This window comes from Anolis carolinensis, chromosome 6 (genome assembly GCF_035594765.1).
Source record: "Anolis carolinensis isolate JA03-04 chromosome 6, rAnoCar3.1.pri, whole genome shotgun sequence".
Lineage (NCBI taxonomy): Eukaryota > Metazoa > Chordata > Lepidosauria > Squamata > Dactyloidae > Anolis > Anolis carolinensis.
Window position 1 is genome coordinate 111,387,286 of NC_085846.1, and position 72,089 is coordinate 111,459,374.

Consider the following 72,089-nt stretch of genomic DNA (forward strand, 5'->3'; position numbering starts at 1 on the left):
GAAAAAACAACAGTGCAGATAGAGCTATATAGGCATTTTCCATCTTCGGCATCCTGGAGGTTGTGCTCGATTCCGTCCATTGGGGAAAGGGGAGTACTGTCGTGCAATGCTCCTCTACTCATGGCTGTTTTCGATCTGCTAGGTGAGTAGTGAGCTGGGCTGAAGGTCCTGAACTGAGCTTTGAATGGCCAACCTTTTGATTGGCAAGATTTATTGCAGCTGGTGGTTAACCTGCTGTGCTAAAGCCCAGATAAACAGTATAATTTCTCCAGCAGTGTAGGGTGTAGACAGTCTGTGATAATGTGGCATGTCTCATTAAGAGCCACATCCAATGTTTTAATGTGGTGATATGTATTCCACTCTGAGCATGTGTATTCAGCAGCAGAGTAGCAAAGCGCAAGGGCAGATGTCTTCACTCTATCTGGTTGTGATCCCCAGGTTGTGCCAGACAGCTTTCGTATGATGTTTTTTCTAGCACCCACTTTTTGCTTGATATTCAAGCAGTGCTATTTTTAATGTCCCATAAAATGTCCCATAAAATGACCCAAAACACCATTGGGCATTATACCTAAAAAAAAAAAAACCCCTCTGTGATGCCCTGCCACAGGCTAAGTCAATAATTTGACTGACAACCATTGGCTTCCATTGATCACTCATTTGTAGAAATATATGTCCAAACCTGATCTGATCCAAAGTCATAAATAGCCCGGTGGCTTAACTTTGCAGGTCCCTAGTCTTTCATATTTGCTATTTCATTTGTCAATTTTGAATAAGTGTAGCGCTTCTTAAGAGTCAGCATGGTGTAGAGATTTGACTATTAGTTATGATTCTAAGAGATCAGGAGGCAAATCCCCATTCAGCCACAGAAACCCAATTGTCACACTGTCTTGGGCTTCTTTTCTACTGCCCCTATATTCCAGGATCCGATCCCAGATTATATGCTTTAAATTGGATTATATGAGTCTCCACTACCAGTTAATCTGGAATAAACAGAAGGCAACAGCATACTTCCTCTGAATAACCCTTGCCAAGAGCACCCCATAACTTGGTTGCCATATGTTAGAGTTGACTTGAAGGCACATAACAGCAAAGCATTTGAGAAGCTCCTGGCTGATGTTCCATTTGGAGGTCCATACTTTCCTTTCATTAGTCCTGTTCACTTTAGACACAATGAACCAGGATAGTGAGATGCAAACTGCTTCATACGCATACACACATTTGTTTTCTTAGCTTTTGGGTTCCTGCTAATAATCATTAATACAAACACTTAGCAATGCTCCTTGAGCATTTCGCACCTCACGAAGGCTATGCAAACACTGACTAATTAATTGTTCATGTAGGGCACTGGGAATAAAGTTCTTTCTGAAGAAAAGCCAAATGTAGAAGGGAAGAGGGAAGATTGTTTAGCTACCTGGTCATTCACACAGCATTTTCCTCGATGGGCAGAGGTTATGGGTCTGCTCTGTGATCCTAGTGGAAGAATACACCAGCTGATGATGGAGGCTACAATCCCACATTATGATTATGTAGTGCAAATCCTAACTCACTTAAGTTACATGGTGGTGGTAGTACACCACTCTATTTTTTAATATCGACATTGCCTAACCAATTGTGTATCTGTCAATGTGCCTGCTTCATGGCTGACTGTGCAATGGGGAAAAAACAGAATGAAAAAAGTGAATAAATGGAGGCACTGACAAATAGTAACTCATCCATTCAAGAGTGCTCAGGAATTGCTGTGGATTAGTCTCAACTAGACTGAACTCTTTGAATGATGAGCCAATGATTAGGTTAATCCCATTGATTCAATTGATGTTCTCTTGTTTTAACTAATAATAGAAATTCACACCATAGGACAACAATACATGTATGCAACTCTTAACCAAATATGTGGTATTGGTGATGTTGCTGTTGTTGTTGTTAATAGTTGATGATTTTGATTTGTTTTGGTTCATTTCAAGTTTTATAACACTCGGGGCTGTGGTTTTCTTGAATGAATCAATTCATCTGTAGCATGGTTTTCCCACAGCTTTCCATTTTACCAAGAATAATGCATTGCCCAATGCCAAACAAATAATAATAATTATTATTTTAAATTGCAAAATGTGTAGTGCATGGCAAGAAGAATGTTCTGGCCAAAACATTTCTTGATTATTTTTTGAATTCATTATAGTGAATGAAGTAATTGAAAATATATTGATAGATCACCCAGACTTCACTGTAAGCATTATTCTGAAACGTGGGCCACTTAATTGAAGTGGTTTGAGGTTTGGACAACAATAGAGACCAGGGTTCAATTCCCTGCTTGGCCACAGAAATCTACTGGGTGGATTTGAGTGAGTCACACACTCTCAGCCTCAGAAAACCCCATGATAAGTTCACCTTAGGGTTGCTAGAGGTTGGAAATGACTTTAAGGCATGCAATGACAAACCAAAGAAGACCTATGATGGAAGAGATAAAAGAACTTGTTCATATGCTTGGTCATTCAAGATTGCCATCCAATTGAAAATAGTGAAAGCAGAAGTTGTTAGTATCTTCCTTTCTTCCTGGGCCACCTCATGCATTAGGTAGAAAGAGAGACGGCTTCTTCAGGCAACAGATCTGGGGTTCAATGAAAGAGTAATATCTGGTTGTATATTAATTTTATTATTATTGTCTAGAATCCTGTTTGTGTCTCGCACATGTCCAAGTTGTCCTATTGTAGCAGAATAAATGTTTGTCCAGTCTGCAAATCTGCATTTCGTTGAAGGCTATGAGACTTGCACAGGTAGTGCCATTGTTTGTATGAGACACATTTGATTCCACATTAAGCTACATGCTCCATTGTATATCCATTTGAATACACAGTGGTATTATTAACTGAGTATTTAGTCACACCATGTTGCCTTTCTCCTAAAGGGTTATGTGCCATAGTGTAGTGGTTGGAGTGTTTGACCATTAGAGTTGTGCGCCGAATCCATTTCTCTCATTTCCTTTGTTTCTTTTGGTACTTCGGAAGCACGTAACCAGAACCCCTCTCCTGGTATAAAAATCAGCTCGGCACAAAAGCAAGTGGGAGCTGATAAAAAAATAATCTTTTTTTATTAATCCCCCAGCAAACAAAAAGCAAACCCTCATTCCCTTATACCTTCAAGTTGCCATAACAAAGCACAAAACACATGCAGAGCTGATGTTGGATTTTCTGCACTTCTGTTGTGAACCCATTCTGATTTTTTAACTATGTAAGTTACTTGAGAACATTGAAGAGCCTGCAGCTCAGTCTGTTAAATATACACACAATTTTGGGGTGCTGTGTCACTTGGATGGATGTTTCCCCAAAATATCACAAAACTGGCGGCCTTTATCCCATCCAGGAATCAATGGGAGGAAGCAGGCCATCTTGTCACCCCGGGGCTCTCAAATTCTCCTGGGCTCTTGACAGCTTCATTGGGAATGGCAAGCCATGTCAGCTCAGTTCAGGGCTTCACAATAATAACCATTCCGCTTCAGTTTATGAGATGTGGATATCACTTTTGCCGGGGTCACGCAAGAAAAATGAGTTTGGTCACTACTTCTCAGAAAATTCCAACACAAATCATTTATCTCTGGCTTGAAGAGAGGTCTCTCTGGGGTCTCGGCGTTACAGGCCACGTCGTGGTGTAGAACACGGCGGAAGGCTTTGTTTAATGAAATGGCGCCGAGTCTCTGCCAGCCACCTCAATACAATAAAAGTCAGCGACTTCTCGTGACCAAAAGGCCAGCTGACAAACTGGCACTCCGGTTTATTAATACCTGTGGCCTTGGATATAAAGAAAGGCATCCGAGTCCTGAAGTGATCTTGCTCAGAAACAGTCCAGAGGACAAAGCCCTATATCACGCTATCTGCTCTCAAAAAGAGCTTATTATCCTTGAATAGAGAGTAGGAGGGAAATGACTTCTAAGCTGTTTATCCTCATGTTGTTAGATTATGTGTTACATCTGAGCCGCATTATTTGCCCCAGAATGACTCCGGAGCTATGGCTTTTGTGAGCAGAAAAGCCATTTGTCCTGCTTCTCATAGTTCTTATTGGTACAGAGAAGTCCCCTGGGGAGATTTATATTTCTTCTGGTCGTTGGACACATCAGTTTCCAGTAAACAAATAAAATCTTCCCTTCACAATATTGTTTTGCCTTCCGGTGGTCATTGTAAGCCTGTCACTGCGAGAAGTGCATTCAAAGGAAATATTCACCATGCAAAATGGATGTGGTAAAACCATGATGCGATTTTTTCTCTCTCCCACTATATCACTGAGTGACATGAAGAAAAAAAGATAGAGCGGGGAGAGAAACCCAGGCCTGAGGTGAGAATTCAGCCTAGGAGGCCAAAAGTAAGATACTGGTGGTGAGAAAGATCAAATAAGCATTGGGAAATAACTCTGACTCCAGGAACCACATTGTCATTAAGCTCTTTTGGTGAGCTGTATGCCAGCTGCTCAGAATTGTTGCAAATGAACCACTTTTGTGGGAGGCCTGCACCCCTAAACTTCAGTATCCACCAGAGATTAGGAGAATTCACTTGAGAACTAGCCAACTAAATCCTTTTTCTCACACCAAGTATATTATTGCAAGACAACAGAATACTTACTTATTTACTTAGGTGATCCCTCGTTGTCTGAGTATGATGGCCTTCCAAGTGAAGTCTCTTGGCGGTGGGTACGTAGGTGACTGTAGAGCCCTATTCTTGACCTGCATTTTCTTGCACAATGAGGACACCGGTATCCAGGTGGAAGGTGGTCCCAGTCAGGGTTGGCTTGACGTGCCTTCTTCTTGGCATATTTCTCCCTTTTGCCCTCCATTTATGCCTCTTCAAATTCCACAGCACTGCTAGTCACAGCTGACCTCCAATTAGAGAGCTCAAGGGCCAGAGCTTCCCAGTTCTCAGTGTCTATGCCACAGTTTTTAAAGTTGGTTTTAAGCCCATCTTTAAATCTCTTTTCCTGCCCACCAAAATTCTGTTTTCTGTTCTTGAGTTGGGAGTACAGTAACTGCTTTGGGAGATGGTGATCAGGCATTCAGACAACGTGGCCAGTCCAGCAGAGTGGATGGCGTAGGAGCATTGCTTCAGTGCTGGTGGTCTTTGCTTCTTCCAGCATGTTGACATTTGTCCACCTGTCTTCCCAAGAGATCTGCAGGATTTTTCAGAGGCAACACTGATGGAGTTGTTCCAGGAGTTGAGTGTGACATCTGTAGGCAGTCCACGTTTCGCAGGCGTATATAACAGGGTTGGGAGGAAAATAGCTTTATACACAAGCACCTTGATATCCCTACAGATGTCTCGCTCCTCAAACACTCTCTGCTTCATTTGGAAAAATGCTGCACTCGCAGAGCTCAGGCAGTGTTGTATTTCAGTGTCAATGTTGACTTTTGTGGAGAGGTGGCTGCCAAGGTAGTGGAAATGGTCAACATTTTCTAACATTACACCATTAAGCTGCACAAAACAGAATAACATGACTAGTTTCCAAATCAGACTTAAGTTCAGCTGGGGCACTAGAAAGTCAGGAGCATATTTGGTTAGTCTGATTGGCAGGTAAGAAATGAAATTTGAGGTGAAATCATTTTTAAAAGTTCTCTATTAATTCAATGGTGACTTTTTTTCATGTCAGGAGCAACTTGAGTTGCTTCTGGTGTGAGAGAATTGGCCATCTGCAAGGACGTTGCCCAGGGGACGCCCGGATGTTTTGATGCTTTTACCATCCTTGTGGGAGGCTTCTCTCATGTCCCCGCATGGAGCTGGAGCTGATAGAGAGAGCTCATCCGCGCTCTCCCTGGGTGGGATTCGAACCTGGCAGCTTTCAGGTCAGCAACCCAACCTTCAAGTCACAAGGCTTTAGTCCACTACGCCATCAGGGGCTCCAACGGTGACTTGGTAGATCAACATTTATGCCAAATCCATTGTCTAGATCAGGGGTCCCCAAACTTTTTAAACAGGGGGCCAGTTCACGATCCTTTGGACCATTGGAGGGCCGGACTATAGTTGGCCACCAAGCAATAATAATAATAATAATAATAATAATAATAATAATAATAATAATAATAATAAAAATAATAAAAATAATTAAAAATAATAATAAAGAGGATTGGAAGAGACCCCTTGGGCCATTGAGTCCAATCCCCTTCTGCCTCTGTGCACCAAAAGCACAAGCAAAGCACCACTGACAGATGGCCTCCCAGCCTCAATGTTAATTAATAATAACAATAATAATAATAATAATAATAATAATAATAATAATAATAATAATTAGACCCTTGGGCCATTGAGTCCAACCCCCTTCTGCCTCTGTGCACCAAAAGCACAAGCAAAGCACCCCTGACAGATGGCCTCCCAGCCTCAATATTATTATTATTATTATTAATAATAATAATAATAATAATAATAATAATAATAATAATAATAAGAGTTGTAAGAGAAGAGACCCTTGGGTCATTTAGCCCAATCCCCTTCTGCCCTTGTGCCATGGGGGCCGGATTAATGGCTTCAATGGGCCACATCCGGCCCCCGGGCCTTAGTTTGGGGACCCCTGGTCTAGATGGGACAAATAACTGGATTTAGGAGGTGGATTTTTCTCCTTGTCTCTCTCCCCCATTTTTGCCTATTACTCCTATTCAAGCCTTCATGGGTAACCCTTCTGAGATTGAAATCCATCTCACCCAGCCCATCAAGAAAATCTTGGTTTAGATTGCTCACAAAATGAGCATACTGCAACCTTGAACAGACCCTTTGATCATTCCTCACCTCCAGTAAACAAGAGGGAGGGAAAGGAGTTAAATAATTAAAAACGCTTTATTTGAATGCTGATCTCTTCTCTTGATCTCTGCAGCAGGCCGTCATCTCTCGGAGACGTGAACAATAAGCAGAGGGCAAAAAAGGAAAAGGGGGGAAAGGCGGTGCTCTCTCTCTATATGCATACATCTAATTAATCAGACAAACCCTGTTCAGAATGTGATACGTTTGACCCATTTTTAGCTCCACTGGATCCCCGCTGAAGGGAAGCATCACACCCACGGATGGCAACCTGCCGATGGATCATCCTCCCAAAAATATCTTTTCTCCATTGTTTGCTGTGCATGTTCTCAGCCTCCTGCCAAAGCTTATTTTCTCTCCCCACACCTCATCAGAAAAATGATTCCTGGCATATTGGAAGCGACACGATTTGGCTGACAAGGGCAGCGAACGTGGGAAGGATTCAGCCAAAGCGAAGCCATTTCTTTTTTAACACCCATCGCTTTTCGGTTTGAGAGTTAGGACGGGATTGATATATCTTGAGCTTTGTCTGGATTGCAACCAATATTAATGGCGATGAGGACAATTTGATATACGAGCTTCCATCAATATACAACTGTAAATAATATTTATAGCCCGGGGTGGAGAGGAGCGAAGGTAGATTGGGAGTGATGGATAGATGGGTAGTTTATTTTTGGTAGATTGGTACATTTTTCCCCCTTTTCTCTCTCTACATTTTCCATAATGTAATAAGACACATACACCTCACCTGTATGTGGAAACATGCTGGGGCAACCAAGCATAGATCCTTAGCATGGAAAAACATCACACCTGGCAATGTAATAAAAGGAATGTGCCTTCCAATATGCTGTATACCAGGCATGGGCAAATTGTTAAAGTGGGAATGATTTTATATAGAGTTGTTTAAATGTAATTGAGTCATGGTTGTGCAATGTGTGCTGGAGATTGCATCAAACACTGTGTGCTGCTTGCTATACCAGTGTGTAAAGGGTTAAACTTGGATTGCATCAGACAGCAGAGGATGAGATAAATAGCCTTCTACTTCCATGTCCACCTCTCTTGTTACCGCTTAAGCGGCTGAGGGAGAAAAGGAAAGGGCCTGAGGCTGTTAGGAATTGTGGGAGTTGAAGTCTAAAACACCAGGATGGACCAAGTTTGCCCATGCCTGCTGTAGACTTATGCTGACCTATGTATTTCACAGGGTTTCCTTAGTCAATGAATATTCATAGGTGGTTTGCCATGGCTTTCTTTCAAATATAGCCCACAGTGGCTGTTATTCTCTCACAATCCCCTTGCTGAACCCCTCAGATCAGATCTAGCATTTGTTAGAAAGCTTACTTACTTATTTAGGCGATCCCTCGTAGGCCGAGGATGATGGTCCTCCAGTTATAGGGTCTTGGGGGTGTGTCCGCAGGTGACTGAAGAGACATATTCTTGATCTGCATGTTCTCCCGCAATGAGGACATCGGTGTCCAGGTGGAAGGCACTCTTGGTCAGGGTTGGCTTGACGCTCCTTCCTCTTGGCACGTTTCTCCTTTAAGCCCTCCATTCGTGCCTCTTCGAACTCCGCAGCACTGCTGGTCACTGCTGACCTCCAATTAGAGCGCTCAAGGGCCAGGGCTTCCCAGTTCTCAGTGTCTATGCCACAGTTTTTAAGGTTGGCTTTAAGCCCATCTTTAAATCTCTTTTCCTGCCCACCAACATTACATTTCCCGTTCTTGAGTTCGGAGTAGAGTAGCTGCTTTGGGAGATGGTGATCGGGCATTCGGACAACGTGGCCAGTCCAGCGGAGTTGATGGCGTAGGAGCATTGCTTCGATGCTGGTGGTCTTTGCTTCTTCCAGCACGCTGACATTTGTCCGCCTGTCTTCCCAAGAGATTTGCAGGATTTTCCTGAGGCAATGCTGATGGAAACGCTCCAGGAGTTTGGTGTGATGTCTGTAGACAGTCCACGTTTCGCAGGCGTAGAGCAGGGTTGGGAGGACAATGGCTTTATAAACAAGCACCTTGGTCTCTCTACGGATGTCCCGGTCATCAAACACTCTCTGCTTCATTCGGAAAAATGCTGCACTCGCAGAGCTCAGGCAGTGTTGTATTTCAGTATCAATGTTGACTTTTGTGGAGAGGTGGCTGCCACGGTAGCGGAAATGGTCAACGTTTTCTAATGTGACACCATTAAGTTGTATTCCTGGCATTGCAGAGGGATTAGCTGGTGCCTGTTGGAAGAGCACTTTGGTTTTCTCGATGTTCAATGAGAGGCCGAGTTTCTCGTATGCTTCTGTGAAGGTGTTTAGAGTAGCTTGTAGGTCTTCTTCTGAGTGTTAGAAAGCAAACAGCTTCTGAAGGGAGAAAAAAACAACAACTGTGTGACGTGGTAGAAGGGAGCTTTAACATAGCCTTCAACTGTCCAGATTTGGTAAGGACAGTCCTGATGAATCCTCAATCATCCTATGTTTTCTTCTGCTTTCAAAATATCCCAGTTCCTCTCTCTTTCCCTCCTTTTGTTCCCAGCTTTCTTTAACTGTGTATTTTTTGCAATAAACTGTTTGTCTTCACTCTTGACTCTAGTGTGATGCTCTGGTCATAGGTGGCTTCAGGTCTAGGGTGCGACACTTGCATTCAATTAGCTCAGTAGAGGTAGGAGATAGGAGCGGGCAGAGTCTTCTACTTTCACATAGTAAAGGTAAAGGTTTCCCCTGACGTTAAGTCCAGTCGTGTCTGACTCTGGGGGTTGGTGCTCATCTCCATTTCTAAGCCGAAGAGCCGGCGTTGTCCGTAGACACCTCCAAGATCATGTGGCCGGCATGACTGCATGAAATGCCGTTACCTTCCCGCCGGAGCGGTACCTATTGATCTACTCACATTGGCATGTTTTTGAACTGCTAGGTTGGCAGAAGCTGGAGCTAACAGCGGGCGCTCACTCCGCTCCCCGGATTTGAACCTGGGACCTTTCGGTCTGCAAGTTCAGCAGCTCAGCGCTTTAACACAGTGAGCCACCGGAGGCTCCATTTCCTATAGACCCAGGCAAAAACAAACTGCTGTAGCACCGGCTAGCTTGTGTGTGTTTTGGATCACCCTCTGAAAATATGTCCCCCTTTGCATCTATGAAATGTTGTAGGGTATATTTTAATTCTTTTCCTCGCTGTATTCATGCTCCAGATTGTGCTCTCTTGGGCTACTATATGCCTTGAGGATTAATATCTAATCCATGGGCTCTGATGGATGCCTCTTTCTTGATAGAAATAGCAGGAGTTGAGGTTAAAATTCCCTTCTCCCTTCACCTAACCCATGCATCCCTGCCTCTTATGTGTTTGTTATTTACACAATAGTATCCACACCGTTACTAAATATATGAATAATGTCACATTGTGTTTGGCCTTTTCATTAGATCACACTTCCTGGGATAAATCCAGCATTCGTCTTCACCAGAGAAGTCCCACTGCAATGAAACTTATGCTATAACAATAACTAGCATAAGATGTGTTAATTTCATGGAGGTACGTTAGGTAGGACTAATGCTGATTTTTACTCACTGGCTCTGAAATGTATTTCTGATTACTTTGAGGCCTCTGGACTGGGACTAATACTTGCAAGCCTCTTTGAGGAAGATTTCATGGCATCCCTGACTCAAAACACGGCCTCTTCTTTCCTCTGGGTTTTGACATCCCCCTATTTATTCTGCCAGCCAGTGACAACCAACAAGTAATGATGTCCGGTGGGCATTCGCCTCGCAGTCGCTGCACTTTGCATGTTTGTTTATTATATTTTATCATTGTGTCAAGCCAGGAAAGCAACACATACTTATTTCTTCGGCTGGCTTTTCAGCACGCTCTGATTAAGCACAGTTGTGAGATGACAGATCGCAGCGGGAAGAAGGGATGTGCCACCGTTCCCTCTAATGGCAGGGAGAGCAAAATAATTGTTCCGAAGGTAGACGGGCGTCTGTAGTTTGAGCAAATGTCCAGTCCTGATAAATGCTGGTCCCCGTTCCGATCTTTAATGGGTGAAATGGAGGAGCAAATGAGTGGAGCGCACTGGTCATGAATTCCAACCAGGGATGCTTCTTTTCATGCAAAGTGTGCTTCCTTCCTGTGCAGGAGGCACATATATTTCAAGCATTGCTCTTTACTATTTGTTCCTATGCCTATGACAGGTTTTGTAGCCCATGGACAAGAAGTTAAAAGTGGCTATAGGTGAATGAAGTTACTAGAGCAAATTAAGCTTCAGCCCTCACCAGAAGCTAAAAATGATTAAACTGAGGCTAATATACTTTGGACATATACATACACAAAAGATGACAGTGCTTGGTAAAGTGGAAGGCAATTGAAAAAGAAGAAGACCTCATTCTAGGGTAAAGGTAAAAGTTTTCCCTTGACATTAAGTCCAGTCGTGTCCGACTCTGGGAGTTGGTTCTCATCTCCATTTCTAAGCCGAAGAGCCGGCGTTGTTTTTAGACACCTCCAAGGTCATGTGGCCGGCATGACTGCATGGAGTGCCGTTACTTTCCCACTGTACCGGTACCTATCTATCTACTCACAGCTGTATGTTTTTGAACTGCTAGGTTGGCAGAAGCTGGGGCTAATAGCAGGAGCTCACCCCGTTCCCAGGATTTGAACCTGGCAACCTTATGGTCAGCAAATTCAGGAGCTCAGCAGTTTAAACTGCTGTGCCACTGGAGGCCCCTGACCTCATTCTAGGTGGACTAATTCAATAACGAAAGCCACAGCCCTGAATTTTATAAGATTTGAGATGAGCTGTAAATCAGTGGTTCCCCAACTTATTTGGCCTACCACCCCCTTTCCAATAAAAATATTGCTCAGCGCCACCTGGAAATTAATTTTTAAAATTTTTAATAGCAATTAAACAGAACGATATATGTATTAATGTTTCTGTTTTTTTCGTAAAATATAGTAAGGTAAAAGGTAAAGGTTTGCCCTGACTTTAAGTCCAGTCGTGACCTACTCTGGGGGTTGGTACTCATCTCCATTTCTAAGCCAAAGAGCACTGGAGTGGTACCTATCGATCTACTCACATTTGCATGTTTTTGAACTGCTAGGTTGGCAGGAGCTGGGGCTAACAGTGGGCGCTCATTCTGCTCCCGGGATTTGAACCTGGGACCTTTTGCTCTGCAAGTTCAGCAGCTCAGTGCTTTAACACACTGTGCCACCAGGGCCCCCAAAATATAGTAAAGAAAGGTGTAAATTAGAAACATTGAAGTTTGAAAGTATAAAACTATTTTTTTAACTCAGAATAGAAAGGTAATTTGTTCATCGCCCCCAAATGCACCTGTGGCCATCACCGCCCCCCTGGATCACTGCAGCACCCACCAGGGGGCAGTAGCGCCCACTTTGGGAATCACTGCTGTAAATGAAAGGATGCCTTTATCAACAGTTTACAACTATGATGATGAAATGCAAAGACTTAGTCTTTGGAGAGAATGTTTTTCTTAGCAAGAAGTACATGAAAATTCTCCTTACTCCCAAGATATTATGCAGATCTAGTCCTCTTAGCTTCACAAACATCCAGCATCCCACTCAGGGGACTTTGGCTGAGATCCTACATCATGTTTATGAGGTATAAATCTACACTCCCATAGTTACACAACGGTTATGCTACACCGGCCTTCAGCTGAATGGGGAATGCACAGTAGCTGTTCCTGGAATCCCAAATGCTCCATTGGAGGCACTGATGAATCGTGATGCTCTATCCAAGAATGCACAACTGCATGGCTGGAATCTTGTGATTTCGTCCCAGTCAGAGCAAGCCCACCGAGTCAATTGTTAGTCAATACGTAGATAAATCTAATTGATTCTCCTGTACTTGAGATTGATAACAGGATTTAGGCCAACATAAAATGGTTACACTTGTGGGACTCAGATTGTGCAACCATGAACTTGTACAACATTAAAAGACAGAGTCAAAGACGGTCACTAACAAAGTGAAAGAGAAACACTCAACATTCATTCTTTGACGTGGTCTTTGCAATTTGCACAAAATATGATTCACATAAAACTTCTTTTTCTGCACAAAAGTGGTGCCTTTGCATGCATAGGCAAAACAAGTAGAAAAAGGGCAATCTATTACAAAAATATTGGCACCCCATCTGATGCCACAACTACAAGAAAGCAACATTGGTGGTGTTTTCCAATACTGCACATTTTACAGAAATGCTCACTCAATAGACACTGACAGTTGCAAAATATGCTAATATTATCCAGGACCACCATCAACAATAGCAACCAAGTCTGCTGCCTCACCCTTTTGAAGATTTCCAATTTACTGTGTGAGGACAAATCCAGTTAGACTTCACACAACCGCCCCAGAAGCTACTCCGTTTCCTCATTTTGTATCCCATTCAGGTTTGGTGTTCCTCTCACCCACATCTAGTCACAGAACCGAGTTGAATGAAATTCATATTCAGGCAATGGCTGAGATCTGACACAGAAGTAGCATCCGAGTCCAGCTTTGTTCCAAGCAAGCGGTGATCAAAAGAGACACGACTGCTGTCAGATTGATAGTAGGGAAAAGCAGTCATTTGTATGGCTGTTGCTTGACCTCAGGCAGTGGCTCAGATATGGAAAATTTATGTGGCTTGGTGCATACCAACTGGCCTATGAAATCAGCTCATAGTGTTCATGTTGTGGGGACTGCTGAACCATATGTAGGTTGATTGTTGGAGGTCCTGTTTCAAGATTTTCCTTGCTGTTACTTCTCAGTTAGTTTTCTGGAACTACAACCCCTAGAATCTTACAACCAGTACTGATCATGATGCCTTCTGCCCAATTTCTGACTTGCCCAGTGCAGTGATGTTGGCCACTCAAGGAGCACAGGTCATGTCCCCTCTCCACCGATGATAAAGAAGGGGAAGATCCACAAGGATGGGCCCTAGTTGAGTTGGAAGAGTTTGCCATGACATTGGAAGAGGCAGAACCTGGTTGATCCCAGGTAGCAGCTGCAGATCAGGAGGAAGTGGTAGAAGCACCTTGTGGTGTGATGTAAATCAAAGGACTTGGAGCAAAAGGACCCTCCTGAAGTTGAGGGAACAGGGCTAATGACGCCAGGTAGGCTGATTAGTGGCTGGCTACAAATGAGCTCAGCTCAGGCCATTCTGGTTCTGCAGAGCAACAGCTCTCAAACTTTATTGCATTGCTGGCTGCACATATTTTAGGAATATAACTCAGTCTCAGACTGTACTCAGGACGACTTTTTCATTTTGAACCTTGAACTACCTATATTGGACAACACTTCTGTTTGTAACCCTGTGGACGTCTTAGAACTGGATTGGCTTTCCCCTCCCACTTCCTATTGGCTGTAGAAGGGTATTTATTGTAATACACTTAATACACTTTATTTATATTCCACCTGTTGCACCCCTAGGCTGCGTAGGCACCTCAAAAACACACTGGAGCCCCAGAATATGAGCAAACAAGCTGTTTATTGAAGGTTATAAGTAAGCACAAGCAAATACAGTTCAGAGTCAATAAAATGGGTTTAAATCCACAAGAGCAATGTACCTGAAAATCTTAAAGCAAGAGTCCAAGAAAGTCACTCAAAGAACATAGTCCAAACCAGATATCGAACTCAGTCCCATGAAAGGCATCAAGAATAATCCAAACAAGATTTAATTCCAAGGCGTGAAACAAACTGGAACCACAGGAAACAAGACTAGATTGCAGAATCAAACTCAAAGGTAATCCAAGGTAATAGAAATCCAAACAGCAAAGTTACTGGAACATTCAACTGGATTCAAAGGCAAAACAAGGCTGAAACTTGAAGCAAAATCCATGGCTGCAAGAGTATACAGGAACACAGAGCAAAGACCTTTCTCTCTTGAATTGCAATGTCGCCACCTCTGCTATGGCAGAGAAGAACCAGGCATTTAAGGAAGATCCAAGGTCTTTCTTTCATGAGAAAACTCTTTCTCCCATGAGAAAACTATTCATTAGAGCGCTTCAAAAGCAGTTGCTTACTTCTCTGCAAACATTCTCATTCCCTCCTTTGATGAGTTATCGCTCCCTTGCTGTCAAACTCATTATCCTTCTCTAAACTAGAATGTCCATCTCGCACCTGGAGATCTGACCTTGGCTGCTGGGAGGAATGTGGTTCACAATGCTTGCTTGCAACCATTCAGTCTCTGGTCCCAGAATCCAGAAAAGTGTGCCTGTCCCCTTTAGTGTAGGGACTTCAGCCCATAGAAAGTGGTTTCCAAAAGGAAAGGATGCCTTTTTCAGAAGGTGTGCTGGTATCCTTGAAATGATTGATCTAGATCAGTGGTTCCCAACCTTTGGTCCTCCAGGTGTTTTGGACTTCAGCTCCCAGAATTCCCAGCCAGCTTACCAGTCTTAGGAGGTGTGGAAGCTGAAGTCCAAATACCTGGAGGACCAAGGGTTGAGAACCACTGATCTCGAAAGAGGGGAAGATCTTGTGTGACTGCAATGAGTAAATTCTCCATCTTCTTTGTAGACGAAACCTCATCAAACGCCATGCAAAGGAGATGATTGCGCCCACTTTCCCCTCCTTGTGGGATAAGCTCCATAGACTTGGGGCAAAGCAGTCAGATTTTGTCATATACAGCAGTCACATCTCTCATTCTACTCTGTATTGATTGCTTGCCGCTTTGAGAAGGTCCTCCATTGTACATATGGCAGGGCTCAGGCTGCATTGTAAGTGCTCTTCTCCACACTTGCATATCATGGACTCTGCTTTGTAGCCCATTTCTTAAGATAAGCTCTGCATCTTTTGGTACCAGAGCGCAGTCTGTTCAGCACCTTCCAGGTTGCCCAGTCTTCTGTGTGCCCAGGGAAAAGTTTCTCATCCGGTATCAGCCACGGATCAGCCGGGTTTTAGCCTGCCACTTTTGGACTCTTGCTTGCTGAGGTGTTTGCGGTACTTGCAGTACTGATTGCTGATCTCCATGTTAACGGGATGATGAATCTGAAGAGCTATCCAAGGTTCTGAGCCCTATGGCCAAATTAAGTCCAGCACCTTGCATCGCTTTCTTGAGATTCATTATGAAACCCAACACAGATTCACAACCAGACTGACTCAGAAGTGGCCAGTAGTTCTATTGTTAACGCAGAACACTTTTGGATTGACAATGAACTGTAGGTAGGAATAACTTTAATCACAACTGGACTATGCCTGAAAGCTTCCCCCCCCCCCCCTGCATCCTCCTTTGCTATTTGTTTTTAATCCTATAGAAAGAGGAAGGTCACCAACAGAAACACATGGCTCTCTAGCATTGGGAGGACTGCGGTTGTAATGGTGATGGCAGTGGGGAAAAATTAGAGGTACCGAAGGAAGCTGCCATATCCAATTTGAAATAAAAGAGCTCTTTGGGCCGTGTAATGTAATTTTGCTGGGATCAAATTCAATCTCTTCATTTTTGATGCAGTAATGGATCGGCAAATAGAACGCCAAAGAGCCCAGCCGTGGCCGAGCTCTGTCTGTTGAAGGCTGGATGTGCCACTGTCAGGTGTATATAAAGAAGGGGCAGATGGAAATTGTGCTCAGAATATTTCAGAAGAGGTCATAGTGCCAAAACCTTCCATACACTCAAAGTGCATGCTTCAGGATCGGCCTTATTTTCTCTTTCTATCGACTTGCTTTCTCTTTCTTTTTGGCTTCACAATCTCAGCTCTCTTAGGCATGATCCAACTGAAGTCAAGCATTTGGAAATCTCAATAACTTTAGTGACGGGACATGCTTAACTTTGTATCTCATTGAAATCAACATTTTCCCTAAACCTTTGGTTTTGTGCCTTCTTGTATTCCATTTAAAAAGAACATGATACAGCAGGTGCTGAGCATTTTCAAATATCCATTAGTTGTAATGAGAGATATTTTATGTTCTGCCCCCGCACTAGCTATTTATTTGGATGGTGTCTGTGATGAAGGGATCAGATCAAATGCTACACATTTGAATTAAAAACAACAATTTATTAAATAACAGATCTCAAACTTCCACTCCTTCAGAGTTTTATTGCCTGTCTTTGTGGAGGGAGTTAAAGTCCTTGAAGCACAATCAACGTTCTGATTGGATGTTACTTTAATATAGCTTCAATTGGATCTCAATCTGTTATATCTCCAATATGACTTTATTATGTGTCTTTACTTTTATATAGCTTTAGTGTAACTTGTATGACTTGTGTGGCTTCAATATGTTCTATTTTTTGTTTTTTTTCCATCTTCCTTACTCTTCACCTTCCAATACTACACTGCCCTAAGGAACTAGAAGGGACTTTACTAAGACTCTGCCCCTGAGAGAAGTCTTAAAGGGACAGGGTGAGGGAGGCTTCAAATGCAAGGAGGAAGAGACTATCTAGACCAGTAGTTCTCAACCTGTGGGTCCCCAGATGTTTTGGCCTTCAGCCAAATCCTAACAGCTGGTAAACTGGTTGAGATTTCTGGGAATCGTAGGCCAAAACACCTGGGGACCCACAGGTTTAGAACCACTGATCTAGACTAACCCCACAAACTATACATAAAATGCTAATCTCCTCCAACTAAATGAGGTCTCAACAAGAGTAAACAGTGAGAAATCTTGTGAAGGCACGATGGGTCAGTATTGTAGATTTATCTCAGATTGACACCACTTTAACTGCCAAGGTTCAATGCTATGGGATCATGGGAGTTGTAGTTTTTCAACGTTTCTTACCTTGTATGCCAAAGAGTTCTAGTACCTCACCCAACTACAGATCCCAGGATTTCATAGTCATGGTGTCAAAGTACATTAAATCCACAGCATAGATCAGTGGTTCTCAACCTGGGGTCTCCAGATGTTTTGGCCTTCTAGTCCCAGAAATTCTAACAGCTGGTAAAGTGGCTGGGCTTTCTGGGAGTTGTAGGCCGAAACACCTGGAGACCCATAGGTTGAGAACCACTGGATAGATGCACACACAGTTGCTCCAGTATACTAGGATGGACAGAAAACACCATCAGAGGAAAGACCAAAGCCTTCAGTTGTGTAAATCGCTTATATCAGTGCTGCCTTTCATTTACGTACATCAGGAAAAGGTCTGTCCCTGCAGTCTCCTTTAAAAACAAGAACTGATAGATGACATATGAAGAAACTCTTTGCAGGGTAAGAGGTACTTCTGTGGGAATTAGTTGATGCTGTGATAGCCTCCCTCTGTGTTAGCATAGCATCTACATGGTGATATTTATGATATTTGAACAAGGAAATCTCTCGCCTACGAAAAGGCGCAGCAGCCCAATTTACATGCTTTATGGCCCAAGGGGGCCATTTATTAACACTGAAACAGCACCTATACATTTTTAAAAGGGACAGAAAATGGAGAAAGATTGTCAGACTGCAAATCAGGAAGGCATTTCTCATGCTTTCTCTCTCCCCCTCCCCGGATCCCTGTCTTCTTTTGCTCTCCTCTCCTGTTTGTCGTATGTATGAGGGAGAGAAATCAATTTGCAAAGCAAACTTCAAATATCGTTTATGCTACATAGTTTTCCAATGTCTCTTCCTTGCTTCTATATGACCCTTGTTCATCATATGGCTATTGGATCTTTATTTATGGGACGGGGTGACAAGAGTTGTCAAAAGATGACATTATGATGAATTCTCTGTGGCGCTTGGACTAAATGGGTGCTGTGCTGGAAACCAGAGAAATAGAGAAGATTGAATGCTGAGCAGCAGGCATTGGCCCCATCTACATTGACCATTTAATGCAGTTCAGAGCTAGTTTCAAACTGTAGTGCACCAGTGCTCTGTGGTTGTGTAATCATCACCAAATGGGTTCCAAGATTTCCTATGCAGTCATCTACAAAGATATACTGGTGTGAAACTGCATTAAATGGTCAGTATGGATGGAACCTCCTGCCAACCTAGCAGTTCGAAAACATGCAAATGTGAGTAGATTAATAGGTACCGCTCTGGCGGGAAGGTAACGGCACTCCATGCAGTCATGCCGGCCACATGACCTGGAGATGTCTATGGACAACGCCGGCTCTTTGGCTTAGAAATGGAGATGAGCACCAACCCCCAGAGTCGATCACGAATGGACTTAACGTCAGGGGAAACCTTTACCTTTACCTTTTTATGGATGGAACCATAGATGCTCTTGGACTTCATGCAGCCTCAGACGCCCCAATCTAAATAACTGGGAAGCCACTCTTTTTCAGAATTATGTGCAATCCATTTCTTAATAAAGCCTTTGTTTGCTTTCCAGTGAGCTATCCCAAAATGAAGAATGCTAAGTGCAAGATGAGGAAAGTCATTTGTCATGAGAAGCAGGCACGTTTCACCACATGGGGGAGAACCGTTGCACAAAAGAGGTGAGAAATTGTCTTTGTTCAGCCTAAGTGTGCATTTACACTGTAGAATTAATGCAGTTTTGCACCACATTGACTGCTATGGTTTAATAGCATGGAATTATAGGAGCTGTAGCTTTACAAAGTCTGCAAAACAGTGCTGGTGCTTCACCAAATTGCAGCTCTCATCATGGCAATCAAAGTGATGTCAAATGGCATTAATTCTGCAGTGTAGGTGCACCCATAGTCATACCTTTGGATCATCTAATTCACTATTGCCTACAATGACTAGTGGTATCTCTCCAAGGGTGCCTCTACACTGTAGAATTAATGCAGTTTGACACCACTTCAACTACCATGGCTTTGTGTTATGGAATCCAGGGAGTTGCGGTTTGCCAGCAGTTTTTGGCAGAGAAAGCTAAAGACCTTTTAAAACTACAACTCTCCTGATTCCATAGCATTGAGTCATAGCAGTTAAAGTGCTGCCAAAGTCCATTTAAGTCTACAGTGTAGAGTAAGCATGGGCAAACTTTGGTGCTCCAGGTGTTTTGGACTTCAACTCCCACAATTCCTAACAGCCTACCGGTCTGGTGTAAATGTACCCCAATTTTACTAGCTCTACCTGAAGATGTTGGAGATCTAATTCAGGAGTATTGTACACTCAGAGCTTACTTATATATAGCCCATGATACTTATATATAGCCCATGATATGAACTGTACATCCAGGAGAGCTCACTGCTGCCTTAAGAAGAAATCCTATGGGCTGGGTCCCTCTTTTCTATGTTTTTTCTGACAGGCAAATACTTTTCAATTTAGACAGATCTTTTGTTACTTGGTTGGGGCAGAAGGCTCTTTTGATGTCCTTTATTTCTATTCTCTTTAGTAATATTTTTAAACCACTTAAAATAAGATCCTTCTTTAATGATTATTTAGCTTTTTATCTGTGCTTCGTTTCAATGTACATTGTCAACCGCCTTGGGTCTCAGTCCGAGATAAAAGGAAGAACATAAATGGAATAAATAACATAAGAAAAAGATCAATAAACCACCCTCCTTCCCTGCTTTCTCTCCCGCTCCTCTGCCTCAAAGCAGCTCCAGAAATTGGAAATCCCTCTGCATCTTTTTCTCTGTTTTGCATCCTCTCCATTCTGTTCTTTCTGTGTATGTTTTTCAGGAGATAAAAATGACATGCCAAAAGCTCCAAAATACCCATTAATAGTCTCCGGGGCCAGTCATCCAATGCCCTTTTCGAAATGTCTTGAAAATGTAACATTTTGGCACGTGATGGTCCCAAGTGGTTTGGCCTCGACTTCCCGGTGAAATTGACCGATGTTCATCATCAGCCAGTCAGGTGACTTTGGCCAACGCTGGAGCGAAGAAGCTGTCACTCATGAAGAATGAACTGCGATCATGTCTTTAAATTATTCCTGTTGCTACCACTAAGAGCAACAACATCTAAAGGCAGTAATATGAGGTTACGCGGACAAAACTACCGCTTGAAATGCAGCTTTATAGCTGGATTACAAAACAAGCTTAATATCTGAACCGCTAACCGTACAGCGGCAGAAACCTAAGCAGGAACACATTACTTATTCCATTAATGGTTGTATCCTTAATAGGAGCAGGTTCATTACATGGCAAGGAGCAAAGTTTGCATTAAATAGAAACATCATTTGGTGTTTTATTGATTAAAAAGAGATTAGATTTCCACCATGTTCTTTACCAAATAGGATGCCCCGGAGGAAATGTATATTTAGATCGCAAGGTGAAAGGACTTTCTGACGGCATAATGGAAAGAAAATGCATCTTGTAATGATAGTTTATATCACACAAGGGAGCCCATAAGTAAAAGCTTGGCTCTTAGTCCTACCACCGAAAGGCAGAAGTCGTTGCCTGTATTAATGGAGCGGCGGAAACAAATACTTCCCATTTACATAGCTTGTGTCAAAAACACGCTGTATTACAGCACGCTTAACAGCTTTATTTTTCACCTAGAAGGACCGGTTGAAAGTGTCCCTGTGGAGAAATCTGCTGAGCTGAAGGCAGGGAAAGGGATGGCGACAGGCAGATATTTCCACAGAGGAGGAATGTGTAGTGGAGCTAAATCCAGCATTCGGAGAGCTTGGGGGTTTTCTGTGTTTGAAAAATCAAGCTTGTAGTCCTTAACAATATAGGGCAGAGCTTTCCAAACATTTCATGTTGGTGACATATTTATTAGCTATGCATCATTTCGCGACACAGTACTTCAGTTTAATAGCAAAACCAGAGGTTAAACCGATACCTTATCAGAGATACAGGCACATACTTAAATTATAATAACAAAACTTGAAGATACTCAAATTAATCAAGTTAAATTAAACAAATTAAATTACCATGCAAGGATTCAAATCACTGACTACAACAGAGGGGAGCCGCCGGTGACACAACAGGTTAAACTGCTGAGCTGCTGAACTTGCTGACCAAAAGGCTGGCAGTTCAAATCTGGGGAGGGGGGTGAGCTCCTGCTGTTAGCCCCAGCTTCTGCCAACCTAGCAGTTTGAAATGCAAATATGAGTAGATCAATAGGTACTGCTCTGGTGGGAAGGTAACGGTGCTCCATGCAGTCATGCTGGCCACATGACCTTGGAGGCATCTATGGACAACGCCGACTCTTCAGCTTAGAAATGGAGATGAGCACCAACCCCCAGAGTCAGACACAACTAGACTTAATGTCAGAAGAAAACCTTTACCTTATCTACAATAGATGACTTAAAATTAAAATGGCAATCAAGTACCAGTTAATGCCTCCCAAACAAAGGATGCCTCTAGGCTACAACAGCCAGGCTACCTCTATGCAAATACCCTCACTGATTGACTTTGCAGCTGCAAGGCTACTCAATGCTAATCAAGCTTGCTAACTGCAACATTCACACTTGTTTCAAGCAGACAAGGGTTTTTCTCTCTCACCCTGGCTGCTGCACATGGCTTTTTTGCCCCCTCTTCTGTACCTTGGGAAGAAAATATATGTTTTTTAATAATAGGCATTGCAAATGCCTAAAGATCATATAGGTACTGTTGCAGCCACTTATGCCGATGTTGTTCTCGTGGCATAGTGTTCAAGTAGTCTGGTGGTCACTGCTGAGAAGGAGTAACACTTTATGTTCACCAAGGACATAGGGCAAAAGAGCAGCAACAGAATTTCTGTACTTTGGATCAGTTGGGACTGACAATGCCCTACAACCCAGCCATGAGATGAACAGGAGGAAACAGCCATGTACTCTTCTTTCTGTCATATCTGATGTAGCAACTGAGATTGTATATCTCTGCATGCATAGTTATGTACCAATTGTGCCATGCAACCCTTGCATTGAAGGCACCATGCTATGTTATAATGCAATCCAGCCTTTGTGTTAAATGGCAGCACAACTGAATGAGCACTGAAATATGGAAACAAATACACACCTGAAGTTGCACCATACACACACCTAACTGATGTCTCTATGAAGAAATGACTATTAATAGAGTGTAAAAGTATTATTATTATTATTATTATTATTATTATTATTATTATTATTATTATTATATTCCAATTGTTTTAGTACAGCCTGAGGCTGATGGGTTCACTGGTGGTTTAGAGAGAATTGTGGGATTCCCTGTGAGATTTCCTAGGGCACAAAGTGAGGAAGATTTAAGTCAGAGAAATGATGGTTCTCCCTGGGAAAAACCTGACTCAGAAAGTGCAGGACTTCAAGGTCAGTTAGAAAAGCTAGAAACTGCAACATTAGATAGGGAGTCAGGCGAAGAGCTGAGTGATATGGAAGGCTCCCAGGGAAAGACCCCTGGAGCTATGGAGGTCAACAAAAGTCTTCATTTACAGATTAGAGAAGAAAATAGGCAGCTCCAGTCAGAGTGCCTGTGTGGGAAAGTTGAGGAGAGATTTCGCGGGAAATGAAATGACTTCATGGATGTCTATTAATTGGCAAGTAATTTACCTAAGAGTTAGTTCAGGCAATGTAGCTTTCAAGGGAGAAGCTAGGCCTGAGTTATCTGGTTCTTATTTCAAGTCAAACTTTGGTTTCGCATTCAAGTTATCCTGGAAGCTTTTTGTGTTCTTGTTTTGTATTTTTGCTCAAGTTTTACTACATACACCTTTGCTTGTGGACTTATGCTATACTTGTGACTTTCTGGCTATCCCTGGACTATATTACCTTGAAATTAGCATGAGACATTTGGATTACAGCCTGGTTGTCATCTATTGCTGATCCTTTTCTGGATTATTCATCTTCTATCCTTATTTCTGATTTTTCCCATATTTTATATGTTGACATAGTCTGGACTAAGATTTATGCATGAGGATCTTGGATGAACGGACTCAAATATACACATACTTTAGAATTTTGTATTACAGTAGAGTCTCACTTATCCAACATAAACGGGCCGGCAGAACGTTGGATAAGCAAATATGTTGGATAATAAGGAGGGATTAAGGAAAAGCCTATTAAACATCAAATTAAGTTATGATTTTACAAATTAAGCACCAAAACATCATGTTATAAAACAAATTTGACAGAAAAAGTAGTTCAATACGCAGTAATGCTTTGTAGTAATTACTGTATTTACGAATTTAGCACCAAAATATCATGATGTATTGAAAACATTGACTACAAAAATGCGTTGGATAATCCAGAATGTTGGATAAGCGAGTGTTGGATAAGTGAGACTCTACTGTAATATGTTTTTATTCTGTATTGTTATTTTGATCTGTATAAGCTGTTGTTTTAGTACACTGTTTTTGGGCATTGAATTTTGCCAGTGTATGTAGGCCCCTTGAGTCCCCTTGGGTGAGAAAGGCAGGGTAAAAATGCTGTAAATAAATGTTTTTACAATAAACTGTTTGCTTATCCTCTGGACTCTTGTGTGGTGCTGTGGTCATGGGCGCTTCCAGGCCTGGGATGCAACACTGCTTTATCTCCCTCGAAGGGGGACTCAAAGCGGCTTATCATAAAAGCATCGGCATAATCATTTAAAATATACAAATATAGTATATGAGCATTGAAACAGGATTAAATATAAACATTATTTTAAAAATTCCCAGTTAAAAATCATTAAAACAAATTCAAAAAGTTATGTTACCATCGTTCTACAAATGAGAAGTGGAATAGGTGGGTTCTCGATGCCTGGGAAAGGCTGAATGGAGAAGGCAATGAAATTGCTCCTAACTGGCCAAAGAACTTCCTTTTCTTGTGACTCTTGCTCCGCCTTTAAACAATTCCACAATTCCACAATTCCATTTGCAGCCTCTGCTATGCTGCTTACACATTTTCCTCCCTTCTTCTCCACCCCACCATCTTATTAAAACCCCGCCGTCAGGCTTTAGAAAAAAGGCAACCCGTATAATGATAGCAGTTATTCCAACAATGTTAATGATTTGTAGAAAGATGAATTAAGCAGAGAAGAAAGAGCTGCACTAGTCTATTACAGCCCCGTGCCTCACTCTATTAAAAAGAGCTGAGCTGTTCATCCATTTATGAGCCATTGACAATGAGACATATATCTCTGCAATGCACAGTGGGGGGGATTTGGTTCCCAAAAGATGGAGGCCAAGTTTCTTGAAAGAGAAGCAAGCGGAAGTTCTGCAAATGAGGATTTCAGGCGAAGCTTTGGGAATGTCACTTCTCTGGACTACAACTCTCCCACATGTCCTTAGGCAATTTGCTTTATATATCCAGCCCAATATTGGCTGCTCTAACTAGGAGCTGTGGACCTCCATGGTTAACAGAATGAGATTCCTTCCATCCCGATCTGGAAATTACTAGAATGCCCTGGTTGTTCCCCTTCCACCAATTATCCAAGACTGACATGCTTAGGCCCCTTCTACACTGTCATATAACATGCTTTCAAAGGGATTATATGACAGTATAAACTCACGTGATCCAGTTCAAAGCAGGTAATGTGGATTATCTGCTTTGATAATCTGGGTTATATAGCAGTGTAGAAGGGATCTGGAATCAGATGACACTCTGCAGGCTATTGAAGACCTTTGACATTTGAGGAATAAACAATGGGCTGGGTTTTCAAGCTATTTTTGGTGCTTTTTAAAAAACATGGTTTATGTTTTTAACAGATTTTAATTTGTGATAGTTTAATTACATTTGTAACCCTTGTGTTTTGTGAATAAATATTTTCTACACTACAGAACAGGCAACACATCTGATCTACACTCTGTTCTCTTTCAGACACAATACAGCCTTGTATCCACAGGACCATTATCCACAGTCTCATTTATACACACCCGACTAAATATGTCATTTTTAGGCATTAGGTTACCCAGCATGATTTTATGATAATCCTTGGCCTGATATACTTCATTTCACCTAGGTTCGCTATTAACTGCAGTTCTGTGTATCTATGCAAAGTTTGGGAACACATCTGCCATGGATATGGGAGTCGTTCTATTCTAGTGGTTCCCAACTTCTTCTTTTTTTTTTACCAGGGACCACTTGATCGGGGACCACTTTGACCAAGGACGCTTCTCTAATATTAGTACCAAAAGGGTTACGAATCAGTTTTTGGTCAGCTTTAGATTCGGTTTGGTTATTTGGGGTGCTGATTCAGAAAATTACATTGGATAGACCACATCTACTCTAGTTTCTGATACAGAACATCCAGTAATCACATCTGCTCGCCCACAGAAAACCATATTTAATAATCTAGAGCTGATGTGGTTATTGAATGCAATTTTCTGAATCAGCAGCTCAAATAACTCCAGGAACAGACCTAAAAGTGAAGACACCAAGGCGTCCCTGCTTCTAGACACCACATGGAACTTCTCCACTCAGGGGAAGGGAGGAGGAGGAGAAGCAGCAGTCAGGAGGCTTGTTATTGTGCCTTTCGTGGGTAGTCAGCCTCTCCCCTCCCAACATCCCCATTGCCTCGGCACTGTAAGAGAAATTTGTGAGACCAGTCACTCTTGTTGCAACGGTGTAGTAATGATGAGGACATGGATCATATTTTAATTCTTGGGGACCACTGGTGGTCCACGGACCACAGGCTGGGAACCACTGTTCTATGCTAAGAAGCTTCATTTCAAAAATTTGGTAAAATGAGGAAGTTGTGGATAGTGCTTTGGATGGACATTATTGGTGTGCTTGATTTCAACCAATGTCTATGGACTAGTGATAGCCAGTGTGTTTCATTTCAGGTGGGTAATGAATTTACTTGGGGTTTTATTCCAGACTTTCAGAGGACTGTATAAATCTCAAATAAAATCCAAAGTGAATGGGTGGATCCAGTAAGAAGGAACCCAATTTCCACCATAGCTGTGGACATGGTGAATTGCCATGTCCTACCAAACAACTCTTTATTTGGATATTTCTTAGGGATGTGCTCAATACAGCTTGACACTGTTTTAAATGGTTCAGGCTTCTCTCTGTGTACAAGCATCAGTCACCCCGAGGCTCTGTTGGGCATAAGGAGGGGGGTCGCGATAAATGGAAATAAGTTAATGAATAAGTAAAATTGACACCCCACGGGCAAGAGCCCCTTGGGTACCATTGACATTATCACAAGCGATGTCACCATGATGTATGCGCAGAGACTTGGGCAATAATAGCAAGCAAGGCACAATTGGTGCGCTGCGTCTCTACCTGAAATGTGTGTGTTTGTGTGAGCGAGAAAAATAAATTAAAAAAGAGAAAGAGAGGGACTCTAAATAAATGGATTTTTGTGACTCTTCCTCTCAAACTGATCTTTTGGGTTCATTTGCCCCCCTCCCCTTTTCCCCTTCTCCTTTTTAAAAAAAGAAGAACAATCAGAAGGCAACTAGCCAGAAAATAACCAGCCCTTTTAAGTGTCTCTGTGCCCAATTTACCATGCACTTCTCTTACAATCTCTCTCTCATTTGTGACATTGTATCAGCATGACTGCCTCTCTGAAAGCCGTCCATCTTATTCAAATATTGCTGTTTTCATCTCTCCCTGCTCTGCCTGGCTGCTCTTCTCTTGCCAGCAATATAATGCCAGCAATCATTGTGCATTGAGGGAGCCTCACAGGATCCGTGTGGTGCTCATACCGTATTCCAAAACAGATTCCAAAATTGGTTCTAGCAGCTTTTGGATCTGCAGCATCTGTCTCTAGGAAAGAGAAGGTCTACCAACAGAGTGGGAAAAGTTTGGTGTATGAATTATATGTTGTTTCTCCTCGTCTTATACTCGAGTCAATAAGTTTTCCCAGTTTTTGTGGTAAAATTAGGTGCCTCGACTTATATTCGGGTCGGCTTATATACGGTATAGCATAACTGTTGTTCTGTTTGAGGGAAAAGATACAGCACCATGGATAGTTTCAGAACTAAAACAGAGAGCTGATTCGCTGTACTATTGATGGGGAATACACGACATGCTCTCCCTGGTTAATATTATGAAGCTAAATCTAATGATTTGTTGGTAACTGACAAATAAACGTCTTCCCATCCATTCCTTCTGCACCACTAAAAACAGCTCTGGAGATTATGAAACCAGTTCTGGGACGCATGAAGGGTGCAATAAGAAGGAATATCACTCTCTGCCTCATCTGATGGGATGTAATGTTCAGTTGGTGGAAATCCAGAGTGGGATAGTGCTTCTCTGCTTGTTTTGCAAATGCTTGACATTTCTTGGGCAAAACATTAAGAGCAATTAATTTAGAAGCGGAATCCATTTGTCAACAAAACCACTAAACCAACCAATCCATCTTGCTTGACTGCAGAGTGTTTCTCCCTTTCTGCAGTCAAGCCTCTCTCTTAACTGTTTGAAAAGTACCAAGAGTTAAGAAGATTCCCAAGAACTAGCTATTTTAAGCCAAGGTTCTACATTGTACTAGCTGGGTGCAAGTCCACACCAGCATGCTCCAGAAAGACAGCAAAGCTTGCTTACTCCCTTTGCCACTTCTTCTTTGAGATTCAGCACCAGTGGGTCAACAAAATGCTAGCTCCATCTCCATCTCTCTGAGCGCCTTGCATCATTTTGGCTTCTCTTAAGCAAGGAGATAAGAAGTAATATGGTAAGACTAAGTGCTGAAAAATTTGGGAGCTGGGCAAAGCCTTGTAGCTGATCAATGGCCAAGGAGATGGGAAAGGAACTGAATATCTAGTTCTGCAAGATCTGAATCAGAGCATATATAAGTACAACATGCATTTCTATGTATGTACAGTGGTGCAGCGGGTTAAACCACTGAGCTGCTGAACAAGCTGACTGAAAGGTCAGTGGTTCGAATCCGGGGAGTGGAGTGAGCTCCCACTGTTAGCCCCAGCTTCTGCCAACCTAGCAGTTTGAAAACATGCAAATCTGAGTAGATCAGTGGAAAGGTAATGGTGTTCCATGCAGTCATGCCAGCCACATGACCTTGGAGGTGTCTACGGACAATGCCAGCTCTTCAGCTTAGAAATTGAAATGAGCACCAACCCACAGAGTCAGACACAACTAGACTTATTGTCAGGGGAAAACCTTTACCTATGTTAAGAAAAGGACCCAGGTCATGACCATATATATATATGGACCGGGCTGTGGCACAGGCTGGAAAGCAAGCCAGCTGCAACAAATCACTCTGACCAAGAGGTCATGAGTTCGAGGCCAGTCTGTGCCTGCATCTTGTCTCTGTCTCTGTTATATGTTATGGCATTGAATGTTTGTCTTTATGTTTGCAATGTGATCTGCCCTGAGTCCCCTTCTGGGTGAGAAGGGCGGAATATAAATGCTATATACAGGGCCGTAGCCAGAAAAAAAATTCGGGGGGGGGGGGGGGTTGAAAATTTCAGGGGGGGGGTTTAACCCCTAGCACACACCCCTCCCCGCTACAAACCTGTCGATATCTGCTTGAGTTAATGCCTGGAGGGACTCTTAATGTTTTGTGTCTCAGAGACTTAGCATGCGGATTTGGTTAACAAGTTAAAATTCATGAGTAAACCAGGTTTTTTTAATAACCTGAAAAATTTCGGGGGGGGGGGGTTGAACCCCTAAAACTGCCCCCTCGCTACAGGCCTGGCTATATATATATATAGTGGAGAAAGCAAAAGGCCTATTGCAATGTATAGGCAGCATAAGGTGTTTTAGAAAGATGGACTATAGCTATTTCAGAACCATGAGCATCTGAAATAAGACTGAGATGGGTCCAAAAATTTGTTTCCTCCAAGAATGCCTTAGGCTGCCCAGTTAACCATTTAGCCTTGGCCTAACTTTGAGTCAATATAGTAGCTGTGTCTGGATGTAGAGAAGTTGGGTTTTGTATAACTTGCCTCCTTTTACTTCTCAGACCTTCTTCAGAGCTTCTTTGGCTCTTCTTCAGGCTAATCTCAGGGTGCATCTATACTATAAAAATAATGCAGTTTGACACCCCTGTAACTACCATGGCTCAATGCTATGAAATCCCAAGAATCGTAAGTTGGTGAGGCACCAGCACTCTTAGGCAGAGAAAGCTAAGACCTTGTAAAACAGCAACTATGATTTCATGCCAAGGAGACATGGCAATTAAAGTGGTATCAAGCTGCATTAATTCTAAGGTGTAGTGCTGCACTGTAGAATCCTAAGTATCTCACCAAACTACACATTTCAGAATTGCACGGGTGGAGATGGGACAATTGAATCAATATCAAACTATTTTATAAGGTCTTAACTTCCTCTGCTAAAGAGTACTGGGGCATCACAAACTGACAAATCCCAGAATTCCATAGTATTGAGCTATGGCAGCTAAAAAGGTGTCAATCTGCATTAATTCTTCAATGTAGATTTAGGATTGGCCCTCAGTTGCCAGTGCAATTTGGACAGCAGAAGTCTTGTTCCTCTTGCATAATAGACTTCTGCCTATTTTTAGCTGCTAAAGCTTATGTCTTTCAGATGGTAGTTCATTATAAAATCAACCAATCTGCATAATAACTCTTTGTTTGCAAATGAATTAATCTTGGTGGATATGCCTCAAACTCTAGAAATGCCTACCATTCAATTTGGCAGGGATGTGCCCAATTTGTCTCATTTTAAAACCTGATTTTTAAATATTCCAGTTTCTCTCTCCTCCTCCCACTTCACCCTATATTTGTCCCCAGATTATTTCAATTGCTGCAAGCTCGGTTCAAAGTGTAAAAAGATGGGGACAGGATCTCTGGCAAAAGAAAACTGCTGCAGCCTATCTTAGTTTGTATGTCTTGCTTCATTAATAACTTTTCCTATCTTGACTATGATCTGATATTGTTTGGCTATACATGCCCCTATTTTTATCGGTGGAATATTTGCAGGATATGAAATAATGGACTATGGCTTAAAATTAAGCATATCGCTGGTCTGGAAATACTTTCAAACCTCTATAATACTTTTTTTAAAAAAACATTTCATCTGATCAAAATCAGAAAGAACAAAATACTTTAAGATGTCCTTAGCATCCTATTGATTTCAATGAGATACAGGGGAACTTTCAAGACTGCATCTAGGCTGCTTCATATGTAAGGAATGATTTTGTTCCTAAAACCCTTTAGGAAATGGTTTGAGATTTTTTTTGTTATTGTTGTTTTTGGAAGCATGAATATTTATTGTTAAATTCTGGAACTGTGAGAAATTGCCTTTGGCTCAGGACTGGATGTTAAAAGTATGGGACATTGTTAAACTGCTTGAGTTAATTGGGTTTTTAAAAACCCAATAAGACTGATGAATAACAAGCTAAAGCGTTTGAGAAGACATGGGAGATTTATTGAATCTGGGGAATGACAAGGAATTAAAACAGGCTCGATTGGCTTATGTTTTGATTTGTTTTGGACATGTTGATTTTACATATATATGTAAAACCTCCTTTTAAAATGTTTTAAAAACGGAAATGTGCTCTTGTCTTTAGGCTGGAATGTCCATTGGAAAATTAACCCAGTGTTTTTGCTGGGTATATTGAGGAAGAGGTTCTGGGAATGAAGGCGCTTATAGAGCTGTTCTGGGAAGAGGAAGGAAGAATTAATCGCTGCTGAATGAAAAGGGTTTCTATGAAGAATAAGGCTCGAGGCTCACAAGGGCAGGGCTTTGGGACTTTTGGATTCAAAGGCAAGTTGGAATTATTATTTCTTATTTTCTCAGAATTTCCTGGGCTTTAGTATTTGGATCAGAGCACTATATGCCCAAGAATAGTACATTACCATGAGCTACTTCTGTTTTTACCCCAAATATTTTGAAATGGCTCAATCAGCAATGGAGTCCTGTTAGCTTTACAAAAGTCCTGATCCAAATAGTGATAATAAAATTGCTATAATTGGTTTGCTCGAATGGCTTAACACAGGCTTTCTCCTAAAGAGAAAAAAGTGATGGGTTTGCCCTGTGAAATTAGTGCAGTTTGACACCACTTTAACTTCCATGGCTCAGTGCTATGGAATCTATTGTTTCTCTCCCAAAAAGTGCTGATGCCCCATCAAACTACAATTCCCAGGATTCCATAGCACTGAGCCATTGCAGTTAAAAGTGGTGTCAAACAGTATTAATTCTACAGTTTAGATCAGGCATGGGCAAACTTGGGCCCTCCAGGTGTTTTGGACTACAACTCCCACAATTCCTAACAGCCGGTAGGCTGTTAGGAATTGTGGGAGTTGTAGTCCAAAACACCTGGAGGGCCCAAGTTTGCCCATGCCTGATGTAGATGCTCCCAGGGTTACGATAAAGTCAGAAATAACTTGACAACATACAACAAAACAACAACTCTCTGTGTCAATGGAACACATGGAACACACCCCAATCCTTAATTATATATGACAGAAATAGTTGCAATTCTTGCTATTTTGCTGAGTCTTCACTACAACAATGTACGATTTGAGAACAAGGGCTAAGCAAACTACTTTCTAAGAACTGTCATAGAGTTACACAAGGGTTTCGTAAGGACACATCTTAACTGCAGGAGATTTCGTGTATTTTCAGCAAGGCAGAAGCAAGAATAGCATTAGCACACACAGGTGTTGGTTCGATAATTCAGCTGTTGTTTCCCAGCAGGGTGTATTTGGAACATGAATTCAGTGCTGCTGCCGGATCAATTAACTGACATGAAAGCTGTGTCACATGCTGGAGCACATGAAATGGATCCGGTCTGAATAGGAAGCTTGGGAGATGTTCACTGTGATACCGACTATTGCACAAGCCATACTTTGGTGCCACTTTCAAGCCTGTAATCAAAGAACCATCTAAATCAGTGGTTCTCAATCTTCCTAATGCCGTGACCCCTTAATAAACTTCCTCATGTTGTGGTGACCCCCAACCATAAAATTATTTTAGTTGCTACTTCATAACGATAATTTTGCTACTGTTGTGAAACATAATGTAAATATCTGATATGCAGGATATATTTGCATTCACTAGACCCAATTTGGCACAAATACTCGATATTTGATCCATTTGGGGGGGGGGGGGTTGATTTCACCATTTGGGAGTTGTAGTTGCTGGGATTTATAGTTCATTTACACTCAAAAAGCATTCTGAAATCCACCAGTGATGGAATTGAACCAAACAATGGACACAGAACTCCCATGACCAACAGAAAATACTGGAAAGATTTGGTGGGCAATGATCTTGAGTTTGGGAGTTGTAGTTCACCTACACTCAGAGAGCACTGTGGACTCAAACAATGATGGATCTGGACCAAACTTGGGAGGAATACTCAATATGCCCAAATGTGAAAACTGGTGGCATTTGGGGAAAATAGACTTTGACATTTGGGAGTTGAAGTTGCTGGGATTTACAGTTCACCTACAATAAAGAACCCCTTGAACCCCACCAACAATAGAACTGGGTCAAAGACAGGCGGAAAGATCTTCAGCCATCTCTGCCAAAGGGGTCTCCTAAGATAATCTGAAAAATGATTTCAGATGGTCTTTGGCGACCCCTCTGAAGGCCCCTCGTGACCCACAGATTGAGAAACGCTGATCTAAATAATTCGATGGGGGGGGGGGCATATATCAACAGCACCATTCCAAAGATGTAAGCCTAAAGCAAAGCAACTTGGCACAAAAACTTTCTAGTGAGGAGGTTGTAGATGCATAAGGAACATTAAAAAGTTGCTTTTTTAACCACAGTCTTCAAATTCCCCAACCAGTAAGACCAACTGCAGAGACAGTGTTGTGTAGTGGTTTGAAGTCTTTGTGGGATCAGAGTTCAAATCTCTATTTAACCATGGGAAGCCACTGGATGGTCTTGGTAAGCCATACCCTCTCAATTTCAGAGGAAGGCAAAAAGCAAGGTCCATTTCAACACATCTTGCCAAGAAAACCCTATGAGAAGTTGGAAATGACTTTAAGTCACAGAACAACAACAGCAACAATGACAATGACATAGCAACCCCCTTGCCTTTGCACATATAATTGAAGGACAGCAATGTCTAGTACACTATGTCAGTGTAATATCATGCTTTTTATTTTCAGTCATATGGCAATAATGAGGGAAAGGCAGCAAAAGCTTTTTCTGATGCCAACAAGAAAGCAAGGTTGGGTATCCATGTCCCCAATTATTGGCTTTTAGGTGAATTTCCAAAGCCTTGGAAAGCTGCTCGTGAACTATATTAGTGGCTGTGTATAACCTTTGTCCATCCTGATGTTGAATTTCCATGCAGTCTTGCATATTATGTCCATCATGGTCTGACTGCCCACAGGTAAACACTGCTGCATTATAGATGTCAGTAGCAACAAACAACAAGCAAACAAAATGAATGGCTCGCTTTGACAGTCATCACAACCCAACACCTTTTGGTGCCAGCTTTCACTTCCAAAGCCATATTTTCTCTTTTGTCTCTATTGATCAGTTCTGGAAAGAGTGACAGGAAGTCAAAGCAGAAGAGCCTTGTATTAGATATTAAGTCAATTCCATCATGCGTTTGACTATCAGTACAACACCAGGGAAGGAAATTAAGTTTGTTCTTTCTAAGGATGTCAAAAGCTTTTATTACTTTGCAGCATGGGTGGCAAGTTGCCATTAGTAGCAACACATATGTCAGTATAGGATGTTCATTTACTAGAAAAACTCTTACGTTGAAGAAGGTGGCAAAGAGTAGTTCTTAAATCTTTGGACTTACTTTCCAGGAGGGCAGATGTGGTGGACACTGGGGATACATCTTGATGGCAAGAGCAACGGAACAATTGAACACATTCCCCAGAAAGGTTTTAGCAAAGCTTGAGAAAGTTACCTTCACTGCACTACCACTTCTAGAATCTCACAACCAGCTTGGTCCATGAAGGTTGTAGGAATTGTAATCTGAAAAAGACTCTGAACATTAGAATCTCCTGATTGGAAAGCTTTATGTTGGAAATGCTCTTCCTCTGGATTTTCTGTAACAAGAAGATTAGATGCAATGGACTACAAAAGTCCCACTGGCTATACTCATGTATTATCCTCTCTCACTGTTTCCCAACCTTGGATGACCCATAACTGTTTGACTTTGACTTCAAAAAGCCCCAACCAGGATGGCAGTAGTGAAGAGTATTGCATCCCAACAAAATGTGGGGAAATGCTGGTTGGGAACTGCTATTCTGTACCATTCATCTAAAGTCTACACATCTCTCCTCTGAAGCACATGATAGAAGGAATTGGGTTCGAGGTTCATTTGTTTATGTCAGACCTGCTTGCCTTTGAGGTCCATCATTGAAGGTAACTTGGGTGGTTTCATGGAAAAGAGGAGCATCTTCAGATGGTTCCTCATGGTTACAGTTGTCTCCAGCCTTCTTGAGAAAGTATGCTTTATTAGAAGGTATCTATGATGGTTTTTAGAAGGACATAGTTAGAGTTGGCCCCTTGAGAAAACCATGCATGAGCCTATGTAGTGAGATATTGATGCTGCCAGATCTTCATTCCTATCTGAGCAAGACTCTGGTCTGTTTTGGTGTGTTAGAAATGGGCCTGAACTGCCCAGATCAAAGAGGAGAAGCAGAATAAGAAGTTTTTACAGCCAAGTTTGGACAACATCATTTTCAAGCCTTTGTGAAGACTATAAGGAGTCAGCTCTTTGAGTCCTACGCAAACTCAGCCTTTCCATTATGATTCCCGTCTCTCTGATTTTGGCAAAACCTCAGACCTTCCATTGTCCACTGCCTGTGTTTTTGAAGGATGTAAAGCTGTCCCTTCAGAAGAGCACTTTAGCCGCGCAAGTGTCGCTGTGACCCTGTAAAACAAAAGGGCAGCGTCACTGGCTACGTCTGCCACCATTCAATGATCACATTGGATTGGGGAGATATATTACAGCCAATTCCCTTTATAAATAAAACTCTTTCCCTTTTGTTGAGTCTTTTAATGTAAGAAGAGATGGGAAAGATCCATCACTGTCAGGGTTTTATTCTTTCTCTCTTATTTTCAAGAATCTCACTGGCTTTCTTCAACTTCTGCTTCAATCTGCTCCAAGCTGGTGCCCTCAATATGCTGTTGTAACCTCTTTCTAAGGAAGCAAAGCTGGAGTTCTGAAACAACCCACTGCGTATCATGGAACATGCAAAGGGATCTTGTAGTACCTTAGTTAATAACATAAGCATCTACGCTATAGAATTACAGTAGAGTCTCACTTATCCAACATTCACTTATCCAGCGTTCTGGATTATCCAACACAATTTGCCTCTCTCCCGGATCCATAGTTGTTTCTCTAGGCAGCAAGGATTGAACATTTTATGGATTTAATTTCTGACAAAATTATTACTGTTATGCAATACATTTACAATATGTTTATGCAATACTATCTTTATTTGTAGTCAATTTGTTAGTAGCCAATGTTTTTTAGTCAATGTTTTCAATACATTGCGATGTTTTGGTGCTAAATTTGTAAATACAGTAATTACTACGTAACATTACCGTGTATTGAACTGCTTTTTCTGTCGATTTGTTGTAAAACATGATGTTTTGGTGCTTAATTTGTGAAATTATAACATAATTTGACTTTTAATAGGCTTTTCTTTAATCCAACATTTTCGCTCATCCAACGTTCTGCTGGCCCGTTTATGTTGGATAAGTGAGAGCCTACTATATCACAGTTCCATTCCATTGTGATATTTGAATTCTTCTCAAAATAATGACATTCCTTGATTTTATTGCCCCATAGTAATTTAATCAACTTTCTCAACCGGGGTTCAGCACCTTAGTTAGTGCCTTTAAAGTATGGATTGAAATCCAGAGACGGTTCTACACAGTCCTGACACAGAGGCCAACTGTCACATCTATGGATGTACAATCAGCTTTCCATACTTGTGGGTTTTACTTTTATAGATTAGATTATTCAGGAATAAAATTAATATGTCCCATCTAGCAATTTCTAGATCAGTCATTCCTAAACATTAGCCCTCCAGCTGTTTTGGACTTCAATTGGACTGACAGCCAGAAATGCTGGGAGATGAAATATTTGGAAAGCCAAAGTTTGGCAAACATTGCATGACACTTATGGTCAGCTTCTTTCAGAGGTTGACTTTGGGATTGCATTGGAGGACCTAGAGCAGGCATGGGCAAACTTCAACCCTCCAGGTATTTTGGACTTGCAACTCTTACAATTCTTAACAGCCTACTGGCTGTTAGGAATTTAGCAGTTGAAGTTCAAACACCTGGAGGGCCGAAGTTTGCCCAAGCCTAACCTAGTGGCTCCCAGAATGATTCTATGGACAACCTCTGAAAGAAGGTGACCACCATGGCGGTTCACTGGAGGACCTAAAGATTGTTTGACAGGTGTTCTCTCAAGATTTAAGAAAATGTGCTTTTTTATTTATGTGTTTTCTCACTTTTATGGAACTGCTATGCTCCAAATGACCATGGTTATAGAGGGATGGCTCTTGATTGATTCTGCTGCACACGGATTGTGCTTCACATCTCTTGTGCAGAAAGACAATATTGCACAAGAGCAAGAGTCTGCATTCGAGAAGACATTGGTGGTGCATTCCAAGTCCTAGAAAACATATTCTAGTGGCAGCCGGGACCTGGGAAAACTATGCTTTTGAACTATAACTCCCACAATCTCCCCCAGTCAGTACAGCCAGTAATTTTCCCAAGTTTGGGTTGCAACTTGGCACCTTTCCTTGAGGCCCATTCATTGCATGAGAGGAGAGAGACTACAGCAAACAAGTGAGCCAGTCCATGCTGTGATCATAGCCTCAGGCTGTAGTTACTGTCCGTTGTCTCGTGTCCTCCCTTGATGACAGAGCCGATCAAGTGTTGTGACTCTGATAAGCACTTTGGCACCTTTCCTCCTCCCTCTCCGCGTGACCCTTCCTGCAAAGATTTCCCAGAGTTTTCCATCAAGAACAATTGAGTGCCGTTGTAATATTTGTCTGGACTTGTGTGTTCTCTAAGAGATAAGGGGAAAATACATATTGCACGACCGCTTCCAGTAATAAAAGCCTCCCATTGAAATACAATTACATGCTCACAATTTGTGGCCCATTAGGTGCCTTTCCAGAAGGATTGGTCAGATACCACTCTCTCATCTCCCATAGGTTTTTCCTCAAAAGCCAACACTCAGAATTAGAATCACTGGACCAATTAATTGTGTTTGGCTATTCGTTTTTTCCTACTTTGCTTTCTCCCTCTGTCTTCTCCAAAGCCAGAGTGTATTCTAGAATTAGTAAGAATGCAGCTAACCTTTTCAACTGCAATTTCTCTTAGAGCACGGGAGCGCAAGAGCCAATTTTATCCTCTTCAAATACCCCCACATTTTATAACACCCTTTACAGAAAGTCAAAATTTCCCCCTTTTCAGCAGGAACTTCCTGTTGCCATTTTGAGAGGCAATGCAGAGGACAATAATGCACAATGCTTGGGTTTATGGATGTGGGATATTTTGTATGCTCCATGCATTGGTGACTTCTGCATGTTTTTGGAGCTTCTGTAGTATCATGAAGTGTTTAGCATTCTGTTCCACAAAGCTCTAATATCTCACAAAGCTTCAGATTTTAGGACAAAGGATGCAGTTAGAGCACTTATGGTGGTATCAAAGTGCTATAATTGTGAAATGTGAAAGAGATGGTGCTTGATGCTATTGTTTGCTCAGCTGTGCATGGGATTCCCCCTAAAAGCTTTTTAGCTCTCTTGAGAGGAACAATGGAGCCCATTCATTTGATAAACCAACTCAGCCTCTTTGGATATTTACACACAACAATGCAACGATGGGCGTTCTGATGGGAATGATTAAAATCCTGAGCATGAGTAGACACTAATTGCTATTGATTGCATAATGATATTGTGGGATGGAAATGTTGGTTTTATATCGACAGTCAAAAGGAATTGACTGAAAACTCATTATCCATTTTTAGCCTTTCATATATTAAATGTGCCCAAATTCAGATGGGGAAGAGAGAGAGAGAGAGAGAGAGAGAGAGAGAGAGAGAGAGAGAGAGAGAGAGAGAGAGAGAGAGAGAGAGAGAGAGAGAGAAGAAGAAGAAGAAGAAGAAGGAGGAGGAGGAGGAGGAGGAGGAGGAGGAGGAAGAAGAAGAAGAAGAAGAAGAAGAGGAGGAGGAGGAGGAGGAGGAGGAGGAGGTGGTGGTGGTGGTGGTGGTGGTGGTGGCGGTGTGATTCCATCACAAACCTCAGCAGCAAAGAAAAGTGAAGGGCTTACCAAAGTTATTTTCCCAGAGTCAACATTTTCTTCCTCTAGTCAAGGCAGCCATTTGCTAAACTGGCTGGGTGATTCTGGGAGATACTAAAAAAATAACTTTGCAAGGTCTGGAAAAGGTATGTTGTGTGAACATTTAGGAAGGACATCTCAATAACCCAGAATCAACACTCTCATTTCAACAACGACCTCATGTCCTTCTGTATCGATTTCTGATGCTCATCAACAGAAGTGGGTACCAAGCAACCTGTGGCCCCTTCTACACTGCCATATAATCTAGATTATCTACAGATAATCTACATTATCTGCTTTGACCTGGATTATATGAGTTTACACTACCATATAATCCAGTTCAAATCAGATAATCTGGATTTTATATGACAGTGTAGAAAAGGCTTGAGAGAAGTTCTATTAACTACATCAGTAATTTCTGCATTTGTGGAGTTAGTAGAACTTCTCTAGGGTTGCTCTTCTGATGATGGGCATCAGAAATGGATATGGAAGGAAACTTGTGGAGGAACTATATTAAATCAAACATCACAGTCAGAACTCTCACCATTGAGATGATGCTGAAAGTTCACACTAATATGGGCTATCAACTGAGAACTTGTACTCTTTCTGTCTTCACAGAATACTTGTCTACATGGTTGCCATCTCTCATGGCAATGCATTTAGCACAGGATTGTAAGATTGAAGTATCTTCTTATATGGCCACAATCTTTCAGTTCTTCTACATGAGATCTGTGAAGATGATTAAGAATGCAAGGGAACCAGAGTGCACTTGCAGGAATCCCATTCATGTCCATGGTTTGTAATGAAATGTCCCAATGTGGCTAGAATTGCTTTATGATCCAGTTGAAAGCCATATGACGCATCTACATGGAATCCAATGAAGCAGCCAAAACAGAGACTGGATGAACCCAATTACTAGTTGGAAAATTTCCAGATTTATTCTCCTCTATGTTGAGCCAAGTTTATTAAAATGGTGTAGAAACTTGAAGAAAGAACATGTGAGAAGTTGGCCAGTTGCAATAAAAAGTGCTGAAGCTCCACATCATCAATCTACCACTTTTAATAGGAATTAAACTTGCAATTAATATATCTACCTAGAAGCAGCAAACCATTTAGTCTAAGTATCAGGGAATAACACTTGAGGTGCTGTTAGAAACTCTCTAATGCCAAAATAACATACTGCACAGGACTAAACTTGTCAACTGTTTCTCCCAGTCGTATTTCATCGCTATTCCCATTTCATAAAAACTGTTAGGAATTTTCTGCTGGTTTCAATGGACTAAGGTCCTGAATTTTACTGAACTGCATCAATAGTACCTGAGGGCTTTAGTCTAGACCTATAATACCTGTATATCACCATATAACATGCTTGGACCACCAAGAAATTAACAAGCCAGACCTGGGGACTTTTTTTATTCGAGGAGAATGAAAACATGCAATGCTTTAGTCACTAAGACTTACACCTAATGTTTATTTTATTTTTAATGCCACAGAATGTGTTTTGCCACTTCATAATCATGGGCATATTTTGCTCAGGATTATTTTCATTACCATTATTGTTAAATTCTTGTGGGTACTTGTGATGCCTAGAAATCCCCAGGATAAGAAATATGTACCTTCTCTTCATATTAATGGCTACACCTGCTTTGGTTTTTGATGTCTTAACATTCTTCCTTTTTTATTTTGGTGGATTTAGATATTTGTTTGAGTTGGCATATTCATATAGCAGATTGAGAAATGGGGTTCCTTGCTCAGAAAATGATGTTACTGGAATAGAATCTGGGAGGGATGTGCCATACCAGCTCCTGCCGTGACCTATTACGAAGAAATGAGTGATATCTTTAAAAATTCCTGATTTTTTTTTCGTGTCAGGAGCAACCGGAGTTGCTTCTGGAATGAGAGAATTGGCCGTCTGCAAGGACGTTGCCCAGGGGACGCCCGGATGTGAAATGTCTGTGTCTGGCTCAGGGATTGGAAAAAAAAATGCCAATCACTTGCACAACTCTGTGATCAAGTGCATCAATCTGTATGTAGAGGAGTGTTCAACATCGTAATAGGTGAGCAAGTACGTTATATTATAATACAGTAGAGTCTCATTTATCCAACATTCGCTTATCCAACGTTCTGGATTATCCAATGCATTTTTGTAGTCAATGTTTTCAATACATCGTGATATTTTGGTGCTAAATTTGTAAATACAGTAATTACTACGTAGCATTACTGTGTATTGAACTACTTTTTCTGTCAAATTTGTTGTATAACATGATGTTTTGGTGTTTAATTTGTAAAATCATAACTTAATTCGGTGTTTAATAGGCTTCTCCTTAATCTCTCCTTATTATCCAACATATTCACTTATCCAACGTTCTGCCGGCCCGTTTATGTTGGATAAGTGAGACTCTACTGTATTATAATTAGCATTACCATTACTATTAACACAATTAACATTATTATTAGTGTAACTATTCTTTATCAGCCCTGAAATCTGACAACCCTTTAACACAAACCAGTGGCCGGTCTGAGGCATATATATGCATAAGGTGTTTGGCATTATTATTCAAAGAAGAAGCTGTGTTAGTCTCTTGCAACATAACAGAAAATACCAAGCAAGGTTACAAATAATTTTAACAAATTACTTTTTGTCTAACTGCAACAGGTAACGATAATGAGTTGTTTCTCATTGTAATGAATAACAAAAATTAATTACTTTTAAGCAGCAACGTTGTCATCTGTATGGAGACGGACAAAAGAACCAAAGAAAAAAAGTTACCATGAATCATTGGCACTTGAAGATGGCTTGATGTGTTATCCCATCTTACATGACATGAAAATTGCTCATACCTTCCACCTGATACTGTTGTCTCATCGATCCCATATTCCTTCCTATATTATCATATATGTGCACATTCTGTTGCATCCTTGTATTTCCAGTGGCGCTCCGTATCCCAGGGGAAATTTGCTAGGCTGGTGAATTCTAGCAGACCCTTTTGAAATGCTGCCATTGGACCGGAGACAATGGTTGGCTTAGCCCTGAGCTCTAGTTTTTCCCAAGCCCAATATATACAAAAAACCTCTGGCATACTTCACATCTATCTCTGTCCAGGGACCCGGATGAGCTAAGTCCAGTGGAGACAGGGCTGGCTCGTTCAGCACGTTTTGCTGAGCTCCTGTAATCCTGGTCTTTCAGAGGAGGGTCCGTCCCACTGGTTTCCCCAGGAACAGATGGATTGCTTTGCACAAGATCTTGAGTTGTATCGAAGGTCCTCATTTTTAGTTGCTGCCTCACTGCGAACTCCGAGAAAAAAGTCCTCCATTCTACTGGACTGACATAATGCAATTTTACATCTAATGAGGGACAGGTGTTGGAAATTTTATGGGTTCTTGGAAGGGCTATGGGCTTATGCATCCCTTTTTATAGAAAAAGCACTGGTGGATGTTGCTAATTGTGAGAAATGTCATTCTTTCGCTGAATACACACTCAATTTTCAGGTGGGATGCAGAGTATCCTGGTGGCTCAACAATGGCCACAGGAGAGAGAGCTCATCCAAGAGCCATGTTTTGCCAAACCATGATTTAAGGCAGGGGTCCTCAAACTTTTTAAGCAGAGGGCCGGTCCACGGTCCTTCAGAGTATTGGGGGGCCAGACTATAGTTTAAAAACAAATATGAACAAATTCGTATGCACACTGCATATGTCTTATTTGTAGTGCAAAAAAAAAAGCCAACGAAATGTTATGGTTTGCAAAGACACTGTGCTTTATTTGTATATTAACTGGAAAATGAAGTGCACGAAGCTGATTGTCTGAGCCTGCAAAGACCTGGGAATTTGATTTGAAACTGTTTCTGTTCTGCTACTGGAGTACCGGAGTTTGAATAAGTTTTTGTTCAGTGTGAGTCTGTGTGGTGACTGAGTACTGCCTGGGGAAGATGGCTCTGTACTCAGAGAGTCCTTGTTATTTCTGAGGCCTTGTTTGCTGCTGGGAAACGAGGATGAAGAACCAGGACTGTATTCTTCACTGAAGCAGATTTATGGACTGAAAAAAGGACTGTTTATGACTGCTGGGTTTCTGTAAGCAATCAGAGGGACCATTGTGAATACCATTGTTCTTTGGATCTCTTGGAATTAGTAAAGTTCTTGTATTATTTGTTCTGCAAATCTGAGTGGTGGGTCATTGTTCTGGAGGGTGACTCTGGGCTCACGGGCACACGTAAGAGCTTCTGTTTACCATCTACAATCCACAACACGAAAGAACAATACAGTATTTAAAAATAAGAACAATTTTAACCCATACAAATCTACCAGGATTTCAATGGGAAGTGTGGGCCTGCTTCTTGCTGATGAGATAGTCAAGTTAATTAGGATTTTTGTTGTTGTTAATGTTGTTGTTGTTGTTGTGTGCCTTCAAGTCATTTCAGACTTAGGGCGAGCCTAAGTCTAAAACCGAGGGCGGGGGCCAGATAAATGACCTTGGAGGGCCGCATGTGGCCCCCGGGCCTTAGTTTGGGGACCCCTGATTTAAGGAGTCTGTCCTGAAACTTGAGCAACATAGAAGAAACGGAAATGGTATCTCTTCAGCATTTGCCGCCATTGCTAATGCCTCTCAGCCCTCAGGCTGTAAGCCCATATTTTATTTGTATTGATTATTAGTCTCCAAAGATTTATATAGTTTCCTTTAAAAGATAGGGATGACATATCTAGCAATGCCATGGCCAGATCACTTAAATCTTAAACATATCTTACCTTATCTTATCTCCCTTTAATTCTTCATTGTACCCAACTTTATACAACACCCAGACTGTGGGGGAATTGGCCACCTCTGTCAACTTCAAGTGTCCAGCCTTTGATTCATGTTCTGCTCAAATCTGCTGTTTTCCAAAAGAATCCAAACACACACTCGGCTCTTGGCATAGCGCGGCTACATAGCAAGAGCATGATGAATTCTTGAGTGATATGTTTTGGTGACACTGTATCATTTATCTACAACACATCAACAAGTGCTAAGTTCGTGGAGATAATATATTGCAGCGGGTCACCGCAAACAGCTTCCTTTGTGCTTCCGACATTTCAGGGATCTTGAATACTGCCTTCTTTTCAGTGATATGTCTCTTTTTGTGGCCTAGAAAGGCTGGTGTTTTCAGACTGGGCATGGGGAGGAGGTCTAACTTAATTAAAAAGTTAATGCAAGGGTGTTCCATAGAACGCCCTGCAAGACATATTACTTAATTACTTACTTATGCGATTCCTCGATGTCTGAGCATAATAGCCTTCCAAATGTAGTGTCTTGGCGGTGGATGAGTAGGTGGCTGTGGAGACCTATTCTTGACCCACATGTTCTTCCACAGTGAAGACATCAGTTTCCAGATGAAAGTTGGTCCCGGTCAGGGTTGGCTTGATGCTCCTTCCTCTTGGCACATTTCTCCCTTTCGCCCTCCATTCATGCCTCTTTGAATTCCACAGCACTGCTGGTCACAGCTGACCTCCAGTTAGAGTGCTCAAGGGCCAAGGCTTCCCAGGTCTCGATGTCTATGTCGAAGTTTTTAAGGTTGGCTTTAAGCCCATCTTTAAATCTCTTTTCCTCTCCACCAACCTTCTTTTTCCCATTCTTGATTTGGGAGAATAGCAACTGCTTTGAAATGTTTTGAGGAAGAGTTTTTTGGATACTGGGCACTTCAAAAAAGACAAACAATAGGTTCTACAAGCAAAACAAATCAGACGTAGACAGGGCAACCAAAAAGCCATGTTTTTGGAAAGTATAAGTCTCTAGGAGTGGCTTAGTGAGCTGGAAATGTTTAGCCTGGAGAAGAGAAGCTTAGGGTAAAGGTAGGTAAAAGTTTTCCCTGACGTTAAGTCCAGTTGTGACTGACTCTGGGTGTTGGTGCTCATCTCTATTTCTAAGCCAAAGAGCTGGTGTTGTCCATAGACATCTCCAAGGTCATGTGGCCCGCATGACTGCATGGAGCAGCATTACCTTCCCCCCGGAGCGGTACCTATTGATCTACTCACATTTGCATAAGAAGCTTAAGGGGTGTTTAAATATTTGAAATGGGTTCATACTGAAGATGGAGCAAGCTTGATTTCTGCAGCTCCAGAGACTAGGGCATGGAGTAATGGATTCAAACTATAGGAAAAGAAATTCCATCTAAAGATTTGTGAAATCTTTCTCGCCATAAGACCAGTTTGAAATGGAATATACTGCCTTGGAGTATGATGGAAACTCTTCTCTGTAGACGTTTCAACAGGTTGAATGATTATCTGTCAGGAGTGCTTTGATTGCATATCCTTACATGGCAGAATGGGGTTGGGCTGGGCGGTCCTTGTGGTCTCTTCCAAATCTATGATTCGATGACATGATCCATATGCATTGGGATGCATCACTAAAGGCCACAGTATAGTGCAGCTGAGCATAGAGACCCATCCCTCGCTTTGCTCACTTCCCAACGGTGGCATCTGATAGATGTCTGTGTCCTCCACTCATCTTGAGATGGCAATCAACAATAGGAGCGGAGAATTCTCACATGAATCCCATGACATGGGCCACCATGTGCTATCCTAGATACTGTATATACTTGAGTATAAGCCTAGTTTTTCAGCCTGAAAAAGCCCCCCTCAGCTTATACTCGGGTAAGGGTCCTGGTTGGCTTATATTTGGGTCAGCTTATACTTGAGAATATATGGTACATTAATTTTTTTCTCTATTATTATTGGTATTATTACATTTATTATTTTTCTCTATTATTGTTGCTATTATTACATTTATTTTACTCTATTTTTATTATTATTAATAATACATTTATTATTTCACTCTGATCTTATTATTATTGCATTTATTATTTTACTTTATTTATTATTACTTGTATTATTTTCCTGTATTTATTATTATTCTTATTACATGTATTATTTTACTCTATTATTATTAAAAGGACACATAAGCACATTGAAGATGAGAATCATGATTTGATCAGAGTTGGACAGTCTTATCTTAAATTTGAGCTTTATGTAAAGATTCAAAAACATTTAACTTACGGATGCCTCAATTAATGTAATTTTATTGGTATCTATTTTTATTTCTGAAATTTACCACCCTTGGCTTCTACTGGAGTCAATGTTTTCCCAGTTTTTTTTGTGGTAAAATTAGGTGTGTCGGCTTATATTCGGGTCGGCTTATACTCGAGTATATACGGTACTTACACTGATAATGAGATGTGTACATTTATTTGAAGTTATCAGTGCCATTCAGAGGCTCACCAAACCAGAGCGTGGAGAAGTGAAGTTTTAGGACACTTAATCCGAGATTTCTCTCACGAGTCAACTTAGCTGTTTTTCCATGCTGAACACAGTCCTTTTAGAAATCATGGTTCCTCGCCAAAAACAGACCTCTTTAGAATCTAATTCTTTTTCAAGTCCTCACGCAGATCCTCCTTCAGCTGTGCATTGCATGAAAAAGTATCTTCTTTTGTTTGCTGTAAAGAGCTGCCCTGCTGTTAAATGGATGCCACGGGTGGCAAAGATGAACCTTGGATGCATCCCTGAAGTACCCACTGGCTCTGTAGGATGGAGCTTGGGTTGACTTCTTCAACCACCCAGCAACCCTTCTCCATCCGCCAGAAGAACTCCATCTTAATAAGTTACAGAGAAAGAAGACAGTGTCTTTACAGCTGCTGGGAGCATGCTGTTCCCTCTTTCTCATCTTAAGGAGCAATTGAAATATTAATGGTAATAGGACATGATTTAGTTCACGCTGTGCTCTTGACTTGCTTATTTTAATTCACACATTGTCCTTTTTTATCTGCTGGATCTCTCGGTCTGTCTTTGTTGATAAAATATCACTTTGGAATTACAGGGGGGAGAAAAGATGCTTCAGTTCATAGGTAAGAAGCAATTAAATTAGCAGGCACTGGGACAAAGCTTGGCTCCAAGCTGGCAGGGCTTACCCAGTCCTTCTTCCCTTCGTGACACAGGATAATTGTTTTGTTTTTGTTCTTTTGATGGAAAGAACACATTGCATAAAATGTTGCTGGGTGTGAAAGGTGGGGTTTTAACTTGTCCCTCTGACATTAGCTGCTAGTTTGCTTGTGATATCCTGTGAGTGAATTGCTCGAGCATATGCCCAACTTATCCCTTAGTAAATCACTGTTGTTATTGCAGTAGAGTTTGGAGTTATCTACCAGACTCACATAATAACCAGGCCCACACCTCAAACCACTTTGAACTGCTATACCCACTCCAATATGGGCATTTACTGGACACATAGCTATGACATAATGCAAGGTGCTTCAAAATGATGGCCCCAGTTTGAAATCATTCATGAAAGTGTGGATTACTGCCAGATGCCTCTCCCAGCACACAAACAGCCCCTAGCCTCAGTCATTCACAAGACAGCAACCCTGGAACATAAGGCATTTTGCATTCTGCAGTTCAGCAAGACTGAATCCAGAATTGTAGTGCAGTATGTGTTTCAATGATATTTTGATCTGCCAGGTTTTTTTTTTACAGTTTTATGTAAATATTCAAAAACATTTAACCTACGGATGCCTCAATTAATGTAATTTTATTGGTATCTATTTTTATTTTTTTAAATTTACCAGTAGCTGATGCATTTCTCACCTTCATCTTATACTTGAGTCCATAAGTTTTCTCAGTTTTTTTTGTGATAAACATGGGTGCCTTGGCTTATATTTGGGTCAGCTTATACTTCAGTATATATGTGTAATTTTTTTTTAAAAAATTATTTAACTCTGTTTAGTTATTCAATTACTATAAAGCCTTTTTCATCTAAGGATACCTTGAAGTGGCACACAACACTTATATAAACAGAGATATTTAAGAACATGATATGCAAAAATTAGAATGCAAACATTAAAATAGTTGGAAGCTGACTTAACATCTTAGATTTCTATCTTTCTTACTTTCCCTTTTATCCCCTTTTATTTCCACTCTAACCCCTTTCCTCTTCCCTTACCCCCTTCTACCTACTTTTCTTTTTTTCTCTGGTTCTACTTCGAACCTACTGGAATTTTAATTTGTAGAAAACTTAATAAAGATTATTTATTAAAATAATTGACTAAAATCAGTATTAGTTAATATTTGTGGTTCAGGACTGGGCAGCTGTCAGTAAATTTTATTTTGAAGCGAATGGGGACACTTTTGCAAAGGCAGTGGAATGCCATATACATTATGGCATCTGCAATAGAAAGAATAGCTGGACTATGCAGAGAAATCCATAATCAAAGCCTGTAGTCAAAACAAAGAAGAAATTGTGTACAAAAGAATTCTTTCTATTCTGTCATTGGTGATTCTGTTCTTTCTGTTAAAGTCTTTCTTTAAGATGATGAACAATGACACAAATGGGCAAAACGCCAAAAATTAAAATGCAGGTGGATTTTTTTTCCATTTTAATTGATTTCCTTACACTTGCCTTCTTCTTCCGTTATAGAAAAGGCAGTATGCTATTCATAACTTTGATGCATCCTACACTTCTGTCATATTTTGACAAAGCTTTCCTTTTTTTGGTATCTGCCTAAGGATGCACACTTGAAGACGAACCATAAAAACTCTAAAGTCTTAGTGGGAAGGTATAAAAAGGTAATTGCTTCCCACAAAACTAATTGTTGAGCCTGCTCTCATATAAACAAATGTTGAGGAGCTTTATTTTGGAATGCTAAGGACAGACAGGAAAGAGTTATGTAGCTGTGATTTTTAAAATGAGTTTACTAGAATGTAACTGTCTTCCAATGCATAGCAGGTGATAACAGGGTTGGGGGTGTGTCATTCCTTACTGATGGGCTGAACCATCCTTGAGTCCTACCATAGGCCACATGTGTCAAACTCAAAGCCTGGGGGCAAATCTGGCCCACCGTGTCCTTCTCTGTAGCCCTTCAGAAGCTAGACTGCAATTTCTATATTTCTTATCATTAAACATCATGACTAGAACTGATGGGAATTATGATAGAGGGACATCTCAGAGGTTGCAATTTGTTCTGTTTAGTCAGGAGAGTGGCATTTGAACTGAGATACAAGGCGAGTGTATGCTATGCCTGACTTTAAAATGTCCTCTAACCTTTCCTTAACCTCAGAGCCACAAGTTGCAATTTCCATTAGCACCAATTTGTATGGCAGATAATAAAAAGGTAGGAGTTATCATCCAAGAACATCTGGGAACTCAAACTGGGTAAAAATTAAAAGGCATCAACCACTATTATATATATCGTATATACTTGAGTATAAGTCGACCCGAATATAAGCCGAGGCACCTAATTTTACCACAAAAAAACTGGGAAAACATTGACTCCAGTATAAGCCGAGGGTGGTAAATTTCAGAAATAAAAACAGATACCAATAAAATTACATTAATTGAGGCATCCATAGGTTAAATGTTTTTGAATATTTGCATAAAGCTCAAATTTAAGATAAGACTGTCCAACTCTGATCAAATCATTATTCTCATCTTCTTCAATGTCAATGTGCTTATGTATCCTTTTAATAATAATAGAGTAAAATAATACATGTAATAATAATAATAATAATAATAATAATAATAAAAAATACAGGAGAATAATACATGTAGTAATAAATAGAGTAAAATAATAAATATAAGAAGAAGAAGAACAGTGAAATAATAAATGTATTAATAATAATAAAATAGAGTAAAATAAATGTAATAATACCAATAATAATAGAGAAAAATAATAAATGTAATAATACCAATAATAATAGATAAAAATAATAAATGTAATAATACCAATAATAATAGAGAAAAATAATAAATGTACCCTATATTCTCGAGTATAAGCGGACCCAAATATAAGCCAACCTGGACCCTCACCCGAGTATAAGCTGAGCGGGGCTTTTTCAGTCTTTAACAAAGGGCTGAAAAACTAGGCTTATACTCGAGTATATACAGTATGTATATATATATATATATGGTTGGACCTCTGTATCCAAAGATTCTCCATTCATGGATTCAATGGCCCTTTGAAGGTGACCATAAGGAGGATGTGACCCTAGATGAAAATGAATTTGGCATCCCTGCCATAGGTCGTTGATGTCCATAATTCTTTTAAATGCACATGTTTCTAGCCCTTTGGGGTTTTCACGGGTAGCATTGTCTGAGAAGAAGCATTTTATCCCAATAAAAAGACAGAAAAGTGAATGGATCTTGTGCCTGATGTTGAGAGTAAGTATAGTATGACCCTATATCCACAGAAGATACATTCCCAGACTTTGTGTGGATCAATGAAATGAGGTATGATAGCGAACCCTATTGAAATGAAAAATGTCTGGCTGAAAAGTACCAGAGAGTCACATTGGAGGACCTAGAAAATGCCTCGAGAACCTTATTTTGCCAGAAATGGATAAATGGAATCTTGGCTTCCAGTCCCATAGTATAGGGTGGTGATGGTATTGGACTTCTTTTTTAAAACAAAACTTTAAGTCACCTGCTCTTTTCACTGAGATTTTCAATGAATCAAAAGGCACATGGCTGCAATGAAAATACAGAATGGTTGCAATCCCACATACACTTTCCTTTGAGTAAGTGCATATGCATAGGCACTCATTTCATGTCAACAATGAAATCATTGAAGGTCACAGTTCTAATTTTCACTAGCCTCCACCTCTTCTTCATTTGGACAGGACTCAAGAAACTGGTACACCTCTCTGGTAGAATGTCAGTAAGCAAGGAGAAGAAACAGATGGAGAGGCACAAATGACTTTTCATACCACCCCCTATTATATTTTAGCCCACTACCAGTTTTGAGTTGCCTTAAGAGGAAGAGGAACATATAGCAAAGTATAGAGGTTCAATGACCCCACTGAGAGTCCAGCAACATTTGGCTTTCCCCAGCTCTTGCCTAACTGACCACCAAGAATTTTGTGTATCCCATTTGGGCCTTATAAGAACTGTAACTTTAAGGACTGATACCTAGTTTTGGGTTTTCCTCTTTTTCTTCCTTGTTCTCCTTTCTAAATACATATTTTGTGATGCCTCATGGGCCTTGTAGTCCTGTTCCTAGTACTATCGTGGCAGATGAAGATGAAAACATGGGGTTTTCGCCGGTTCAACAAGAGCCGGAGTCCCTTCACCTGCTGGATGTTGATGTTTGCCCTCAAGAATTCAGTAAAACAGGCCTTGGGCATTACTCCCCTCCGTTTCCCAGGAAGGAATCTTACTCTAGAGACAGAGGAGTCAGAGAAGCAAATCGGAGGAGTTTACGGATCGCTGCCAAACAACAGGCTGATTAGGCCTGCTTCCCTTGGGAAATTCTAAGGAGTCATGCATCTGGACAGAGTTGGGTTTCGCTTCTCGTTCTCTAGGGAAAGAGATTGTTGGCGGGAAAACGAGACCCAATATAGGTGTTTGGCGCGGGAGATTCTTTGCGGAGTCAACAGATCAGCTTCAGGAGTAAGATCGTGTGTGGACTTCGTAACCCCAGTTCCTTGCCTCCCGGATCACGTATTCAAGTTTATGCATCGCCTTGCCTTCGACCACGGACCTTGTTCCAGGATCCACGGGTTACCTTGTTTCTAGTCACGGACCTAGTCAAGAACCAAGTTTATTTCCAGCCTTGTTGTCAAGCTTCATTGGACTTCTAAGACTCTGACATTTCCCCACACTATTGCTTGGCAAAAGTGTGTGTTTCGGTCAAGTGGATTAAAACTTTGAACTCTAATATCATTTATTGGACAATACATTTTTGGACTATATTTGACCTCATTTGAAAGGTCTGCTTCTGAACTATATTCTTCACTTGTTTTTATTGCTTTTCTATATTTCCTTAATAAAGATATTAGATAGAGACTGGCCTCCGTGTATGGTTCTTGGTGCCCAGCTGACAGAGGTCTGACATATTTTCAGTTGTGGCTGGTGGTAGCAATTCAGCCTTCATCTACCTATTAAGATTTTTCAAGTGTTAGCAACTTCTCCAGGAGTTTTAGGAGCTGTCCAGGTGCTGAATCTATGTTGAAATTGCAGTTGAGCACCTGGACAGCTCCGATATCACTTGGAACAGATGCTAAAGAGATTGACATTAAGCCCAAGATTTGAGTTACTACTCTGTTACAATGAAGCCAATGGCCATGTATGTGTCTTTTAGATTATAAGTGATGCAGGGATGGCCTCATTGTTAATATATAAAAACTTCCCTGTGATCTTTTGCACCTGATTAAAAAGGCTTCAAATTAATACATAATAAATAGCACTGAGTCACGGCTTGCCATTTCTGCTAGTACACTGGCACCTGTGATATTCAAGGGCAGAAGTGAACACGTGTCCAATGCAGTGCATGTTGTAAACATAACCTCCAGATTTACTGATAGAACAATCAGTGCTACCATTCGGTACTTAACATTCATGGAAGGAATCACTGTGTGCTGCAGGGAGGAGGGGTGTTATATTGTAAACGATGGTTTAAAAAAGAGTTCTTCTAGCCCAATTCATTCAGTGCATCTCTCCTAGTGATTGTGGGAAAGTATTTTGCTTTTGCTTTTCTAATCATCCCCTTTATGGTTTCCTAGTGCGAGTTCATATTTCATGTTTATGTATAGCTTGTTTCTTCTCTTTCTCTTTCTCTCATTCTCTCTTCACTCCCCCCCCCCCAGAGTTTAATCATGTTCAGATCTGTTGTCTCCACTTTGCTCTTTAATTCAATTCTCCATCTCACTTGGAATGAAAAAAGAAAGAAAGAAAATGTGGGTGCCGTGGTGGATGAGGTTGAGCAGCCCCTCCTCCTCTTCCCATATCGATTTGCATTATGAAATTATTCATTTTGCTGTCAAATTGATTGAGTCGGTCGCCTTCGTTGTCACCCAAAAAGTGTCCTGTCTATTGGCAGGCTGAAACATAGAGAGCCACTGATGTCAATACTCATCCTTCCTAAAACAAATCTGCTCTTTGCTTCTCAAGCTCTTGCCACTTAAGCGGTCAGATGAATATGCTGATGCCCCATCAACATACCTCGGAGGTTGAATCAATTGCATCGGAAAGGCCAAAGCTGGTGGGGTTGGGGAGGGGGGAAAGGGGGGACATTTTATGGATTAATACTGTTCTTGAGTTGAGAGTAGAGTAACTACTTTGGAAGATAGTGATCAGGCATTCAAACAACATTACCAGTCCAGTGAAGTTCGTAGTGGAGGATCATCACTTCAATGCTGGTAGTCTTTGCTTCTTCCGTAATGTTGACGTTTGTCCATTGATCTTCTCAAGAGATTTGCAGGAATTTTCGATACTCTTCCTTGTTAAAATCAAAGTTAAATCTACATCATAACTGCTGTCATCACCATTTGTTCTTTCCAGTTATTGTTCCAATATAAACCACATAGAATGGAGGACTAGATTCAGGTAGATATGGGCCAAATGATGGTGGTGGTGGGAAGGAGATCCTTTACACTCCAAGTCAGAGGGAGGGTGGGAAGGAGAGAGGGAAAAAAGAGAAGGAGATCCACCTTAGTTTAGGAAACAGAAAAAGGGAGGAAGAGGAAAAAGAACAAGGACAACAACAACAACGACAACAACAACAACAACAACAACAACAACAACAACAACAAAAATATGATCATTATGAGACATGTTTCCCCAACCTTTCTGAAATTTTTGTGCAGTCTTGTAGTAGGCAAGGGAATAGATTCTTTCTCCTTTGTGCCTAAAATTGTTCTATCTACACACCGGTCACATAACTCGCCTGTTAATCTTTCTTTGTCCATTCTGAATTTACGTCAATTCCCTGAAATGTTAAGTCCACTAAAAAGGTATTGAGTAGACTTGCAGCCTTCCTCATGGAACTGCTATTTGCTTTTCAACAAATGAGCTGTTTCATGTCTTAGAATCAGCCTCTGCTTAAAAACCTCCAGAGAAGGAGATTCCACCACACTCTCAGACAGTGTCTTCCAAGGGCTTTAACCATCAGGAAGTTCTTCCTAATGTTTAGGTGAATCTCTTTCCTGTAGTATGAACCCATTTCTCCATGTTTCCAGAGCAGCAGAAAACAAGCTTGCCCCCTCCTCGATTGAACATCCTTTCAAATATTTAAGGCTATCATGCCCTTTCTCGGCATTTTTTTTCTCCAAGCAAAACAAACCTAACTCCCTAATCTGTTCCTTATAGGACCTTTGATCAGTTTGACCACCCTTCTCTGGACATGTTCTAATGTGTCCATATCCTTCCCTAATTGTGTTGCCCAGAACTGGACACAGGGTTATTCCAGGTGAGCTCTGATCAAAGCAGTGGGACTGTGACTTACCTTGATCTCGACACTATACTCCTATTGATGCAGCCAACCTAAAATGGCTGAGCCAATATAAATTTACCTTCCAAATTGCCAACTATTTAAAAACCCAAATGCCAAAACACTTTAGGGAGGTGTTTACTCGAGCTAGATTTGATCAGCTTGATACAATGGTTAGATATGGGAGATTCAACAACATCCCTTATAATGAACGATTCTGTATTTGTGGAGCACCTGAAATTGAGGATTTAGCACATATATTATTTGACTGTAAATTGTATCAGAAGGTGAGATATTTGTTTCTTGGTCCATATATCAAACGGACAATGCACTGGGAATCGCACATCAGAACAAAGTACTTTATGTGCGGTCAAGATCCAAAAATAACATATAAAATGGCTCTGTACTTGAGCAAAACAATACGATTGAGATCCACATATGTGGGGCTGATTGGGGTAAACTGTAGGGGTGACAATGACATATGATGTACACACTCAGTTTTATTATATTTATTTATTGTATGGTTACAAGTGTTTTATTTAATATTTGTATAGAATGTAACCAGGTCTTTTCGAGCCTGGTTGTTTGGCTTGGTACTTTGATATGGCCTAAGAGCTAATCAATAAAATGTTCTTCTTCCTATTGATGCAGCTTAGAATTGCATTGACTTTTTTAGCTTCATCACACTCTTGACTCATGTTCAACCTGTGGTCAACATAGACTTCTAAATCCCTCTCACATGGATTGTTTTCAAGCGAGTTGTCACCCGTCCTATATCCTTGCATTTTAGTTGTATTGCCAAAGTGTAGTACTATACATCTTTCCTCAACCCAACTGGTTCTCCCATTGCAAGAAGATCTATTTTCCTTCTAGCTGATCTCACTTAGCGGCTATGGACCAAATCTCTAGGTTCTGTTGCATCACTGAATGTTATTATTTTGATTTGTAAGTTGTAACTATCTAATTTGAGTCAGCCAAGACTTATTTTCACGAACTCTTAAAACTTCAAAACAAAGCCCAGTGTTGGTTTGCCACCTTACTGGCAGTGGAGTCACTAGCACCCATTAACCAAGTTCAAGCTATTCCTTGCTCCATATTATCCTTCCATTTATCCACAGCACTTGATTCTAGTAAGGAAAACAAAACGGAAGGGAGAGAGAAGCATATCAAGTGTGTGCATCATGGAAGTCCATTTCAGAGATAGCCTTCTCATATCAAAATCAAATAAAACAAGGTCATTTAGAGCCTTACTAAACCTAAGGGGGATTATTTATGGGGGGAAAGCAGGCGCAACACTTATTGTACTTTCCTCTCTCAATAGGACTCATCATTCAGAACTGTTGAGCAGTTGGGAACAATTACAGGGGATAAACCCGAATGAAATATGTGACGCCGTGAATGTGTCAAGATTTTGACCGGTGGAATTTACATACATGAATAAATATTGAATGCTGCTTAGAAAAGAGACTGGGGGAAGAGCTTAGGCGCTGGGCAGCCGACAATGCAAAATAATTGCTACCTTTATTACCCGTTACTGGCTTTAATAGCATGAAAGGGGGTGGGGAGACGTAGATGCACCTTCCCATCACTTGATCCAAATGCTAAAAGCTTTCTTTGCAGCACTCGAAGAAACAGATATGATGAATCCTTGCAATCTTTGCTCCAGAGCGAGCTAAATTTTAGTTCACTATCATATTTTTTTCCTCTGGTTACACCATTGTTTGGGGTGCTATATTCCTCATTCCACCCTACTTTCTTGAATGGTGCAGCTTTAACTTTGCTTTCTTTGGTTTACATCTGGTTTAATAATTATTCCTTTCCTAATTTTGGAGTCCTTGACTGGAGTCTTTGTCGAACGTGACACTGTGTTCTTTGCTGCTGTTCTTTTAGCTTAAATATTGTTATGGAGGACTTTTAAAGCACACTGGTTTTATTTAGCGGATCCTGTTTTATGGTATTATCTGTTTGCAATAAGCTGTTTGGAGAGGATTTTTTTCAGTTCTGAAAAACAGCAGAAATGGCTCTTAATAATTACAGCAAATAAATATGGTATGAGTTTTGCCATATATTCCACACAATATACATGAATCTGAATTAGGATTGCAGTAAGGACATAGGAATATAAGGAAAGTCCACCTTGGTGAGATAAAACAGGCATGGGCAAACTTTGTCCCTCCGGGTGTTTTGGACTTCAACTCCCACAATCCCTAACAGCCTACCGGCTGTTAGGAATTGTGGGAGTTGAAGTCCAAAACACCCAGAGGGACAAAGTTTGCCCATGCCTGAGATAAAATGACTACATAGTCCTGTACTTTGTTCACACAATGAACAACTAGTTGCCTGTTGGAAGACCAACGTTGATAGCACTGCCCATCTTTCATTCCCTAGCAATTGATATACATAAGCATACTGCTTCTGGGATAGCCATCTTAATACATAGGGATCAATGGCCCTGATCCCATAAATTTATTCCATTCTCTTGAGTTCTTCTATGTGCTATGTGAAGATGGCCTTCCCTTTCCATGAATTGCCCACCATTCAACTATAGCAGAAACCTGACTGGGTTTTACTTTTATAAGTTAAGGAGAAAAACTATTGTAGGCTCAGGCTGTCCGCTTTTGAGGGCATTGAGGCACATTCCCGTGAAAATGGGAAAACTGTAAAAGAACATGTCTCTAGGAATCCCTAGATACTAGATCAAGTTGATCATAGAAATATATTGGAGGACCCCTAAGTGCATCAAGTAATTTATTTATTTATTTAATTTATATCCTGCCCTTATCACCCCGAAGGGGACGCAGGGTGGTTCACAACAAAGGCACAATTACTAGGTCTGGTAGGCATAATCATAATCATATTCATAATACACTTTATTTATATTTCGCTCTATCTCCCAGATGGGACTCGGAGAGAATTACAACATGCACAGATAGGCTAACATTCAGTGCCTTTAATACATTGGAATAATAATGACATACCAATTCACAGAACAAAGGTAAAGGTTTCTCCTTTCATCTCCAGCTTTCTGGAGGTGGTGCTCAACTCTGGCCATAGGGAGGTGCTCTTGTCCATTTCCAAGCCGAGGAGCCTGTTGTCCATAGACACCTTCTGGTTGAGTTGCCGGCATGGCTACATAGGTGCCTTTATTACCTTCCCGCCAACGGGGAAAGTAACCTATTGATCTACTCACATTTGCATGTTTTTGCACTACTAGGTTGGCAGGAGCTAGGGCTTACAGCGGGAGCTCACCCTGACCCACAGCTTTGAACTGCCATCCTTTAGGTCAGCAGATTCGACAGTTCAATGGTTTAACCTACTGTGCCATAGACATGTACTGAAGGGCCAAGAGATTCCTAATCAGAATGTATTAACCAAATCTACAGATTTTTCCATTTGCAAAGTTAAACTTGCTAATATGGAGAGTTGGTTGTACTTCCACTCCAGTTTCTCCACAGTATGCATAATTGTATCTCTCTCTGTAAAGCTTCTGCTTAGCCATATTTCTTTAACCCGAGAAGAGATAAATAACATTTCTTTATGTGACGTTTCTCTATCAGTTTTATTATTGTCTTTCCCCTTTGTAAGTAAAAGACAATGGGTTGAATCCCATTGTTCATCGAAGCTGTAGACCAGGCATGGGCAAACTTGGGCCCTCCAAGTTTGGACTTCAACTCCCATAATTTCTAACAGGCTGTTAGGAATAGTGGGAGCTGAAATCCAAAACACCTGGAGGGCTGAAGTTTACCCATGCCTGCTGTAAACCCATTGGGTCAATTCAGTTTACTTATATCTCGACTGATCATTTAATAATTGACTCAGGAAGTCTAATTGTGACTAACCAAGAGGTCATCCTTTTGATTATTATCTATATATATAAAAGAGTGATGGCATCCTGGCGACCGCCAAAACAACAAAACTAAACACCCCACAACCTCGAAAATTGACAACACAACCCATCATCCACGCCTCTAGGTTGATACAACAAAAAGAAAAGAAAAATAAAGTCCTAATTAGAGGGAGAGGAATAATTGTTTTTATCCAATTGCTGCCAGTTAGAAGGCTAAGCTCTGCCCTCTTGGTCTCCTAGCAACCCACTCACCCAGGGGACAGGCAGAGTTAGGCCTCACTTAGGCCTCTTCCACACTGCCTATAAAATACAGATTATCAGATTTTAACTGGATTATATGGCAGTGTAGACTCAAGGCCCTTCCACACAGCTATATAACCCATATAATCTTATATTATCTGCTTTAACTGGATTATCTGGACTCCACACCTTTACCCTTTACCCTAACTACCACCAATTCCTCAATACTTTATTTGCCATACCACCATACTTCGCCACAGCAATGCGTGGCCGGGCACAGCTAGTGAAAAATAAAGAAAAGCTTGTAATACCTGATTACTCTACATCATTCTGAGTTTAGTTCATCTCTTCTTCCATGCCTTTTGCCTAGGCCACAAACATGGAGATTCAGTCCCTTGATCTTAGTGCTTGCCCTATTTCTGAACCTGCATTTTAATATGTTTATAAATCTGGATCCAGGGTGCGGAGTGAAGTGGGAAAGTTGTATAATAACACAACTATGTTCAGGGTGCTGTGGTGAAAGAGCAAAAGTGACAGTTTCACAATGCCCTTGTTTAAATCTATGGCACAATGCCCACTTGGAATACTGTGCATTCAGTTCTGGTTGTTCTCTTTGGAAAAAAGACATCATAAAGCAGAAAAAGGTGCAGAAAAGGGCAATCGGATTTATGCTCCGGCTCATGCACCCTCTCTCGGATGAAAGGCTAAAGTGGCTGGTTTATGGTTGAGGGGAGGAGGAAGAGAGAGAGAAAAAAGATTTTCTCCCTCTCGGTGTCATAGGAAAGTTCACCCCATCAGAATGGCCGGGAGTAGATTTAGATCAGACAAAAGCAGAATCATGTATCATATTTAAGGCGTCAAATGTGGGGAGGAGGCAATGGGTCAGGTGGTTTCCAAAGGGGAGGAGATACAATTTATCGAGGTAGGGCTGGCCCTACCATTAAACAAAAGGTTAGCGGGATTGATGAAAAGTGCATACATGGTTAGGTATTTTGGTCTAATTTATTTTTTGCTGTCTAAAAGTGCTTGTGGGATTGTCTGCCTTGTGCCTTGCTGTCAGTACTTTCCACCTAAAATTGCGTGGTTGAATTGATTTGTTCTGGGTATCAAAATGCCTTGGGCTAGCCCTTTATGGGGGGCATTACCACGAAGGACTATTAGTCATAATGCCTACATTGAATGGTCCTATTCAAAAGCAGCAAGGTGCCTGAGTATATGACAGTTCCCAAAGAGCTTGGATGTTCCACTTGGATGCTTCTCAGTGTTGCCAGATTAACACATAAATTGCCCAAGTGTCGCATTATGCAAGGATGGCCAAGGAGTAACCTACAGATCATATATGGCCCAGAAGTCCAATTTTGTGGCCCGTGGATCTATCTGCTTTTCTCCTTATGCAGGCACTTTTCTTTTACGTGAGCTTTTCCCGCTCTTGGATGCCCCCAATTGTGACACTTTTGAGTTCAAAGACGGTGCAGAAACCTCAGGGGTTTAGAAGTTTCCACACTGTCTTTGAACTCCAAAGTATCACTGTCGGGGGCACCCAGGAGTGCAAAAACTCACTTCAAAAGAGTTTGGGAAAGCTCTATTCCAAATCCTCTCAAAAATACAAAGAGAGCAAAAATGGACAATTAAAAGGATTTAAGATTTAAAAGAAAAATACACGTTGCAATGTAATGGAGCCTCTTAAACTTGATATATCTTAGGCTCTCAGCATGCCCTAACCTGGCCTTGCTTCCCAGATGCATTTGGTTTGTCCTTGTGGAAAACAGGACTTTACTTGTATATTTGTATACTTCAGCTCCCATATCATTGGCCAAGACAACTGAAGCTTTTGGGAGTTGAAATCCAAAACACCCAGAGGACTAGAGTTTGGGAACCACAGAGATATACTCGTTTATTTCTCAATGGCCATAAATGACAGAGTAGCAAAAACCTCGCCGGAGACCAGATAGGGAAAGGGAGATGGTTAAGGAGGTCACAGACTAGACGCTGTTATTGCTAGGTTTCTGCCAGCAAAATTTTAAAGTACTAGTTTTTAAATCTTGAACGGGTTTTGCTTTACATTGGAATGTGTTTATAAAGGTTGTATGTTATTGATGTCATGGCCTATGGCTAGTGCAATAAACTTTATTGATTGAAAAGGCTCTAAATGCCATTTTTCAAAAGCAAAAAGCTACACTTTCTGTCTTATTCAAAATTCTATTGACTAGAGGCAATGGCCATAAAGGTAAACTTACACAGATGTGAGGCACTAACTGTTTCCAAGCAAAGTAAGATTTCAATCTTTCTGATTCTGATTCAATCTCAGGCAATGTGGTATAATGCTTTGAGTGTTGGTTCTATTCTGAACCCCTTTCAGACATAGAAACCTTTTAGCTGACCCTGGGCAGTTGCCCTCTCTCAGCCTCAGAGAAAGGCGACAGGCTTTAGCACAGCTTTAGCTCAGCAGGTTAATTACCAAGCTGCAATAATCTTGCTAACCAGAAGGTTGACAGTTCGAAACCTAGGTCAGGGTGAGCTCCTGACCTTTAGCCCAGCTTCTGCCAACCTAGTAGTTCGAAAAAAATGTGAGTAGATAAATAGGAACCGCATTAAAAGGTAGTACTTTTAATGTCATTCCATGCAGTCATGCTGGCCACATGACCTTGGAGGTGTCTACGGATAACGCCGGCTCTTCGGCTTAGAAATGGAAATGAGCACCAACACGCAGAGTCGGACACAACTAGACTTAATGTCAGGGGAAACCTTTACCTTTACCTTATTTATTTAGGCTTGGCATTTCAATCAGAAAAAGGAGGAAGTTTACAAACAAAGAAAGCTCTTTGGCACAGAGATGGAGCGACAGCACCCCCGGTGGCCAGAACCGAACACACCCTCCAAAGATGCCGAAAGATGGGAAAACCTATATATACCTCTATCTGTTGTCTGTCTTGTCATTGTTATAATCGGCATTGTATGTTTGCCGTTTATGTGTTCTGTGATCCACCGAGTCCCCTTCGGGGTGAGAAGGGCGGAATATAAATGCTGAAAATAAATAAATAAAATGGCAAATCTCCTCTGAATCAATCTTGCCAAGAAAATAGTTGCCAAAAACAATATATAGGAAGAAAAGAACCAGCTTTATACTGGCTGTGTTGTCAGAGGCTTTCATGGCTGCAATCACTGGGTTGCTGTGAATTTTCCAGGCTGTATGGCCATGTTCCAGAAGTAGCCTCTCCAGACTGCTGGTCCATCTAGTTCTAGACCAGTGGTTCTCAACCTGGGATCCCCAGATGTTTTTGGCCTACAACTCCCAGAAATCCCAGTCAGTTTACCAGCTGTTAAGATTTCTGGGAGTTGAAGGCCAGAAACATCTGGGAACCCCAGGTTGAGAACCACTGTTCTAGATTGTGTTTATTGGCTGGCTGCAATTTGTTTGTTTTAGAGAGAAGTCCTTCCTAGTTCCATTTGCTAGTTACAGGGGTTTAACCTGATACTTTCTTGTTGTAAAGGGGATGTTCTCTTCTAATCTTGGAAAAATTCCTGACCATGTTGACTGGGGGAGATTTGGAAAGATCCAGTCCAAACATGGGATTTAAGCAAGGTGTAGCTCTATAACTTTCTCCCCTCATGGCTTTCCCAGAAGCATCTGTGTTTGTTAATGACAGAAGCCGATCACTGGAATTGCTTCAAGGTGGTTTTATGTAAGGCCACTTAAAGGAGCCTTTCTTAACCGGGTGCCCAAACACTTTGATGGCTCTTGGATTGTAGTTCAAAACCTCTAATGGGCACAAGGCTGGAGGAGACTGCTTTGAACCTGCTACAGAAGGGATCCTTTTAACAGTTGTTGTATACATGTGTGCTTATTGGTAAAATGCAAAAAAAAAAATTAGGAACTGCAAAAAAACACCACTTTGAAGTAGAGAAGAGAAGAGAGGAAAGAAAGATGATTCAAAGAATAAATACATCAATACCTTACAGCTTCTTTAATGAGCCAAGTCATTCTAAATAATATAACAAGAGAGAAAGATCTGGACACCTCTTCCACCAAATGTTTGCCTAAATGGGTGAAAAACTCTCCAGCAAATCTACAAGTTGTTCAAGAACCTTTTGGAGAAGTCTGTGTCTGAGTAAATTATTTATTTAAACTTTGAAGTAGTTCTGCTTCTCTCCACTTTTAAGGGTTTTGCTATAAAAGCCAGAGTCTCTCTGTGCCCTGGGCGTATCATTATGTTTGAAATGCTGTGAATGCTTGTCTTTCTTCCTCTTATGTTTCTTTCTGCAAGTCAAGGTTAGACCTGGTTAGAAGTTGACTAAATATCTGAAAGAGCTAGAACCTGTGTGTCTGGTGAAATGTTATATAGTGTAAAACATGCAACAAGATGAGTCAGACCAGTATGATATTGATAAGTGATTTCAGCTCTGCAATTTCATGGGTTCGGGGTCTTGGCGTGCCTAGGCTCTGAAGGATCGAATAAGACATGAGGTTGAAGGCAAGGAACAGAGACTTTATTCACTTGGCCAAAGTGAGTGTCAGGAGAGTTTGCTCTCTCAACTCAGACATAAAGACAATGGATACAGACAAAGACATTTATAGAGGTTTGACAGCTATTCAAAGCTAAGGACTTTTGCTGCACTGAGCACTGATTGGTGCAGACTGGTCCAGGCTAGGATCTGCCCACTGATTGGTTGAGACGTGCTGTTTGCTGCTGTAGCTGATTGGACCCCGAGTCTGGCAGGAACATTAATAAACTGTCTTTGCTCAATTTGAAGTTTGTGGCTCTTTCTTGGCTTTGCCTCTGGTGGGTGTGTGGGGAAAAGGGATGTGGGTAGAGTCCAGGTTGATGGGCGACCTGCATTCCTCTCAGATTGGGTGGGACAATGGATCCCGGCTGGTTAAACAGTGGGTGGCAACGGGTGTTGGCATGTCAGAAATATTAAACATTAACTAGGAAATTTTAATTACAAAAATGTGAATCAAGCACTGAAAGGATTAAATTGATGCAATGGCTCAGCAAAAGGTGCAGTTCAATATAAGCAGGTGTGTCTGTAGTTTAGTAGGTCCTAGTGTGAGAGCCAACCTAGCAGTTTGAAAACATGCAAATGTGAGTAGATCAATAGGTACCGCTCCGGCGGGAAGGTAACAGCGCTACATGCAGTCATGCCGGCCACATGACCTGGAGTTGTCTATGGACAACGCCGGCTCTTCGGCTTAGAAATGGAGATGGGCATCAACCCCCAGAGTCGGTCATGACTGGACTTAACGTCAGGGGAAACCTTTACCTTTACTAGTGTGAGAGAAGTCCTCAGTGTGAGAGAAGTCCTCACTGTGAGAGAAGGCCTCAGTGTGAGAGAATGCCTCAGTGTGAGGGAAGGCCTCAGTGTGAGAGAATGCCTCAGTGCGTTAGTAGGCCTCAGTGTTAGTAGCCCACAGCGTGAGAGAGACATCAGCATGAGAGAAGTCTCAGTGTGATGACCTGGTGAGAGAAGCCCCAGTTGAAGGCCTCACATGTGAAGCTCCCGTGTGAAAGTTGCTGTGTGTAAAGCTACTGTGTGAAGCTCCTGTATAAGTTCAGTGTGAGAGGAGCCTCTGTGAGAGCAAAGCTAGAAGCTGTTTATCTGCATGATAAAAAATCCCAGTGTGGAAGCTGAGAGCAAAGAAGCGAAGAAGGAAGTACAGTGTTCCCTCACTACTTCGCGGTTCACTTTTCATGGATTCGCTGTTTCGTGGTTTTTCAATAAACTCTAAAAGAATAATATAAATCATAAAAATTTACAATTTACAGCCTAAGAAAGGGAGGAAGGAGAAGCCAAAGGGAGAGAAAAGGAGCCCAAGCGGCAACAGGAGGAGGAGGAGGCGATTTATCAACACACGATTGGTTGATAAAGACCTAAAATAGTGTTTAACTACTAAAATAATGTATAAATATAAAAATAAATATAGTGTCCCTACTTCGCAGATTTTCACTTATTGCGGGTGGTCCTGGAACGTAACCCCCGCGATAAGTGAGGGAACACTGTATAAAGAACTTTATTTGTCTTATGGAAACCTTGTTTTTGTAAATAGTGGAAACATATTATTTTGCTACAAAGAAAAGCCTCCAAAGGAAGAGATAACATTGGCCTGTGTGTTTTGTACTTTTTATCACTTTTGGGTACTGGTGCTGGGTTACGCTGCTGCTAATAAGTTACTCTGCTATATGTTTATGGGGAGGGTCTTTTGTTAATAAGCCTATTCACCCAACATGGCACACCTAAATGAGTTCTCAGGAAGAGACATGGGATGGCATAGGGCAACCCATGTCCTTTTGGTCTGTCTAGGGATTATTGTTTATTATTCATTGATTGGTGCATGGATATATTGTGAGGTGATTATGCTCACTACCTGAACGGATGATGGGATTTTCCCTGTGTTTCCCCCAACTCAGTTCTGCAATAGTTCCTATATACTTTGGCGATATATTCTCTTTAAGTAAAGCAGAACCTTGCTTCCAGAATTAAAACAGAAAAGGTCTGATGTTTATACAATCTGGCTGGTAGAAAAGGACATTTTCATTCTCATTTCCTCCTCCCTCTCTCTTAACAGACAAAAAATATTGATTTGTAAGGATAGCTTTGATATCAATTAGTGTCCAAACAAGAAAGAGGCAGTCACTTTGCATGGGGGATTTAATTAAAAATGCCATATTTGGTCAGAAGAGTATTCTAAGCGTAAAATTGCTTTTCCCCTCTTAGGTCAATTTCCTCTCCAGCTTGTGTGATGAAACTCAAAGAGAAGATGTGTCAAAGAATATTTAAGTTTGGCTCTCAAGTGTCCATACTAATGTTTAAGTTTGGCTTTCAAACTTCTAAGCAGGGAAGTTTGAGTTCTGCATTTATCAGACTACATGACCAATGGGATACATAAACAGATTTGTTGATGTTTCAGAGCAATTTTTGGATTGTGCATGGCTCCGTCCTATGGAATCAAGGGAATTGTAGTTTGGTGATACCGTAGAGTTCTCTGGAACAGATTGTGTTATGTTACTATTCAGAGTCTTGAAATAAGGAAGTTTGTGGAACACCCAGCCCCTTCTACACTGCCATATAATCCAGATTATCAAAGCAGAGAATCCATGTTATCTGCTTTGAACTGGATTATATGAGTCCACATTGCCATATAATCCAGTTCAAAACAGATAATCTGGATTTTATATGGCAGTGTAGAAGGGGCCTCAGTTAATTCTGGCAAAGATGCCTTGCAGATACATGGAGTTTGGGATATACATGACATGTATTTTGCTTACGTGCCCAATATCCACATTATACATTTGTATAATAGGGATGGAGACAGCATAGTGTATTGATTTGAGAGCATTGTATTCTGGAAACCAGTATTGATTTGAACATTGGATTCTGGAGACCAGGGTTTGAATTCCTTGCTCAGCCATGAAACCCATTGGATACTTTGGACAAGTCATAGTCCTTCAGCCTCAGAAGAAGGCAATAGCAAACACCTGCTGAACAAATCTTGCCAAGAAAACCCTGGAATAGGTTTGGATTAGGTTCGCCATAGGTTGGACACAACTCGAAGGCACACAAATAAATAATTGGGAGGTGGTTGTAGTTACCTGTTTAGAAAACTAAACCTTAGTAGACTTTCTCTTTGTTTGCAATGTTCATTTAAAACAAGGATGGCAATGGCAGCGAGTGACAGCATTCACAATCTCATCTGAAAATCAGCCCAAAATACAACTTGGACATGACTGAAACTATTTTTGCTTTTGACTTCTGAGGTTTTCAGGCAATTTGCAGAAAATATCTGTGTCAGGAAGGCTGATACAGATAAATGATAATTCGAGGAACTTTGGTATACCGTTTTGGAACATTTGGAAGGTAGTTTTTCCTGGAAAGATAAAAAATGTCATGCTAAGTCTGTTGGTTTCAGGGTTGCAAAAAAAAGGTTTGGGACCATAGTGGGGTACACTCACATGTTAGTTTTACAAAGGCCTAAAGTGTGGCAAATATACTATAATCCACATTGATTTTTAGGCACATGTATGAAAAGATAGAATAATAGACGAGTGCCTGTCCTATAACTCCACTGTACTTTATGATAGACACACTGGCAGAACAATGGCTGTCTATGAGCACATATTTAACATCCCGTCAGTATCTTTCTGCTGTGAAATTCCAGATGTATCTGCAACCCTCCAGAGCAAACGATCAATCTTCTTTTTGCATAGCACATTGTGAGACAATATAGAAACTCATTGGTTGGTATCATACTACGTATTTCGCAGGGCTCTGTGATAACAAATAAAGCACAAGACAAATATCAGGCTGTGTTTTAGGGAAAGAAGGAAAGAACTAAGAGACTGTGGATGCATCTACACCAGGCATGGGTAAACTTTGGGCCTCTGGGTGTTTTGAACATCAACTCCCACAAATCCTAACAGCCGGACGGCCAAAGTTTGCCCTTGCCTGATCTACACTGTAGAATTAATGCAGTTTGCGACTGTGTTAACGGCCATGGCTGTGGTACCCGGCTGTGGCACAGCTGGCTAGTAACCAGCTGCAACGAATCACTACTGACCAAGAGGTCATGAGTTCGAAGCCCGGGTTGGATTAAGCCCCCGACCATTAAATAGCCCAGCTTGCTGTTTACCTAAGTGGCCCAAAAGACAGTTGCATTTGTCAACTAGGAAATTTAGGTACGCTTTATGTGAAAGGCTAATTTAACTAATTTGCAACACCATAAAACTGCCAGCAGCACACAGAAAGGAATGAGGAAGTACAGTACTTGGTGTCACTAGTGGACGGTAAAGCAACAGCTCCCCCTGTGGCCAGAATCGAGCATACCCTCATGAAGCTGGAAATGTTAAATTGCCTCTGTGTGTGTCTATACTCTATGTTGTTTGTCTGATGGCATTGAATGTTTGCCATATACCCATATATACTCGAGTATAAGCCGACCCGAATATAAGCCGAGGCACCTAATTTTACCACAAAATAACTGGGAAAACATTGACTCCATTATAAGCTGAGGGTGTTAAATTTCAGGAATAAAAATAGATACCAATAAAATTACATTAATTGAGGCATCTGTAGGTTAAATGTTTTTGAATATTTACATAAAGCTCAAATTTAAGATAAGACTGTCCAACTCTGATCAAATCATTATTCTCATCTTCTTCCATGTAAATGTGCTTATGTATCCTTTTAATAATAATAATAATAGAGTAAAATAATAAATGTAATAATAATAATAATAATAATCATAATACAGGAAAATAATACATGCAATAATAAATAGAGTAAAATAATAAATGCAATAATAATAATAAGATCAGAGTGAAATAATAAATGTATTATTATTAATAATAAAAATAGAGTAAAATAAATGTAATAGTAGCAATAATAATAGAGAAAAATAATAAATGTTATAATACCAATAATAATAGAGAAAAATAATGAATGTATCATATATTCTCGAGTATAAGCTGACCCAAATATAAGCCAACCAGGACCCTCACCCGAGTATAAGCCGAAGGAGGTTTTTTCAGTCTTAAAAAAAAGGACTGAAAAACTAGGCCTATACTCGAGTATATATAGTATATGCCCTCCAGGTGTTTTGGACTCCAACTCCCACCATTCCTAACAGCCTAAGTTTGCCCATTTCTGTTATAGGAGCTTGCCTTAGCTGACTTCTAAATTCTTGTCACTGCTAAATCCAGAGACTTGTTTTATGGACTATGATAAATATGTAGGTTTGGGGAGGAACATAAAAGTAACCTAGCCACCTGAGTTGGTTTTCAGGGGGGGGGGCTGTCTTTATGGACGAAAAAGAGAAATGTCTCAGCATAAAAATTCTCCCTCTTTTTAAAAATGTTAGTAAATAGGTTGATCTGTTTATACGGCTTTCAATACAACGAAACGGCTTGCCATTTAAACAAGCTCGATCAACTGTGGAAATTGACTTTTCCCCCCTCTATAAAAATCAAACTTCATCCTAGCACAATATTAAATATTAAGGGATTTGGTTAAAAGGACAGTATACATTTCAGAAAAAGCTCTTGGCGAGAAAAAGAGCTGCATTTTTTTCCTAGCCCCAAACCACGTATTTAAAACACTTTGCCTGCTATAGCCAAGGATTCTCTGGGTACATCTGCACTGCAGAATTAGTGCAGTTTGACACTACTTTAACTGCTACAGCTCAATGCTATGGAAACATAGGAGTGGTAGTTTGACAAGGTCTTTAGTTTTCTTTGACAAATAATGTTGGTGGCATTGTATATACTTTTTAAATCGTGTCAGAAGCAAATTGAGAATATACTGCAAGTCACTTCTGGTGTGAGAGAATTGGCCGTCTACAGAGATGTTGCCCAGGGGATGCCTGGATGTGTTACCATCCTGTGGGAGGCTTCTCTCATGTCCCTGCATGGGAAGCTGGGGCTGACAGATGGGAGCTCACCTCATCTCGTGGATTCAAACTGCCAACCTTTAGGTCAGCAGTTCAGCTGGCACAAGGGTTTACCCCATTGCACCACCGCGGCTCCCATTTTTTAGACTACAAATTCCGTAATAATTCCATCTAATTGAGCCATACAGTTAAAGCAGTGTTGAACTGCATTAATTCTACAGTGCAGATGCACCTTTAATTTCACCAGGACGGATGGACGGAAGGAAGGAAGGAAGGAAGGAAGGAAGGAAGGAAGGAAGGAAGGAAGGAAGGAAAATAATAGGGAAAAAGAAGGGAACCTATTGCTTTGCCAACCCTAAAGTCTCACTTGGCCCCAAATATTATATTACAGACTGAGTGTCCCTTATCTGAAATGCTTGAGACCAGAAGTGTTTTGCATTTCTTACTTTTGGGAAGCGATTTTGGAACATCTGTATTTGTACAGATGTACATAATGAGATACCTTGCAGAAAAGACCCAATCTAAACACAAGATCCATTTATGTTTTGTATATGCCTTATACACATAGCCTGAAGGTAATGTTATAAACAACATCTCTAATCATTTTGTGCATGAAACAAAGTCTGTATACATTAAATCAGACAGCAAAGGTGTCGCTATCTCAGTTCTCCAGGTAAGCATTTTCAGATTTTGAAGCATTTTCAGATTCTGAGCAAGGGATGCTCAACTTGTACTTGATTGAAATGTCTCTCCCAACAAAAATACTATTTCGGAAGTCTTTATGTGAGATACGACACATTTTTACACTACAGAATAGATTCCTTTTCCTCTCTCCCCATTTTTTCCTTTTACATTTTTTTTTCTCTTTCTCCCCATGCCCTTTTCCCGGACAAAATTGGCCGGTTTTCTTCACGGATCAACACCCCTGACATGTTCCCTAAGCCAGCGTGATTCCATTGTTGAAGGAAGATTTTCTTATGAATAGGGCACGGCAAAGCTCTGGAAGCGAGGCTTACCGGACTGCTTAGGAAAGACAATAGGGAAACACAAAGAAGGGGCACAGCGCTAGGGAGCCGTTCCGCCTTCTTGGAGGATGGAAAGGTCACGGCTTTCCCCATAAAGTCCAATCCCTGTAAACCTTCTCTATAGCCTGGACTATTCATGCGGATGAGGGATGGAGCCAAACCAGGGCTGGAATTTGTCACCAGAATCCAGAAAAGTTGGGTTTTGAAATGGTACCATATATACTCGAATATAAGCCGACCCGGATATAAACCTAATTGTGCCACAAAAAAACTGGGAAAACATTGACTCCAGTATAAGCCGAGAGTGGTAAATTTCAGAAATAAAAATAGATACCAATAAAATTACATTTATTGAGGCATCAGTCGGTTAAATGTTTTTGAATATTTACATAAAGCTCAAATTTAAGATAAGACTGTCCAACTCTGATCAAATCATTATTCTCATCTTCTTCAATGTAAATGCTCTTATGTATCCTTTTAATAATAATAGAGTAAAATAATACATGTACCATGATAATAATAATAATAAATAATAATACAGGAAAATAATACACGTAATAATAAATAGAGTAAAATAATAAATGTAATAATAATAAGATCAGAGTGAAATAATAAATGTATTATTATTAATAATAAAAATAGAGTAAAATAAATGTAATAGTAGCAACAATAATAGAGAAAAATAATAAATGTAATAATAATAATAAGATCAGAGTGAAATAATAAATGTATTAATAATAAAAATAGAATAAAATAAATGTAATCATAGCAACAATAATAGAGAAAAATAATAAGTGTAATAATAATAATAAATACAGGAAAATAATACATGTAATAATAAATAGAGTAAAATAATAAATGTAATAATAATAAGATCAGAGTGGAATAATAAATGTATTAATAATAATAAAAAATAGAATAAAATAAATGTAATCATAGCAACAATAATAGAGAAAAATAATAAATGTAATAATAATTATAATAAATACAGGAAAATAATACATGTAATAATAAATAGAGTAAAATAATAAATGTAATAATAATAATAATAAGATCAGAGTGAAATAATAAATGTATTAATAATAATAAAAATAGAATAAAATAAATGTAATCATAGCAACAATAATAGAGAAAAATAATAAATGTAATAATACCAATAATAATAGAGAAAAATAATAAATATACTATATATTCTCAAGTATAAGCTGACCCAAATATAAGCCAACCAGGACCCTCACCCGAATATAAGCCGAGGGGGGCTTTTTCAGTGTTAAAAAAAGGTCTGGGAAAACTAGGCTTATAGAAGTATATACAGTAACTCCCACTGCCTGGCCATGTGTGCATCTACACTGTAGAATGAAGGCAGTTTGACACCACTTAAACTGCTATGGAAACATAGGAGTTGTAGTTTGGTGAGGCGCCAACACTTTGGCACAGAAGGCTGAATACCTTGTAAAAATGCAACCTCTATGATTCCATAGCATTGAGCCAGGACAGCCAAAAGTGGTATCAAACTGCAATCGTTCTACTGTGTAGATCAGGCATGGACAAACTTGGGCCCTCCAGGTGTTTTGGATGTCAACTTCCACGTTCCTAACAGCCACGTAGGCTGTTGGGAATTGTGAAAGTTGAAGTCTAAAACACCTGGAGGGTCCAAGTTTGCCCATGCCTTGTGTAGAAGAAACCTTAGGGATAACTCCTTGTGGTGTCAATATGTGTTAAAGTAAAGGTTTCCCCTGACGTTAAATCCAGTCATGTCTGACTCTGGGGGTTGGTGTTCATCTTCATTTCTAAGCCGAAGAGCCGCGTTGTCCGTAGACACCTCCAAGGTCATGTGGCCAGCATGACTGCATGGAGTGCTGTTAACTTCCCGCCGGAGCGGTACCTATTGATCTACTCACATTGGCATGTTTTCGAACTGCTAGGTTGGCAGGAGCTGGAGCTAACGGTGGCTGCTCACGCCGCTCCCGGGGTTTGAACCTGGGACCTTTCGGTCTGCAAGTTCAGCAGCTCAGATTGTGAGTAGATCAATAGTGTTATGCATTAAATATCTTTGCTCAGAGTTTGTCTTTCAATTACATATTTCCTATTTGGAAGTTAAAATAAAAACCTCTGCTAAAAGGACTGTTTTCAGATCAATGTGAGATGACTGGCTTATTCACACACAACCTTTATTGGCATCCAACAACCAAATCACAGCACAGGCATATACAACAAGATAAAGTCACAAATAAAAAGGGAAACATACTTAAAAGTTACTAATCTAAGGAATAAAATTTGCAAGTTTCTTCCAAAGAATGCATCAGATTTGTTCAGAAAATATGGAATTTTATAATATTCTCGCCATTGAGGACACTGTAAAACTGTAATTCCTGCATTTCATCCGTATATTATCATATTTGGGGCAAACAAACAAAGAATGGTGAAATGTTTCAACAGAGACCAAGTCACAAGAAGAAACCCTTTTGGAACGTTCCATGTTTTTATATCTCCCACCCAAAAGAACTGGTGGCAACACACATTCCATCTTGCAGTTGCCAAAGTTTATTCCTTCTCAACCTACTTAGGATAAAATAAGGCACCTTATGGAGTGCATCTACATTGTAAAATTAATGCAGTTTGGCACCACTTTAACTGCCAAGACTCAATGCTGTGGAATGCTGAGAGCTGTAGGTTGGTAAAGCACCAGCACTATTTGGTTGAGAAGGCAAAAGACCATGTAAAACTACATCTCTCATGGATCTATAACATTGAGCCATGGCAGTTAAAGTGGTGTTAAACTACATTAATTTGTCAGTGTAGGTGCACCCATATTCT